The 72,089-nt window shown below is 36.9% G+C and overlaps 2 protein-coding genes across 2 annotated transcripts in view; both read right to left on the reverse strand.

Moving 5' to 3' along the window:
• The window catches only part of LOC110875615 (secreted RxLR effector protein 161-like), a 768-nt gene extending 346 nt beyond the window's left edge, over positions 1-422 (reverse strand). Inside the window, exon 1 of the mRNA XM_022123816.1 lies at positions 1-422. This exon is cut by the window's left edge and continues 346 nt beyond it. Coding sequence (XP_021979508.1) covers positions 1-422 — 422 coding nt within the window.
• A 24,758-nt stretch (positions 423-25,180) lies between these two features.
• On the reverse strand, positions 25,181-27,754 carry LOC110877524 ((R)-mandelonitrile lyase 1). The gene is made up of 2 exons (XM_022125677.2): positions 27,009-27,754; positions 25,181-26,221 (listed from the first exon to the last, which is right to left on the reverse strand). The coding sequence occupies exons 1-2, from the start codon at positions 27,481-27,483 to the stop codon at positions 25,329-25,331; spliced, it is 1,368 nt and encodes a 455-aa protein (XP_021981369.2). The 5' UTR covers positions 27,484-27,754; the 3' UTR covers positions 25,181-25,328.
• Between the last annotated feature and the right edge of the window lie 44,335 nt (positions 27,755-72,089).

Genomic DNA, 72,089 nt, shown 5'->3' on the forward strand with positions numbered 1-72,089 from the left:
GATTCACAACTGGAGCGAGCGACAGTGGGTTGCTTCTTTGCACTCCATGAGATGAGGTTTCCTCCCAAAAAGATTGAATACCCATAAGTGGACCGTCGTGTCTCTAAGCAGCGAGCCCAGTCAGCATCGGAATAGCCAAGCAATGAAGTCTGAACAGGACGACTGTAGTGAAGACCATAAGAGACAGTTCCTTTGAGATAGCGAAGGATCCGTTTTACTTCCTGAAAGTGCGCCGTGGTAGGAGCATGTAAAAATTGGCTGACTTGATTTACAGCATACGCAATATCAGGTCGTGTGATCGTGAGATACTGTAGAGCACCAACAATAGAACGATATTGAGTAGTATCCGGAAATGGGGTACCTGCAGAAACAAAAGACACATTTGAACTCAAAGGCGTGGGTGCAGGCTTTGCATCCAACATCTTTGCACGAGTTAAAATATCCAAAGTGAATTTAGATTGATTTAAGAAAAGTCCATTGCTAGTGTAGGTAATCTCCAACCCTAAAAAATAGCTGAGTTTCCCGAGATCTTTGATGGAAATTCAGTATTTAGGGAAGAGATGAAAGAGGACATGACAGAAGTTTGATTACCGGTAAGGATAAGGTCATCAACATAGACTAGGAGGTACATGACACAGGAGTCACGTTTGAAAATAAATAGAGATGGGTCAGCCCGACTGCAGGAGAAGCCTTTAGGAGTAAGGAACTGACTGAGACGTTGGAACCAAGCCCGAGGAGCTTGTTTGAGACCATAAATGGCTTTGTTTAACTTGCACACGTGAGTCGGAAATTTAGGATCAATGAAACCTCTAGGTTGTTCCATGTACACAGTTTCGGATAAATGCCCATGTAGGAAGGCATTGTTAACATCCACCTGATGAAGCTTCCAACCGTTAATAATGGCTAATGCAAGGACAGTACGAACAGTGGCAGATTTAACCACCGGGCTAAAGGTGTGGGAATAATCAAGTCCGGGAACCTTGTAAAACCCTGCGCTACAAGCATGGCTTTGTAGCGATCCACAGAACCATCACTTTTAAATTTGGTTCTAAAAATCCATTTGGAACCAACCACATTGACATTTGTTGGACGGGGAACAAGAGTCCAAGTATTGTTTCTACAAAGAGCTGAAAATTCATTTTGCATGGCGCAAACCCATTTATTGTCTTGAGCGGCCATAGTAAATGTTGTAGGATCAGACATAGCAAACAAAGCCCTATGAAGAGGAATATGTTCCGTGTGTGCCAAGTCCACACGATGACGGGGTTTGAAGATCCCAGCCTTGGCACGAGTAATCATAGGATGTGACGGAAGAGGTGGAGGGATTGGAATAGGAGATGGAGTGCTAGGAGATGGTCCCTCGGAGAGGGGCGATGAGGATGGAGTAGTGGAATGTGATGGCGTAATAGGAGAACTCAAAGAGTGGGCCAAACCGGGTTGGCCTGATGACGCGCTAAGGGGAGAGGGCTCATGAGCAGATGGGCTTTGGAGGGTTTCTGGCTGACACCAGCTGGGTCAGAGACCGGAGTTGAGCCGGTAGTAGCTGAGCTGGTACAATCAAGGTCGAAGGATGGCTGGCCTTCATCAAATGGGACTGCGTTGTCAACGGGTAGGTCCACAGGAGATGGGTTGTTCGGTTGAGGGTCTGTAGACTTAGCTGGATAAAAAGGAACAGTAATAGGTGTGTTATAGGTGGAATTTTTAGTTAGTTTCTGATGGGTGGTAGGACAAGAGACTCCGGTTGTTGGGTTATGGGTATTTATGTTAATGTCAACAAAGGAAGTGACATCAAGTTCTGTGATGGGTGAAGCATTAGTGGTATTGTCAAAAGGGTAACAAGTCTCATCAAAGCGAGCATTGCGAGTAATGTATATACGGGATGTGCATGGGTCAAGACATCGGTATCCTTTATATTTGGAACAATATCCCAAGAAAATGCAAGGAATACTCCGAGGAGATAGTTTATGAGGGGTGTAATCACGTAGGTAAGGGTACACACGACAACCAAAGGACCTAAAGGATGCATAATTAGGTTGTTGGTGGTAAAGGGTCTCAAAAGGGGATTTTCCTTGAAGTAATGTCGAGGGCAGCCGATTAATAATAAAAACGGCTGAAGAAAAAGCATCAACCCAAAACTTAGTGGGAAGTTTTGCGTGAAATAGCATAGCTAATCCAGTCTCGACAATGTGCCGATGCTTCCTTTCAACACGGCCATTTTGTTGAGGAGTATATGGGCACGAAATTCAATGAAGCGTCCCGTTGTTTTCAAACATAAGTCGAACACGATGATTGGTAAATTCGGTACTGCCATCACTTTGAAAAGTTTTTATTTTCGAGGAGAATTGTGTTTGAACGAATGGAATAAATATGGATAATGCTTCAACGAAATCAGATTTGGTTCTCAACGGGTATAACCATGTGAAGCGTGAGTAATCATCGATAAATGCCACATAATATGAAAAATTGTCATTCGATTTAATAGGAGATGGTCCCCACAGGTCATAATGAATAAGCTCAAGTGGGGAAGTAGCCCGTTTATTATTAAGTGAAAAAGGTTGCCTTTTCGCTTTGGCAATTTCACATGATGCACAAAGACCGGGTTTTGGTAACACCGATGTGAATGACAATGTGATGTGCGTAAAATGCAACATATAAAATACATCAAATAAGGCATAAAACTAACCCTTTTTAAGTACTAATGTTGGAAAAAGAGTGCTTTTGTCTTCTTTTTGTATTTTCAGGATTAAATGAGCTCAAATTCACAAAAGAAGCAAAAAGACAGCTAAATCTAACATAAATACAAGAAAAGGAACATAAGTGGATTGCCCGATCCCTCAACGGCAAGCAAAATAGAGAAGACAGAAGACTGAACACGCCCCATGCTCAGCCAGCACGGGGCCGTGCCCAAGAAGCAGCAGAAAAGACAAACCTATAGAAGCTTCTATTGCCCACCACGGGGCCGTGTCCAGCGGACACGGGGGCGTGGTGAAAGTACAGCAGGCGCATTAATTGTAATTGCGAATTACAATTAATGAAGAGAGAGAGTGTCAGACAGGCACGTGGGCATGTCCAGCGGACACGGGGCCGTGCCCAGCCTTCTGTTCAGCCTATAAATAGGAGTGCTTGGTTTTATTGCAACTCATCCCTTGGCACACCACCTCTCTCACACTTCATCCACCACCCACCACCACCATAACACCATCATCCACCACCATCATCCATTGTCCATCATAGAGTGTGTGAGTCGTCTCGGGATCCAAGATTGATCGTAAGAGTTCTTGACAATCAAGGCCATGTTTGCCTAAGTCTCTTACATCACTTGGTGAAGACAAGTGTTTAGTATAATACTTTTTATTTTTAATCTTTTGCACTTTTTATTTGGTTTTGTATTAATGACTATAATAACTAGTTGCTTATGTTGAAGGTGATCTTTCCTTATAGTTTGTCCGTGGTGTCTTGGCATTATTTTACTGTCTATATAAAATAAAAGATTTGACCATTCATATCTCCACGGTCTATATGGAGGTATGTTGGCTACCTGGTCGGGGGTTAAGAGAACGGTTTGGTAAGGGTCTTGTCCTTGTTCAGCGTTTAGAGGTCCTGCAAGGGACCTGGGTCAAATTTAGTAGGATCTCCTTCAATGCCCATAGGTATTGGATGGCGGGGATCCAAACTCTTTGACCCCCTCATAAGTTAACTACTATTAATACTATAACCCGGCTATTTAGGACTGTATCCCTGCTGACTCAGACTACTTAGTCGAGGGTAATGTCACCGCCAAAAGCGGGGCCTACCATAATTTGCATTAATAACTTAATTCATTATCTTCCAATAATCCAACCCTTTAGGATTGTATCCTTGCTGACTCAAACTACTGGGTTGAGGATAACGTCGCCTTCAAAAGAGGGGCCTACTACAATAACTAAGATAATCTCTTAAACAAGTGCAAAAGTGCGAAAATAATCAAAGGTTATACTAATACACGAGTCGGATCCAAGTGATTCATCTTGTCTATCTGTTTTTATTTTATTTTTATTTTTCAGCATTTAGTTAGTTTTTATTTTCTTAGTTTAAAAACCTTTTCTAACATTTTGATTTGATTAGACGTTGAGGATAAACCGGTACTAAAAGCTCTTGTGTCCTTGGACGACCTCGGTATCTTACCAACACTATACTACGTCCACGATGGGTGCACTTGCCCATATGTGTGTTTAGTGTTAGTAAATATCGTGTTTTATAAATTTAAAACTTGACTAAAAGTGTAAAAAGGGCTTAAAATATACATCAAAAATATATTATACTATACGCACATCAAGTTTTTGGCGCCGTTGCCGGGGACACAAGGATTTTAAGAAAGTTAGGAATCAACGGCTTAATCATATTTTTGTTTTTCTTTTTAATTTTTAGGATTTTTCTTAGTTTTTCAGCTTCTGTAGAGCTTAGCACGGGCCGTGCCCGCTGAACACGCCCATGTGCTCTATAATTGGAACTGGCAATCCTGTTCTAAGTCAGACAGTAAGCTGAACACGGGGCCGTGCTCACTCAACACGCCCCCGTGCCCAAGATTCACTTACTGAAAACAGAACCGTTAGATCCCGCGGTTGGTAATTTCTGACATAAATATGAGTGATAGTAATTCTTTTTACTTTCGGCACTCTTATGGTACGTGGTGTCAATTATGTGGAGGCGAACATAAAGAGTTAGAATGTTACTTTCTAAATTATAGGCCCCACTACATAGACCCACCGATTCCTTATAACCTTAAGAGGGGCGAAAGTAAAAATAAGCACTATCTCTCCCTCGAATGCGCCCAGCCAGATATTCTAGGAGAAATGCTCCTTGACGAGTTATTTCAACTAGAAGAGCTAATTCTAAATTGGTCAAAAGAGCTTAGGAAGGATTTCATTGATCCGCCCGAAGACGAGGACCATGAAGAAATGTTGGGGTTACATTCCGACAACCTCGTTGCTCCCAAAAATACCTTCACTCCTAGCGAAGACTTGGACGATAGTCGTCCCTATGCCGATTGTGCCGTGAAGGACTCTCCATCGACTTCGTTCGGTGCATACATAGACCTGAGCGATTCGGCATACACCTTCTTTAACGAGAGCCCGGGAAAGGGTTGGACTTGTCCACCTAGAATGAAAATAGGAATTACCCTCACCGACAACCTCTTGCGTTCTCGCCTTAGTCTAGGACAATTAAGGTATCTTAGGCACTTTGGGGTTGTCCCAACCAGTAAGGAACCACCCGATATCAACGAAATCCTTAGAAGTAACAAAACTCCATAAGACAGCCTCCAGACACGGGGCCGTGTCCAGGTCAACGCGCCCCCGTGCTCACCTGAAAGATTCTCTGCTGATTTTGTCAGAATACGGACAAAATGTGTCAGGATTTCCTCTGCACACGGGGCCGTGTCCAGCCAACACGGGGCCGTGTCCAGTGCGCTGTCGTTTTCTTTAAATGCAGCCTGATCCCTGCTCATTTTTTACCACTTCAAAAGACAGAGATTCCTGGGATTTTCACTCATACCATCCTAGGTAAGTGCTAAAAGAAGGTTCCCAAGGACCATCTTGTCCCTTCCACTTTTATTCATTTCCTCTTCTTTCAAAATTTTTCAACATTTCCTCCATGGGAGCTTGGAAACTCCATGATTCCAACCTTCTATGAGAAGTTTGTAAGATTATTTGCTAAGGATTCTTGTTTAAAGTTAGTTGTATAACTTTGTTTTAAATTATCTAAGCTTAAAACCCAGCTAAAAATCGTGAAAATAATTTAAAACTCCAAGACTCCTTAGCCCAAAAACCTGCAGATAAATGGACACGGGGCTGTGCTCAGCGAGCATGGGGCCGTGTCCGAGGCACTGTTTTGTAAAAATTTAGCTTTCTTCGGTTTCTTTCTCAGAAAATGGCAAGCAGAACAAGCGGATCATCTTCAAGAAATAACCGACAAGGGAGGAGATCTTCAACGGCAGAGGACTCTCTTGTAAACTATGTTTACTCCCTAAGGGAAGCTATTGACGAAATGACGGGAGTGGAGGAAGCATTGGTCGACCATATCAACCATCTGACGGTAGGGCTGGAGGGCTGTCTCCGAGAGGTAAACCTCTTGCACCAGAGGTTAAACCTTCTCGCCTCCCCGCCCTTGGTACCTATAATAACCCAAAGGGCGTGGAACGTGGTGCCCGAGGTCATCATTCTGGCCGAATGGTACGCCATGCACCAAGAGCCTCCACAAAGGGTGGTGCAAGGAGTCCCGGTGAATGTTCCCCCTCAGCCACAATTTACTGAGGAAAATGAAGCCGCTTTCTTCCTTCCGAGGGAGATCGAAGAATGGCTTTAAACGGCATTTAGGGAAGAAAACCTTCGGCCAAAAGTCCTACTGTATCTGGAAACTATTCTCAAAATTTTCTTAAAATAGTAGAACTCTTTATGATAACCTCGTGTACCTCCTGACCTATTTAGTTAAGTTTTTATTTTATCTTATTTTAGGAATATTATGTAAGGTCTCTCTATGGTTTCAATGAAATGATGGTTTTAAAGTTTGAATGGTCCATAATAAATAAAACACACTCATGGTGGTAAAGGATGAAAAGGGGAACGAGAAACATGACCCCATGCACAAGAACAAGGCAACCCGACTTCAATTTCTCCAATACAGAAGGTTCAACACGGGCCGTGTCCAACCAACACGGCCCCGTGCTGAACCCCCTGCAGAAAAACGCCCAGCTCAGGTAACTGGACACGGGACGTGTTCACCAGACACGCCCCCGTGTCCAGGCTTCTGTTTCTTTTCTCTAATTTTCGTTACTGGCACCTGAACACGGGGCCGTGTCCGGTCCCCACGGGGCCGTGTCCGGTCCCCACGGGGCCGTGTCCGGACTGCCAGTAACATAAAATCTTTGGTTTTAACACCATATTACACATCTAATCAACCTAAAAAATTATTTTTGGGACACATTGAGGACAATGTGTAATTTAAGTGTGGGGGGATGCTAAAACCTTGAAATTTTGTAAGTCCTAAAAACAAGCCTTACACAAAACTCTATTGGAACCGCTAATCACCCCAAATTTTTTTCAAAATTTTCAATTTTTTTGATTTACTTTTCTAAAGTTTAAGTTGGGAATTCTAAGATTAATAAGGTTATATTTTTACAAGTTTACAACCAATAGTGTAACAACTCTCACTAAAATTAATACTTAGGATAATAATTGTCTATTAAGGAAACCCTAATTGAGACACCCAAGTGATTATGCATAAACCCTAAAATTTCCAGAACAATCGGAATCAGGATCAGCGCCCCTAAAACTCAGGGGGGTTAAACCCTAGTGACGATTATCAACAATTCTTGCTGTCTAAAATTCGTTTGAGAAAAATGTCAACTCAGCAAAGCTAGTCCCGAACCTAGGCAGCCTATAAATAGACTACATCCCTTACGGACCGTAAGGGATATGGCTTACGGTCCGTAAGCCTGCCAAATTTCGTGTATAAATAGCAGACATTGGCACTTGCTTTCTGTCTTTGAAACGACGTATAAATTCCCTGTGTACGTCGAGTTATAGCAACAACAGTCCACACCACACACTAATTCACGAAGTGCTGCCGCAATCAGGGTAATAACTCGATCGCTATTACGATTCAACGTCCGATCGATTATACTTATCCAATGATTGTTTGAGTGCTGCTCAGATTGAGCTGATACTTTGTTGATTCGTCGTGATTTCGACTTGAATATTTGAGTGCTGTTCGAATTCGGACTATGCTCTGTTATTCGTTGCGAATCCGTTGAATTGTTAAGTATTGCACCGTATTAATCGTTGTGAGGGTTTAATCTCGTGAATTGATGTAACTGCTGTATTAGTTACTAACCCGTTTGTGTGTGCATTGTTGTTAAAATTAGGTTAATGAAAGCTAATCAGTAGGCTTATACTCTTCTCGTTAAATCTGCAATGTGAGTCATTCTCTTTTTATCAACTGTTTTACAATACTCCAAATTATTTTCAGAGTTATAAGTACAATGATTAAGTTTATGTAATCACCAAATTACAGCCGGTATGTGGGGTATTGTGCACATTACTACTGTTGTTATCACTTTAGGTGGGCGAACCTAAAATTAAGTGATATTCGTCATTCATTGGGGCAGCCAATGGTGATATGACCACAGTCACCGATATGAGTCGAGTGACAAATACTGTGGGTAGTTGGTTTGATATCAGAAACATTGTAATCTCTCTAAATACTGTAAATTATAACAAACGAGTCGTTTTAGTAAACTGAATGATTCACTCAGTATTTCCCCGCTGACAAAATCTTTTTCAAACATGTTTCAGGTGATCTGTTGTGAGCTAAGAAAAGTGCCGTGGAGCACTACCAGCTTAGAGAAGTGGCTCAATGTAAATAAATAAAGAAACATGTTTTGAGAAATAAAAGATTTCCCTGTGAAATCACCTTATTGTAAATTATGGGATTTAGTTCTATATTATATAAAACGAGCAGTTTTAATATTAAAAAGATCCTGTTTAAGAAAGCTTCTGCTGTCATTTAAACAGATACCACAGGATTTCCTGCCTCGCGGCTCTGGACCGGGTTAAACCGGGGCCAAGGGCCGTGACAGGAAAAGGTGGTATCAGAGCCACTGATTTAAGCTTACTATTGATTTTAGCCTATTGATTAATTCTAATTGTCATTCTGTGAATATATGTTTTATTAATTGATTAATTGTTGAGTTACAGTATGGGTAAACAAAAGCTTTATGCTATCTACCACAAGTTAGATACTGCACCCACAGAAAAAGGAACCTCTTCCTCCAAATACCCAGTAGATCCGAAAGAAGGGATTTTTGTTCGAAAAGCACAATATGAGAATCCTCTCACCCCAGAGAAAAGAAATTCAATCATTAGGAAAAGCGAGAAACCCCAAGTCAAGAAAGTGAGGTTTAATTCAGAAATTCAGGAATTAGGCAATAATCCACCTTGGGAAGACAAATTAGATGAAAAATGGGCAAATCTGTATATGCTAGCTACCATAGCGGAAAATGCAAACCTCTAAACTATCAATAAGCCTGGTCTAGAAGAAAACTACCATATAGTAAATAAATAAAACCGAGTGTGTTCTCTTTCCTGTTAGCTTTTGTACAAAGTAGTGTGCAATAAAACTTCAATGTATATTTGTTAAACTTTGTTCCAAAGTTTTAACTTAGCATTTTTGTGCATTTTGCATATATGCTACACAGCATGAATGAGATATCGGAAGCATTTCAGAATCTCAACCTCTACCCAGTACCAATTGAAGTCTCCCACAACTTTACTGGTTATATTGCTGACATAGAGGAACCTTTGGAATTCCAAGCTCCACCGCTGGAAAAAGCAAAACCTAAAAAGAGAAGAAGATATGTAGGATGGAGGGAGGTGCGCAGGAGGAAGCCAGCCACTAGGAGACTTCCTAAAATAGTAAATCACGTGAGCAAAGGAAAAGACATAGAGACCGGAGAAAGTTCTAAACAAGCAGAAATAGAAATAAGGGAAGATACTAGGCAAAAGGGAATAGAGATCGGAGAAAGCTCTAGACAACCTGAGGAGATCACATTCCAAGACGAAATAGACCGTCTACTGTCAAATAGTGATATCATAGAACCTATCAACAATAATCTCTACTCTTACCCTGCGACAGCCCAATTTCCAATAAACCTAGAACCAGCTATTCCAGACCCACTCATCCACACACGACCTCTAGGCCAAATGGAAGAATGGTGGACAAATGACTGGCAATTCCAAAACATGATCAATAGTCCTTATACCTTCCTCCCACAGTTTGATCCAGAACCTATCCCCAATCCTCCAATGAGTAACGAAAAATTAGCCGAACTTCGTCAGTTCGGTGAAGAGCTGATAGGTACAGGGAATAGGATCCGGGAAATGGGGGAACAAATCTCCTGGAAGTACGACGAGAGGGAGCGTCGCTAATAAAACTGCCAGTTGACTAAAGGATAGTAGAATGGGAAGTGTGCCTGTATCATAATAGTAATAGTAATAGTTAAATCTAACTCTGTAAAATGGGAAATAAAACATTGTGAGATAAACAGTGTGTATGGATGCCTATATAATCCATAAAACAAAATAGAAGTCGAGACATCGACAATTTTGGTTATAGATATGTGTTGTAAGGTTTTATGTGTTTATGTGTAATTGCTTTGTTATATCTAACTAGCAATTATTTGACACTAATAATTTACACTTATACTAATTATCAGATGGAAAACGCTAGTAATGAACCAGTTAATGAAGAGAATCAATCTGAGCAAAATCAGGAAAACCAATACATGACTAGACAAGATATTGAAAATATCATCACTCAAGGGATAGCTAAGGCTATTCCTGCAATCATGGCTGCTGCTCAGAAACCTGTTGAACCGCAACAAATCATTCCTAGTAAACGTACCCAGGAAGATAATTTTAGTCATAGTGTAAATGGAGGCGGCTATCATGACAATAATAATCCACGACAGGCTCCACCTCCTAAGAAAATGAAAGCTGCAACGCCTGGTTGCACTTACTAGGAATTTCTTGCTTGCAAACCTGCTGAATTTGCAGGTAACGAAGGAGCAACTGCAGTACTGCGTTGGTTAGAGAAAACCGGAGCAGTAATTGCAATAAGTAAATGTGCCGAAGAAGATCAAGTTATGTATGCGTCGAATTTGTTCAAAGAAGGGGCGTTAGAGTGGTGGAACACTGTATTGCAAGCAAAAGGAAGAAGGGTGGCCTATGCAATGAACTGGGAAGAATTTAAGAATCTTGTAGAAAGAAAATTCTGTCCCGAATACGAAAAGGAACAAATGGCCAACAAGTTCCTGAGTCATCGTATGATAGGCGTAGATTGTCGGGGATATACTTCGACATTCTTCGAATATGCGAAAGTGGTACCTACCCTGGCTTCGCCAGAACCAGTACTCATTTCTCGCTATATTTGGGGATTAATTAGTGAAATCCGTAACATCGTCAAAGCTGCGAGACCTCGTACTATTGATGATGCTGTGGAATTAGCTAATACCCTAACTGATGAACTGGTACGCACAAGAGAAGAAGATCGAAAGAAGGAATTGGCTCAAAAGATTACCCAAGGATTTCGTGTGGGTAGTAATAATAAATTCAAGAAGAGAGGAATGAGACAATCTGCAAATCCGCCTTTTTGCAGAAATTGCAGAAAGAATCATTTTGGAAGATGTAATATAATCTGCAACTTCTGCAAAATGATAGGACATCGTGAAGAAAATTGCAAAAAGAAAACCATAGTCTGCTATAACTGCGGAGAAACAGGACATTACAAAACAGAATGTCCTAATTTGATTAAAACCACAGACAATAAAGGTAAACCAGCTGATGGAACAACAAAGAAGAATGCCCGAGCATTTCAATTAACCACTCAGGAAGCCGAACTAATTCCTGATGTCATAGCTGGTACGTTTTTAGTTCATGACGTTTATGCAAAAGTATTATTTGACTCTGGTGCAAACCAAAGTTTCATTAATACTTCATTCTGCCAAGCTCTTAATTTACCCTTAATCACCCTTAGGCAGATTTTTACGGTCGAAACAGCAGAAGGAATTCTGTTAACATAGATAAAGTTTTGCAAGAAGGAAAAATAGAACTATTAGGCCATAAGTTTTCCGCAAATTTGTTACCTATGAAATCAGCCGGATTCGATGTGGTATTAGGAATGGATTGGTTAGTAGCCAACCATGCTCGAATCCTTTGTGATGAGAATTCCGTAGAAATTCGTACCCCCACAGGAGAAGTAATTTTAATTACAGGAGATAAACCTCGAAAGTCCTTGAAATTCATCTCAGTGATGAAATTGGCTAGTTATTCGAGAAAACAAGAAATGGTGTATATGATTTCTGTAATTATTAACGCTAAAAGTAAGGAACTTCAGGACATCCCTATAGTTTCGGAATACCCAGACGTCTTTCCAGAAGAATTACCTGGGTTACCACCCGATAGGGAAGTAGAGTTTAGAATTCATCTAATTCCAGGAACTACACCAATAGCTAAAGCACCTTATCGATTAGCACCCACCGAAATGCTAGAACTGAAAAATCAGTTAGATGAATTACTAAGCAAAGGGTTTATACAACCTAGTTCATCCCCTTGGGGAGCACCAGTGTTGTTTGTGAAAAAGAAAGATGGAACGATGAGAATGTGTATTGATTATAGGGAGCTGAATAAAGTTACAATTAAGAATCGATACCCATTACCTAGGATTGACGATCTTTTTGATCAGCTTCAAGGAGCTAGGTATTTTTCTAAAATAGACTTACGATCCGGATATCATCAATTGAAAGTACAAGAAGAAGACATACCTAAAACTGCTTTCAGAACTAGGTATGGTCATTATGAGTTTACAGTCATGCCCTTTGGATTAACGAATGCACCCGCAGCATTCATGGACATGATGAATAGGATCTGTAAACCATACTTGGATAAATTTGTGATCGTTTTCATAGACGATATACTTATTTACTCCAAAAGTCAAAAGGAACATTGTGAGCACCTACATGTACTCTTAACTTTGTTAAGAAAAGGAAAGCTTTATGCTAAATTCTCAAAGTGTGAATTTTGGCTACAAGAAGTGCAATTTTTAGGTCATGTAGTAAATCACGAAGGAATTCATGTAGATCCTGCTAAAATAGAAGCAATCACTAAATGGAAGGTCCCACAATCAGCTATGGAAATTAGAAGTTTTCTAGGCTTAGCTGGATACTACAGAAGATTTATTAAGGATTTTTCTAAGATAGCTGTACCCTTGACTAAGCTGACCTGTAAAACCGTTAAGTTTGAATGGGATCTAGACAAGAAGAAGCTTTTAAGATTTTAAAACACCGACTGACGAATGCTCCAATTTTAGCCTTACCCGAAGGAATAGAAGAGAATTATACGACTCATGACTTAGAATTAGGAGCCATAATTTTTTCCCTTAAAATTTGGAGACATTATCTGTATGGAAGTAAGTTTACTGCTTATACAGATCATAAAAGTTTAAGGTACATATTTGGCAAAAAGAGTTAAATACGAGACAAAGAAGGTGGATGGAAATCCTAAGTGATTACGACTGTGATATTCAATATCACGAAGGAAAGGCAAATGTAGTCGCAGATGCCTTAAGTCGTAAGTATCAGGAGAAGCAAAAGCGAGTCCGTGCTCTTAGATTAAATCTACAAGTAGATTTAACGGAACAATTGAAGAAAGTTCAAGAAACAACAATCAAGGACGATGCTGAAGAAATGAAAGGATATATAAAGGAACTGGAACAAGGAAGTAATGGAATTTGGAAATTCCACGAGAAACGAATTTGGGTACCTAAACAGGGAGAGTTAAGAAGTAAGATTTTGGAAGAAGCTCATAAATCTAGGTATACCGTACACCCAGGACACAATAAGATGTACCAAGATTTAATAAACAATTTCTGGTGGATAGGAATGAAAAAGGATATAGCTGAATATGTATCTAAATGTCTTACTTGTTCACAAGTTAAGGCCGAACACCAGAAACCTTCAGGATTACTACAACAGCTAGAAATGCCTGTATGGAAATGGGAACTCATAACAATGGATTTTGTTACTAAGTTACCCAGAACCAGAAAAGGTAATGATGCGATTTGGGTAATTGTGGATCGATTAACCAAATCAGCTCATTTTCTACTAATGAAAGAAACCTTTAGCATGGAAAGGTTAGCCAAGTTGTACGTAGATGAAGTAGTATCTTTACATGGAGTTCCACTCTCCATTGTATCGGACAGGGATAGTCGTTTTACTTCTCATTTCTGGACTAGTTTTCAGAAAGCAATGGGAACCCGACTAAATCTGACTACTGCATATCATCCACAAACCGACGGACAAAGTGAAAGGACGATACAAACTTTGGAAGACATGCTCCGAACATGTGTAATAGATTTTGGTGGAAATTGGGATAACCACCTACCTTTAATTGAATTCTCCTATAATAATAGTTATCATTCAAGTATTGAAACTGCTCCATTCGAAGCACTATATGGACGCAAGTGCAGAACCCCAGTTTGTTGGGCAGAGATAGGAGAAAATCAATTATCAGGTCCAGAAATCGTACAAGAAACTACTGACAAGATAACTCAGATCACGGAAAGACTGAAAACGGCTCGAGATCGTCAGAAAAGCTATGCAGACAATCGTCGCAAACCATTAGAATTTCAAGTCGGAGACAAAGTACTATTGAAAGTTTCTCCTTGGAAAGGAGTAGTACGATTTGGTAAGAAAGGGAAACTGAGTCCAAGGTATGTAGGACCATTTTCAGTAATACAACGAATAGGACCAGTTGCTTATCGCTTACAACTACCAGAAGAACTAGCTGGAGTACATGATGTATTTCATGTATCCAATCTCAAGAAATGTTTATCAGACGAATCCCTGGTAATACCTCTTCAAGATATAGAGGTAAATGAAAAGTTAAAATTCGTAGAGAAACCACTGCAAATAGAAGACAAGAAAGTCAAGTTTCTCAAACACAAGCGACTAGTGCTAGTCAAAGTCAAATGGAATTCAAAGAGAGGACCGGAATACACTTGGGAGCTAGAATCAGAAATGAAACGCAAATATCCTTATCTATTCCAGTAAATCTCGAGGACGAGATTTTTCTTAAGGTGGGGAGGATGTAACAACTCTCACTAAAATTAATACTTAGGATAATAATTGTCTATTAAGGAAACCCTAATTGAGACACCCAAGTGATTCTGCATAAACCCTAAAATTTCCAAAACAATCGGAATCAGGATCAGGGCCCCTAAAACTCAGGGGGGGTTAAACCCTAGTGACGATTATCAACAATTCTTGCTGTCTAAAATTCGTTTGAGAAAAATGTCAACTCAGTAAAGCTAGTCTCGAACCTAGGAAGCCTATAAATAGACTGCATCCCTTACGGACCGTAAGGGATATGGCTTACGGTCTGTAAGCCTGCCAAATTTCGTGTATAAATAGCAGACATTGGCACTTGCTTTCTGTCTTTGAAACGACGTAGAAATTCCCTGTGTACGTCGAGTTATAGCAACAACAGTCCACACCACACACTAATTCACGAAGTGCTGCCGCAATCAGGGTAATAACTCGATCGCTTTTACGATTCAACGTCCGATCGATTATAACTATCCAATAATTGTTTGAGTGCTGCTCAAATTGAGCTGATACTTTGTTGATTCGTCGTGATTTCGACTTGAATATTTGAGTGCTGTTCGAATTCGGACTATGCTCAGTTATTCGCTGCGAATCTGTTGAATTGTTAAGTATTGCACCGTACTAATCGTTGTGAGGGTTTAATCTCGTGAATTGACGTAACTGCTGTATTAGTTACTAACCCGTTTGTGTGTGCATTGTTGTTAAAATTAGGTTAATCAAAGCTAATCAGTAGGCTTATACTCTGCTCGTTAAATCTGCAATGTGAGTCATTCTTTTTTTATCAACCGTTTTACAATACTCCAAATTATTTTCAGAGTTATAAGTACAGTGATTAAGTTTATGTAATCACCAAATTACAGCCGGTATGTGGGGTATTGTGCACATTACTACTGTTGTTATCACTTTAGGTGGGCGAACCTAAAATTAAGTGATATTCGTCATTCATTGGGGCAGCCAATGGTGATATGACCACAGTCACCGAAATGAGTCGAGTGACAAATACTATGGGTAGTTGGTTTGATATCAGAAACATTGTAATCTCTCTTAATACTGTAAATTATAACAAACGAGTCGTTTTAGTAAACTGAAAGATTCACTCAGTATTTCTCCGCTGACAAAATCTTTTTCAAACATGTTTCAGGTGATCTGTTGTGAGCTAAGAAAAGTGTCGTGGAGCACTACCAGCTTAGAGAAGTGGCTCAATGAAAATAAATAAAGAAATATGTTTTGAGAAATAAAAGATTTCCCTGTGAAATCACCTTATTGTAAATTATGGGATTTAGTCCTATATTATATAAAACGAGCAGTTTTAATATTAAAAAGATCTTGTTTAAGAAAGCTTCCGCTGTCATTTAAACAGATACCACAGGATTTCCTGCCTCGCGGCTCTGGACCGGGTTAAACCGGGGCCAAGGGCCGTGACAAATAGCGTCGTGATAAAAAGAACCAACATACGAAAATTACGAAACGGCATGACAAGCTTGAGTTAAAATTTGATTATATATATACTTGATCACATAGAAAAACCCATTCCCACAAAAAGTGAGTTTTGAGCCTTTATTGAGCATACAAATACACATCTTTAGACTAAATGCTCATTTTTCGTTTCTTGTGTGAATAGCCGCTTGGTTCTTACGACTCTAGAACTTGCCACGACGATTCATTCCCGGTCCTTACCAACTTAGACCCAAGTAAGTAAATGATGGAGGCATTAGGACTAACCCTTTTTCTTTCAAAACCATTATTTTCAATTTTCTTTTCACCCACCTAAAAACTCCCCCTAGTTAACCCCTTTGAGCCTAAACCTTTCATTTCTTTACCCTAAAAACCCTTTTACCCACCAAAACCCTTTTTATTTTTACTCTTTACTTTAGTAACAAGCTCGGTTTTCTTGTGACTAAAAAAAATGATGATAAAGTTTGAAATAAACAAACAAAGCGCTTAAAACAAAAAGCTTGTTTGAAGAAATACTTCACAAAAAAATAAAAAGTCACTAAAACAAAATGTTTTACGAAAACCGACGCTTTTTATGCTTTTCGCTCTTTTCTACTAACCACTAACCCATTCACCCACCTTTAGCCCAAGCCTTTACCCAAAAAGTCCTCTTGATATTTACAAAGGTAACAAGTTAAAAAGGAGGAGGATTGATTGCTTGGCAAGCTTATGGTAGGAACAAGTTCCATGCCGCTCTCGAGTGATTCACTAAAAATACACCTTCGGCCGAGTGTGAGTGATTTCTCCCGTGAGGTATGTGAACTTGTATATAAATGGAATTTAAAAAAAAGGCATGTTATGCCCAAATAAGTAATTTATCCTATGAAACGTTCTAAATAAATCATAACGAATAGGATTGTAAATAAATAAAAATAAAACCCAAAAAAATATTGGATTCCCGACACTCTATGACAAGCCAAAACCTTCTCTTCTACCCATTCCATTTGGGAGTGTAAGCCACATATTAAAGAGTTTTGCTTGAGGACAAGCAAAAGTTCAAGTGTGGGGGCATTTGATGTGCGTAAAATGCAACATATAAAATACATCAAATAAGGCATAAAACTAACCCTTTTTAAGTACTAATGTTGGAAAAAGAGTGCTTTTGTCTTCCTTTTGTATTTTTAGGATTAAATGAGCTCAAATTCACAAAAGAAGCAAAAAGACATCTAAATCTAACATAAATACAAGAAAAGGAACACAAGTGGATTGCCCAACCCCTCAACGGCAAGCAAAATACAGAAGACAGAAGACAGAACACGCCCCGTGCTCAGCCAGCACGGGGCCGTGCCCAAGAAGCAGCAGAAAAGACAAACCTATAGAAGCTTCTATTGCCCACCACGGGGCCGTGTCCAGCGGACACGGGGGCGTGGCGAAAGTACAGCAGGCGCATTAATTGCAATTGCGAATTACAATTAATGAAGAGAGAGAGTGTCAGACAGGCACGGGGGCATGTCCAGCGGACACGGGGCCGTGCCTAGCCTTCTGTTCAGCCTATAAATAGGAGTGCTTGGTTTTATTGCAACTCATCCCTTGGCACACCACCTCTCTCACACTTCATCCACCACCCACCACCACCATAACACCATCATCCACCACCATCATCCATTGTCCATCATAGAGTGTGTGAGTCGTCTCGGGATCCAAGATTGATCGTAAGAGTTCTTGACAATCAAGGCCATGTTTGCCTAAGTCTCTTACATCACTTGGTGAAGACAAGTGTTTAGTATAATACTTTTTATTTTTAATCTTTTGCACTTTTTATTTGGTTTTGTATTAATGACTTTAATAACTAGTTGCTTATGTTGAAGGTGATCTTTCCTTATCGTTTGTCCGTGGTGTCTTGGCATTATTTTACTGTCTATATAAAATAAAAGATTTTCACCATTCATATCTCCACGGTCTATATGGAGGTATGTTGGCTACCTGGTCGGGGGTTAAAGGAACGGTTTGGTAAGGGTCTTGCCCTTGTTCAGCGTTTAGAGGTCCTGCAAGGGACCTGGGTCAAATTTAGTAGGATCTCCTTCAATGCCCATAGGTATTGGATGGCGGGGATCCAAACTCTTTGACCCCCTCATAAGTTAACTACTATTAATACTATAACCCGGCTATTTAGGACTGTATCCCTGCTGACTCAGACTACTTAGTCGAGGGTAACGTCACCGCCAAAAGCGGGGCCTACCATAATTTGCATTGATAACTTAATTCATTATCTTCCAATAATCCAACCCTTTAGGATTGTATCCTTACTGACTCAAACTACTGGGTTGAGGGTAACGTCGCCTTCAAAAGAGGGGCCTACTACAATAACTAAGATAATCTCTTAAACAAGTGCAAAAGTTCGAAAATAATCAAAGGTTATACTAATACACGAGTCGGATCCAAGTGATTCATCTTGTCTATCTGTTTTTATTTTATTTTTATTTTTCAGCATTTAGTTAGTTTTTATTTTCTTAGTTTAAAAACCTTTTCTAACATTTTGATTTGATTAGATGTTGAGGATAAACCGGTACTAAAAGCTCTTGTGTCCTTGGACGACCTCGGTATCTTACCAACACTATACTACGTCCACGATGGGTGCACTTGCCCATATGTGTGTTTAGTGTTAGTAAATATCGTGTTTTATAAATTTAAAACTTGGCTAAAAGTGTAAAAAGGGCTTAAAATATACATCAAAAATATATTACACTATACGCACATCACAATGTCCCATTATTTTTAAGCAATGAAATTACATCAAAATTAACATGGCCAAGTCGAGCATGCCATGTTTCAAACGAAGCTTTAGAGGTTTTATGAGTAGCCATTAAGGCTTTATTGTTTTCACGAAGGACGTAGAGGCCATCCTCACGGCATCCCTGGGCTATTGTTTGCTTGGTCCGGTGATCCTGGATGTAAAAATAGGGATTAGAAAAAATGACATCAACATGATTATCTTCTATTAGTTTACCAATAGATAGAAGATTTTTAGAAATAGTAGGAACAACTAAAACATTGTTGAGTTCGAGATTACCAAGTAATTTGGTGTTACCAATGTGAGAAATGGGCAAGGATTCACCATTGCCGAAATAAACCTTTTTATTAACTTTAATAGGGGTGGCGTTTGGAAGAGATGATGTATTTGGGAGCATATGAGTGGTAGCACCCGTATCGGAAGTCCAATCGGGGATGGAGGAATTTAGACCACATTGAGCGTGAAAAGCTTGGGCAATTTGATCATCCGAGGACGGAGCCAATGCCGCGAATGATGCAAGATGCCAACACTGAGATGCAAGATGTCCGGTTTTTAAACACAATTGACAAGTAGGACGAGTATTGTTAAATTGAGAGGATCCAAAATTCTGTCCAAAAAACCCACGTGATGGGCCACGAGACTGTCCATGATTTGGACGAGTGGGCCTGTTGGGCCTGTACTGTTGATTTTGTCTTGGGCCAGATGAGGGCGGGCCACGAGAAGGCTGTCCACCAGCCCACCTGTGATGATTTTCTCTGTTTTGAGCAACAAAGGCTACTATGGGTTGAGAAGGTTCTAAATTCAGATTTTTAATGAACAATTCATGGCTCTCGGCGCTAGCAAGAAGGTCGACAAAGTTCGGTATGGGTCGGGAAGATCGAATTGTTGTGGAGAAACTTTCAAATGATTTTCCAAGACCACAAAGAAACCAATGGAGTTGATCCATTGGGTCAACGGGATGACCAATAGCATTTAATTGGTCACAGATAGATTTAAATTCACGGCCAAAGTCGGCCACAGTTTTATCTCCCTTTTTTATAGCGTGTAAGTTGTCACGAAGGTTTTGAACACGCTTGACGGATGTGTTACAAAAAGTCGCCTCAAGGGCAACCCAAATGTCACGAGCCGTAGAGGAACCGACCGTGACGGTAAGAGCTTCTTCAGATAAGGAAGCGTTAAGAATGATTATTGCTTGGTGTTCCTCTTGAATCCAAGTGTTGTATTCAGGATTGATAACCTCTTTATCATTGCTTTTTATCAAATGGGGAGGCACAGTTTGAGAACCATCAATGTGAGACAAAAGGTGTTGAACAGAGAGGATGGGTATTATCTGTTTATGCCAATATAAGTAATTTGAGTCGGATAACTTGATGGTGATCAATGGGGCCAGCCCATTCATGGGTAATATTGAGGATGAAGAGGAGGTAGACATGATAGAAGAGAGGATAGAAAGACAACAGAGGGAAAAAAACAAGAACAGAGAGGAAGGCTGGAAAGAAACGGTGAGGGAGAGAGGGGAAAAAAATCAGGAGTTTGAAGGGTGGCTCGATACCATAATAGACAATGGATTTATTATTTATTGCATGCATACAAAGAGAACTATCATCCCAATATATAGAGGGAAGCTAGAGGCAGTAAATAATACAAGTAAATACATGTAAATAAATAAGAGACTTTTGGTATTATCTAACATGGTGCCATGCCACGGGGTTGCTATTCAACTCTTCCAATTGCATTCAGTCGGTAGACGGTACTCGGTGTTTCGAATGTTATCGCCGAATTAACATTTAGATGATAAAATGATGTGACTGTGTGGCATTTGATTTGTAGCATCCACATGTTTTCTGGTGTTGAAGTTTCTACCTCCCTTTGCGGCCAGAGCTTAGGTGAGCTAGTGACTACACTATGTTGTAGAGATTTAGTGTTTTGTTCCCCAACAACACCAAGCGTAGGTACAAGGATTAGAAACTGGGCTAAGGAGACCAATATTTCATGGGAATGGTGGCGACGGTTTTCTATTTTTAATGTTTTTATGATGTTTTCTAGCTGGGTTGGGGCTGGTCAATGCATCTTGTTTGCATGTTTCTTTCGTTTCTGTTTTTGTGGTGTATATAGTTTTGGCTGTAGCCTCTTGCTATATATTGAATAAAGATTACGTTGGCCTTTGAAAAAAAAACATTGGATCTCAACTCTGCTTTAATTAACTAGTATTAAATAACGATTACGATTTTATACTCATTGAGTAAACTTTTGAATAAACACTCCAGCTACTTTTGCATAAACACTCCAGATCTGAAACCGGAGGTTGAGCTGTAACACCTCGAAAATTCATGTCCAATAATGTATCGACACGTGTCATGAGCTTTAAACGTGTAAAAGATTACTTTAGAGGGACTAAAGTTGACAAACAAGGAAAGTATGTGAATATAAGGGTTCAAAATGTCAACAACGGATAAATATATCTTTCAATAACCCTACATGATGTTTATACCCTTAAACGAATGAGTCATGGATCATACGAAGCTAATTATGAAAGAAAGTGAGGAATTACAAACTACAGGGGTTAAATGTGTCAACATGTTTAAAGTATACCTTTGAGTGACCTTTTAGCGAACCTGAAGCTTTGTAATGATTAATTATACTCACAAGAATCTGTGATAAAATTTCACAAGGTTTCGATAAAGTATGAGAAAGTTATGACAATATTCGTATACGAGGGGTTAAAAGCGTCAACGTTGAAATTTAAGACTTTTCGGTGAACGTATGAATAACCGGGGACTTAACAAAGTTGGTTTATGACTTGGGGTCCTTAAAAGTCAAATTAGAGGGTTAAAAGTGCAATATGGAAGCTTAAAACCATATTTGGAAGGACCAGGGGCTGAAATGCAATATTTGAAACTTGATTAACCTGGACCCAGGCTTCACACGGGCCGCGTAAGCCCAGGCAGGACCTTACGCGGGCCGCCTGGCACTCCCAGTAACAGAAAAATCATGGCAGCTGCCTGTACAGCCGGTTTAACCGACTTAAAAGCCTTGTTTTCGATTCTATGGACTTGTTTGATGGTTTTAAAGAGCTTAGGGACACTTGGAATGATCCCATAACATTTGTAGACTTGTTTGTAATGATCCTAAGGCATCAAGAACTCCTATATAAGAACCTATTTGTTGCAAGCTTGGACACTTGCATTCAAAACCTTCACAACTTGGTTTCTGGAGGTTCCTGGAGCTCAAGACTCATTCCTAGTGATCATTAGTCGTGCATAGGACCTTGGTAAGCATCATTAACCTTTCTTAATTCGGTTTAGCTTAGTTATTTAGCGTAAAGTCAAACCATCATAATTAAGATTTGACTTCGTCATTAATCTTAATTTGTCCAGTCAAATTGCAAATTTAAAGTACCTGTGAGTTGGTAATTATGTGGGCAATAAACCCTTAAAAGGGCACCCTCTGATTCCCGCTCTAACTAGGTCAATTGTCGAGTCAAACTTGATCTTAAAAAGTAACATGAAGCCTATTTTCAAATAAATGCATAATTAGCAATGTAAAGGCTATGCAACCTATTTTGTCATTAACATAACTTGGTAATTAATGTAAGCACATGTCTAAACATGTTCAACTCGACAATTTTCAGTGTAAACTCGGATTGGGACCGAAAGTCGCATACTTTGACTTTTGCTTTGACTTTCAGTTCTGACCCGTTTAAGCATAGTTTAGAAATGCCTTAGAGCTTTATTAGGACCAAGTTACCTATAAGTATAACCCTCTGAGATTATACAACTTGGTTCATTAGTTATCCGATTCATATGCATATTTCCGTTAAATGCCTATATGTTGACCATTATGCCCATATAACCTTAAAACATGAATTTTGAAAATGTAAAAGAGTAGAAACCTTCACTACTGATTTATAAACTTGTCCCTAAAATTTGACATCAGTTTGAGGTCTAGAATAGGAGTTATGCTCATTAGCGTAAATGAAAAGCTTTTTATTAATTAAACGGCGTAATTAGCGTATAGCCTATCTAAACCCAATTTTTAATACCGAACTTTTTACCCACTGATGTAATATAATATTTTGGGATTTTTGAAGATTTTTATTTATTTTTAGGTTGAGCATAACTTAGAGTTCTAAGTTTAATTCGGTTATTGTCGGTTTTGCCCTTTTGGGCTATAAAATAAGTTTTACAAATCCTTTTGATACCAAACCTTTTTCTACTGATCTAATATGATAAATAAAGTATTTTGAGCCTTCTGGAATAATAAAAATATCAGCTTTCCTTTAAAAACCCGGAAATGGCTCCAAATCGCCTTTTAAGCGTTTTTAACACATAGTATGTATTAAAACTATTTTAAACTTATAAGGTTTGATGCCTACTGATATATTCAATAAATATTTATATTTTAACAGTAATCAAAAGTTTAAACTCAGATTTTCAGTTTTAAGCTTTTAAGCTTATGTGAAATTATCAAAATGCCCCTATGGTGCATAGTATGGTTATAATTGATAAATTTCACATATATATATGATACCCTACTGTTATAACTTATTAAACTAAGTATTTTTACCGATTGCATCAGACCCGAAACTCAGAATTATATTTAAACTCTTTTATAACCTTTTAAATAACCAAAATGCCCTTACGGGGCATAATTTGAGTTTAAATTCATATGGGGCATAATAGAAGATATCTTACTGATGTCACAATATTTTTAAAGCATATTAACTTAGGAAACTTGTATATGACTCCTTTGGTTAGCCGTTACGCACTTTTCGCGTTCGGATCGGCTTATGTAACTAGTTTGCATATATTAGCCGAAACGGGTCAAACCATATCGTTTTCATCTCAAAATCCAGAATGTGTTTAGTTTACCCATATTAAACAAGTATCCAAGCTTTTCGGGTCAAAACCACATTCTAAACCGGTCTTCGCTTTACAATGCGTTTGAACCTTGTCTTCCTTTTGAAAACTAACCGGTCTAAGTCTAAGCTTAATTAAAGACCTGTTAGGATTCTAATAGGTTATTAAAAACCTTCGTTCCAGATTAGGAGCCCAGTAAAAGCTACGTGCACTTGCTGTATTTGATTTATACTTTGCTTAGGTAAATACTCTTAACTTATTTTCCCTATACGGGCTTGGGATATGGTACTATAAAAGTACCGCTTGGTCGGGTGTGTGTAGTCATTTAAATCGTATTGTGATTAATGTATTTGCATGACCCGTTTAATATGTATTATTTGGTGTATGGCCCTTGGGGGTTAAATGACCATGTCCCGGATATCCTTGGCATCATTCAAAGAAATGGCCACGACCTAAGCACGGGGTGTAGGCGTACACCTGACAGCAGCATTATGTAAAAACTGGTAGCCCACTTAAAGGAATCAACCTTGTGGGTATTATACCTGTGGCGTGTCAGTTAATCTAGACCGGCCCTACAAACCGGCCCTGATGGACGACAAATAAGTAAAACTGTATACAAGATTATTTTTATATAATTGTCCCAAGTTACAAAAGATATTTTTGCCTAAGGGCATTCAAACTAATTTTCAAACTCTTTTCAAAAATGAGTCAGTTAAGTTGTATTTACCAGTGTAAACTGACATATTTTCCAAAAAGGCTAAGTGCAGGTACTATACGTAATAGGCTGGCTACTCCAGGCATCAATAATCAAGTCTCGCAAGCTCTAGATGTCAAAGTCTGTTGAACAAGTTTCCTCTTTATTTTGATCCGCCTGTGGATCTGTTTCAGCCACTTTGTGATACTTAATATTACAATTTTATTCGGTTGAAATAAATCTATCTTTTGCTTCCGCTGTGCATTTAAATTTGTGTTGTTTGACTAAGATGATATCAACTACGTCACGATACTCCCCACCGGGCCCACCGGTAATACGTGGAAATATCGGGGTGTGACATGAGCTGGTCCGGGTCATGGTATCGGGCCAGAAATGCATTGAACCAGAGTTTAACCGACGACCCGGCGGTTGGACCGGGAAACCTGCCGGTCGGACCGGCTTTTGGAAGGGTTGGACTGGTTTTTTAAATATTTTTTTTCAGATTTAACGCTATTAATTTTTATAATATCTACGATACCTTCTGGTTCTTACGTCCGGTCGGACCATTGAACCGGTAAGAAAACCGGTTCGACGTCCGGTCCAGTTCTGAAAACGTTGCTTTTATCTAAAAGTTCTGCGACTTTGTTAGGCAGAGGTTAACCATCTTGATAACTTTAGGAATTAACACCGATCTAAATCGTTTGAAATAAGTAAGGTAGAAAGTGTGAAGATTTTTTTCATTCATCACATTGAAAAGCTGAATTATAAAGGAATACAAATAAAAGTAAATGGAAAATAGAAATGTAACAACATACATTTATTCTTGGAACTAGCAACTAGTAACACATCTTAATATCAAGAATGATTGTTCTGTGCTGCTCTTTCATTAACTATTTTCTCAGCAATGTATCGGCCTAACATCATAGTGGTTGCCTGAGGATTCGTTCCTGGTGCGTTGAAATATGTAGAAGCATCCACAACTCGTAAAGAATCCACCCCTATGACTTTTAAGTGGCTATCAACCACCTTGTTTACCAAGCATCCGCCATGGTGATGCCAAAATGTAGCCAATGTTTGACGACAGAAAGTCGCAATGGACTCTTCATCAGAGGAATCGGTGGGTATTGATGGACCAATATAACTGAAGCGCCTAGGACCAATGATGCTGGGAAACTTATATTCTTCCATAGCTTGAGTTTCCAAAACGTTCCTAAATACATCAACAATATTGCGGCATTGGAGTAGGTCTGCAGTGTTAGAGTAATAATTAAACCGAACTCTTGGGCCAACTGTGACATCAAAAGACGATATTAGATTCAGCGAGCCAGTTGATTTTGGTCTCGAGACCTTTCCTCCAAATACTACCACACTTAAGTTTGCTGGTGGAATCAAGTTTAAGTTAGGAATGAAAGGTATGAGAGATGTAACTCGCGGAATTGCAAGAGACTCCACATATGGGCCACTGTTTGTGATCCCGGCTACACGAACTCCTACATCAGTTAATCTAACGGGCACCAAAAGATTAATGCTATTACGAGGATTATCAGCCATAAATTGTCCGACAAATGGATGGTCCCGAACAACTGGAATATTTAGAGACAAGAGGGACGAATTTGGCCCTAATCCACTTAGTAGCAAAAGTTGTGGACTCCCAATAGCTCCGGCACTCAAAATTACTTCTCCGCCTGTTCTTACATGCACTTCGTGACGTGTTCCATTGGAATCATGGTATCTAACGCCAGTTGCAGCTGTCAAGAAAACAATAAAAATGGTTTTTGTACATAGGATTAAAAGGTATATAAGTTAATTAGCTGGTAAAAAAAACTATGAAAGATATGTTTTCAAAGGATTGCATTATTATATATATTTATTTACTTCTTTAATCATCTAATTGTAATCTATTTATGGGTTCGCCTTTCAGAAAAAAAAAATAATAATAATAATTGTAATCTTGTGTTTTAAAAGATTTTTTTAATTATAATCTATCTATATGAAGAGATTTGTATAAGTTATTTATATGTAGATAAGAAAATTACATTATTTATGAATATTCGTTTAATTCTCTTTATTTATATTATCATGATATATGAAGCAAATCATTCTACTTTTCTTTTTGAATGTTTTTCTAGTTTTCACAAATTAGTCACCGGTCCTGAATATTAAAACGTGGAAGTCTGGAACAGCAAATGCAACAATAATCTATAAGAACCAAAACAAAGTTCAAATGCAAAAAATGAATCATACATGTGGTAAAGCTCTAACCAAGGTTTCTCATATGCTCAATTTGTTAGGCTTCGTTATTATAGAAACTAAAACAAAGTTTAAATGCAAAAAATGAATCATCTTAGTGATATATTTGAAAATGACTGCGTTATTATATTTATGTATTACTTTCATAATTAATTGCTTGTGATCTCTATGTATACAATGTATAGAACTTGAAAAATATTATTCATGAAAACTTTCATTATATTATCACAAGAAAACAATCTTGGTGTCTAAAAGAACTTGAAAATAAATCATGGTTGCACATACCTAAAGGTTCAGAAGTGGAGAAGATGACCCGATCCACAATTGCATGCACTACTACCTTTAAATTATCAGGGTTAGCTTTACTGAGTAGCTCCACCGCACCATGTCGTATCCCGGAATCATCAAATGTCGAACCACCAATCTTGGTACCTTGAACATGGTCCAGGATGAACCCATTCCCCGGACCAACTCCAGCTTCTACGAACGCGTTATACGTAGATGCTTGCCACCTACGCAAATGATCTGTACGAGTAACAATACTATTTTCTACCCACTCATACGCGCTATTAACAGCACTCATGTCCCATTCAATACCCGAGTTTTGGTAAAAGTAATCATCACCTCGGGAATAAAACCCGAAATTTATCATGCTAGTACCTCCCAGAACCCTCCCTCTAAAGTTTAATACACCATCTTCAGTGATAAAGCTTTGAGCAGGGGAATCAAAGGGGTTTGTATATAAGATGGGGTTCAACATTCTGTCTTCGTACACGATGTTAGGGTCCGAACTGGCTACACCACCTCGCTCAAGCAGTAATACAGAATACTTTTCTGATAAAGTGGCGGCTAATGGGCAACCTGCGGTCCCTCCTCCAACGATAATGTAATCGTATGCTTCCTCCGGAGTAAAATCAGTGGCTTCGTGTGTGAAACCAAGGTAACTATCATCTGCATATGCTATAGACAATGAATGTTCTTTAAGGGGTTAGGGGTTGAACCTGCGAATTCGTTTAGCTAGACACAGTGTTGTCGTGTGAACCCAATGGGTCACTCTTTAATTTGTTTAACCCATTTATTTTTTATTATATTTTTTGGAATACGTAGTGTGTCAAAATTTTTATTGGTTGGTATATTATGCTTTAAAAACTGAAGGAAAAATGAACATAATATTCATAATTCAAATGTAATTATTCGGAATACATTTCTATTTCTTTTTTTTATTTTGTAAAAATGTAAATGTAAAGTAATATTCCTATTCCTTTTTTATTTTGTAAAAATGTAAATATAAAGTAATAATATGTGACAAAATAAAAGTAAAAGTAAAATTGGCCGTGTTCAGATCAACCCCAAATATTCATATTGTGTTCGGGTTCATATATTTTACATGATTTTTGGGTTCATGTCACACTATCCACCGTTTATCACCATTACATATGATATGAACATCTCCTCTATTATACAACTCATAGAAAAGTTATATAAGTAGAATTGCATTATGATACGACCCGTATAATAAATAATTTAGCAATATGATGCATTTAGTAAAAACGGAAAAGGTACGTGAGGAAAACTCTTTTGGTAATAAAAGTGAGTAGAAGTTGTAACATATCTCACGATTGACGGAGAGAAAGAAAGAAATGAGGATTACATGCCTGAATGAGAATTAGGTTCTAAGAAACATTCGATTTTCCATTGCAATCTGACACAGATCACGAGAAGAAACACTGCAAGCAGTTCATGGTTCACCTTCTTCATATTGTTGTTCGAACACAAAGATAGATAGATAGATAGATATATAGAGTGGGATGGCCTTTTAAAATAAAAACGTTAGTTGACCTTCGTTCATAACTAGCTTAGTGATATGAAAATACACATGGTATTTAATCTTATAAATTAGACAATCATGTGATAAATTATTTCACTTATTTTGCACATGGTATTTATATAATCTTAAAGAGGAATGTCGGTGGACATTCCTCTTTTAACCCCTTAAGTTTTTTCAAAGTTCATTTTTACCCTACAGACATTTCTTTTTGACATTAAGTTTTTCAACTTTCATTTTCATCCCTTTTGTAGGCCCTTTAGTTTAGGCTATGTAATTTTCAACCCCTTAACTTTTTGTAAACTTTATAAAATGTCACTTTGACCCATCGAGAGTATATATATTCTGTTTTTTTCTTAATACATTCGGTCGTTAACTTAAAAAAAATTGTTCTATGCTTAACTTTATGTACGTGTTGGTATAAAAAAGTGTTGGTCTACGTTTCGATGAAAAAAATTGTTTGAAAACAAGTCGGATAAAATATAATACGTTTTTTGCTTACTTTTTTATGTATGTTTCGATGTCAGGTTTGCTCAGAAACACTATTCAGGTCAAATATAATACGTCTTGATTTGACAAAATAAATTCAAGTTGGTCTACGTTTCGAAGTAAATTTTGTTTTCAATTATAATACGTTTTCGAGCATACTTTCTATGTATGTGTCATTTGTTTAAAAATAAACGGGTCAAATACGATTCGTGATTAAATTCGATTTGGTCTACGTTTTAACGTAAAGGGTCGTTAATAATCTATATATAATCACGCCGCATAGTCGGTACAATATTCGAGTTTGTCTACATTTCGACACAAATTTCGTATACGTTTTCCTATAAGTTCGAGTTTGTCTACGTTTCAACGTTAACTTGGTGTACACTTTCATGCTTTATTTTGTACATTTCCTACATATGATTCAAGTCGCATATTCGTTTTGACTTGATGGTATTCGAGTTAGTCGGGTCGCATATAATATCTTATGATTGTATGGTATGAATTTAATTTACTTTACGTTTTGATCGAATCACGATGCTTATATAGCTTAAACTGAGTTCAATCATACGCATAACGCTTGAACTAATTCATTTGACCTTTACGAAGTATCCGCGCCGCAACGCGCGCAGATCTTATTACTAGTTTAATCTTATAAATTATACAAGAGTAAACTGCCATTTTGGTCCGTGATGTTTGATCACTTTTGCCACTTTAGTCCAAATTTCAAACTTTTTACATCTGTGTCCCTGTGGTTTCAGTTTTATTGCCAGTTTGATCCAAAAATGAAATAAGGTCATATTTGTCTTATAGAATCTTGCTATTTTGTCCTTTTCCTCAGGGGTAAAATAGTCATTTTAAACATTATATAAATATATATAAATAAAATTAAAAAAAAAACTAAACACCAGTCTCACAACTCTCTCTTCATTTCTTTTTATGAATCTACCGTATAAGTAAAAAAAATCAAGTCGAGCCAAAAGGGTGTTCAAATCAGATCAGTGAATAAGGGAATTGAAGCTAAACAAAGCAAAACCCAGATTCTAAATGAAAAACCCACATGAGATTCAACTTCAATTGTTGAAAGCACAACACATGTAATTGTAATTAGAAAAGTTATATAAGTAGAGATCTAGAAGAAATCAAGAGAGAGCAAGAGAGATCCATACTTAGAAGCAGGTAGAAATGTTGGTGAATTTGAATTGGAAAGAAGAGGTGGGGTTTAAAGAGTAGTGAGAATGAAAAGGACAGGGGAGCTTTAATGGCGGATGATAATGGTATGTCAGAGGTGATGCGGCGGAGGTGAGCCCAAACCCTGGTGGCAGAGGTGATGCGGCAGGTGAGCCTTAACCCTCGTTATCTAATTATGGTATGTCACCGATCTCCATTCCCCCAATCTGAATGTGAGCCCTAACCCTAGTGGCAGAGGTGATGCGACGAGCGGCGGAGATGATGGTGTTGTAGAGGGTTGCCGGTTCGGATCGAAGATGGAGGATGGTGTTTGGTGATGGAGAATGGCTGTTATTAAGGTTTAAACATAAAATGGAGTTGTGGGGAAGGAGATGGTTCTGGTATTAAGGTACAAACATAAAATGACCATTTTGCCCCTAAGAAAAAGGACAAAATAGCAGGATTTTATAAGACAAATATGACCCTATTTCTTTTTTGGACCAAAATGACAATAAAACTGAAACCACAGGGACTCAAATGCAAAAGGTTTGAGATTTGGACTAAATTGGCAAAAGTCACCAAACATCAGGGACCAAAATGGCAGTTTACTCATTATACAATCACGTGATAGATTATTTCACTTATTTTAATATTAAAAATATCATATTGTTATTAATATATATATATATATATATATATATATATATATATATATATATATATATATATATATATATATATATATATACAGGATTAGGTTCAAACGTGAACAATTTCTCCAAAGTGAACTGCGTGAACTGATCTTGGCTCTTGATTTTTATGATCTTAAGATTTTAAGTGAATGGCATGATGGTAATTATTTGGTTATTTGTTACTATTTAATTAAGTGAACAAGGGTATATGTATAATTTCCATATTAACTTGATTGCATAAATCCCGTTTATATCCACATTTAGGTTTCAAAATCCCACACATATCTTTCTCTATCACATATCAGCGCCGACAAGCAGAGGGGACCATCGAAGACTGCATCAGTCGCCGGAACTGGCCGGAAAAGCAGAGGAGACCATCGAAGTGGTTAAGATCTGTGTACCAGAAATAGTTCTGAGATTCGAAGTGGTGAAGATCTGTGTACCGGAAAAGCAGAGGAGACCATCGAAGTGGTGAAGATATGTGTACCGGAAAAGCAGAGGAGACCAACAAACTGATAACTCTGAAAATCTGAGATTCAAAGTGATGAGAGACGAAAAATCGATTGATTCATACCTCCGATCTGCATAAATCCGGTCTAACGAAACAGCATAAATCCCGTCCGATCTACATAAATCTCGTCTGATCTGCGAAAAAAAAGTATAGGGCCCTAGATCTGCATAAATCCCGTCCAATTGATTCATACCTCCGATCGATAACCATCACCTGCTCGATATCTACTACCTCCGATCGACACCTGTACCAACCGATGATTACAACCTCCATCTCCGATTGACCGCCGTCGACCGACCGCCGTCAACCTCCATCTCTGATTGACCGATCGACCACCGACCAGGTATGAAGTTTGCAATTTTTCATTGTTTTTAATGTTGAAAATTATTATTGTTATTTTTTGATTGAGGTTCTGAAGATTTTTTTGAGTTTGATTATTGAAAAAAAAAGTGTGCAATTTTTCATTGTTTTGATGTTGAAATTATCATTGTTTGATTGAGGTTATGAAGATTGTTATTATTGTTAAGTTGTTTAGCGTTTTTTGGAGTTCAATTTTTTTTATTTTGCTCTGTTTTTAATGCGATGTACACATGTGTATTCTGATTTGTTCTGTTTTTAATGCGATGTACACATGTGTATAGCGTCTGTTTTTTTTTTTTTTTTTGTGATATCTCAGTTTTTTTGTGTATTGAATGTGTAAAGTTTTTGATGTACACTTGTGAATTATGCAAAGTATTAGTTGCTGAGTTTTTTTTGCTCAATTTTTTTATTTTGCTCTGGTTTTAACGCGATGTACACATGTGTATTCTGATTTTGCTCTGTTTTTAATGCAATGTACACATGTGTATTCTGAATTAACGCGATGCACACATGTGTATAGCGTCTGTTTTTGTGATATCTCAGAATTTTTTGTGTATTGAATGTGTGAAGTTGTTAATGTACACTTGTGAATTATGCAAAGTATTAGTTGCTGAGTTTTTTTATTCTATTATAGGAGATGTCATTAACTAGAAAAGTGGAGATGAAATTTCGATAAGAATGATTCACATATGAGGTCGATAAGGATGATCCACATATGTTTGTTTGCTTGGTCGATAAGGATGATCCACATATGTTTGTTTGCTTGGTTGATAAGGATGATTCAGCATACAATGTGGCGAATAGTTGTAAAAGATTATGTTTTTTGTTTTTTCAGTTATGTTGGGTTTATTGTTTTGACGAAACTGGAACTTGTAATTATATGTTTATTTTTTGTTTGGTTTGGAAAACATTATGGAACTTGTAATTTGTTAAATATAAAATAGTTTTACAGGTATTGTTAGCTAATTACACATATGTACGATGCTAGTACACATGTGTACTGTTCTATTTATATCCAATTACACATGTGTATACCACTATACCGTTGAAATATGAAGGTTACATGGATCTTAAAAATCAAAATTTGAATTCTAGTGATGAAATCTGAAATAAAAATTAAAATTGAAATCTGGTGACTTATTGTTTACTTTGATAATTATCTTATTAATAAATAAAACATAATGTGGATAATGAATTTAAAATAGGAAAGATGTAACTTAATTCAATTATTAAAATAATGATTTAAATATAATTTTTTATATAATTACAATCATACCCTTAACAACTAAAAAGGAAATCAAGGATCCAGATCTGTTCACACAGTTCACTTTTGGGAGGTTGTTCACGCTGGAACCCTACCGTTTATATATATATATATATATATATATATATATATATATATATATATATTATTGACATTTATTTTTATGCTTTTCAATTGATTAAAACATACTACACATTTTTCGTTGCGTCGTACAACTTTTGTTTAATTACTGAATTTATTGACAATTAACCTTTCTTGTATCCTAAACTATACAGAGTACTGTGTAGCAAACTGAGTAATGATTAGCATAATAATGTATTTTTTTGTGTCGTAAACTATATTATACCTGGAACGATAGGAACTAAACCAATATCGACTCAACAACATCAATACAGGTCTCGGTTTAATCGGAACCGACGTCAACATTCTTTTTTTTGGTTATCGTTCAATGTAACATAATTTGTTTATTTCCAAATATAATATTTTATAAAATTCCGTAAGTATCGTTGCGTAAGTTGGTTTTATCTAAGCTTCAATATAAATATCATTCAAAACACAACCACTGCAACAAGCAGACGAAGCTCACTCCTTAATATTGAAAACCAACGCGATACTCTTTCATGGACCTATCCAAACATATTTTAGAAAAGAAATAATATCACTTTTCTAACATATAATTCTATCATTCTTTAATAACTTTTGTTTGTTAACAATCTAATAATTCTTAATGTACAGTTATAAATAGTTTCTTTTACTACGATATATATATATATACACACATATATATATACATATATATATACACATATATATATATACATATATATATATATACATATATATACATATATATAGAAACGGGATCAGGAGAAAACGCTCAAAAGTATGAGAACGGTGAGAATGCATCCTGGCCTAACACGTGGCGCGGGACATGATCAGGGTCCAAGGGGTATTTTTGTCTTTTCAATCTTCTTTTATTTTCCCAACTCGGTATAATATTTTCTGGCGTCTAAGTTGTTTTTGTCGTTAATTGTATTTATTAAACTTTTTGGCGTTGAATTAATTGTTTTTGTGTCACATAGATAATTTTTTGGCGTTATAGCGTTTTCTGGTCAAATTTTTTTGGTGTTTTTGTGGCGTTTTGTATAATAATTCACTACGAGTCATTAATATTTTCATAAGTTAACAATAAGACCAAATGTTTTTTTGGCGTTTAGTGAATTTTTTGGTGTTTAATACATTTGACAAGTTACTTTGCCAGCACCCGTTCTCACAGTTTTCACACTACTTTGGTGTTTGCAGTTTTTGGCTTTTTATATAATAATATATTTTATTTGTAGAGAATTATATAACAAAACAACAGATAACTTGATAACAAAACAATATAAAATGAAAAAGAAAAAAAAATTAAAAATGGCAATCTAATTTCTCTTCCGAATCTTCACTGTCATCAGCTACTTCTTCTTGAATTTGTTTTGGCATTTCGAACCTTTTGAATACCTTAGCTAGATGTCAACTTTCCAACATAAACCCCGTCTTTTTTCAGACGAAGCTGCTTAGTGGCATCCTGTTTTTTGGTGTGATATTCTTGTTTGGTGGCATGTCATTAAAGATCAACTCTTGCTTGATGCTATTTGTAATAATGGAGTCCAAAATAGCATTTTTCACTTGTCTTGATCCATTTATTCTATGCTTATATTCATCAAGAACAAAGTTCACATGATGGCTCAGTCTCTTTTTCTTGAATATTTGTCCATCTCATTCAGCAAAATATTATTGAGATAACCCCCGTAGAAGAAGAATCCATTCAGTAATAGCTTTTCCATCTGTGGTTATTTTAACCAACATTATTTGGCGTTTTAAAGTTAGTGGTTCCTAGAGTATATGGCTTTTTTTGTTTTTCTGGGTGTGATCAATTTCATTGTGTATATACCCCTCTCTTATAGGAGGTTTTTGGCGCGTAGTTTAGGCGGGACTTCTTTATTGTAATAAATGATAGTAATAAAGTAACCGTCTTTTCAGTTACTGTTTTTTTTATTTACTGTTTTGTTCAGCTTTTATCAGTTTTATAGGTGATAGGCGTCCCATCTTCTAAATTTGGCATTTTTTTTAAATGGCGTTATGTAGACCAAGATGACAAAATACAATAATGGAGAAAATAAAATATTAAGCAGGAAAAATATTTTTGTTATTTTTGGCGTTTTGTAAGAAATAACCTTTTTTAGTATTTTTTTGGCGTTTTGCTAATAAAGAGAGAAATATATCATTTAATTATCTTTAAAAAAAAGATTATACAGAAGAAAAAAAAGAGGAAAAAAATTATAACCCTTCGTCAAAAGGTACTTTATCCGAAAAGTATCCATCACTTGCGTCATCTTCTTCCTCGGAGTCTTCATCTAGATCTTCATCCATGTCATCGCCTTCACCTTCATCAGCTTCTTGTTCCTGAAGATTCGGAAGCCTCCACTTGAACATGTCTTGCATTAACTCCAATTTTGAGTCCATTTCTGTGTTCGTACAAGTGGCGTTATGCAATTCTTCCATGAAACCAAGACCCTGCTTTGTCATGATGTTTTCTAGCCAGTAGACTTCCTGCTCTCCGCTGTCGTATGTAACGGTCACCATGTCTGTTTCATCATCAAAACCCCATGATATCATGACAGGGTCCGGCTTCACATCTGCTTTGATTGGTCCAAATTTCCTGGTTAATGCTTTTATAAGCATATGTGTTTGATGTCATTAGTTGTCTAGAGCGATGCCAAGGGATAAGATACCCCTCTGTACCTCTTCTTCCATCTTCAAAATTTCCCTGACCGTCTTGACATACACCCTCCATCTGCTGTCAAAATGGGGGACGAATATGAGCTGTAAAAGACCCTTTTACCCTTAATGAAGCGCGTCCCATATAATAAAATTGATGTTATTAACGAAAACGCCACCACACAATCTAGGCCATGGATTGTTTTGATCGAACGACGCATAAGCGTTCTCACCGTTCTCATACTTTTCATCGTTTTTTCTCTAAATCCTGATCCTATATATATAGGGTCAGGATTTAGAGAAAACGGTGAAAAGTGTGAGAACGGTGAGAACGCTTATGGATCGTAACAATCCATGGACTAGATTGGCGCGGTGACATTTTAGTAAATAACACCAATTTTACTACGTGGATGCGCGTCATTATGGGTAAAAAAGTAAAAAACCATTCCTCACATAAAACGCCATTGAAAAATAAAACGTCAAATAAATACAAAACATCAATTTTATAACTGCGTACTTTTTTCGGTGTTTTTATTTAAGTTCTCTGGCTACAAAAACGCCATAAAATATGAAACGCCATTTTACATCCGGATAAAAGTTAATTACATTTTTTGTTATAAAAATAACATCCCGCCTAAACTATGCACCAAAAAAATTCTATAAATAGAAATGCTTCACCACCTTCCGTTTATCACACCAAAAAAAACACACAGTGGTTGCTAAAAGAATTTACAACTCAATGTAAAACGCCAAAAAATATGATGACAGCAAACATCTTTTCTTTGATTCCCAGTAATGTTCTGCATGAAGCTTCATTTAATGATTTGTTACGTGAGTGTAGAAAGATTTTGCTGCATGAGATGGACAAAATTGAAAAAAGAGGGACTGATGACACCCATATGTCATACTGTCATCTTTGTTCCTGAAGAAGGTTTGGATGATAAGAAGAGACCTGTACCAGTGTAAATGCTACTTTGGCCTCAATGAAAATAATGAAGACCACAGGCAGATAGCATCCACCCACAGGGGGTCGCTCTATGTCTCTAACATCCACAAAGACACTTCAACACATGAAGAAAGAAAATAAACAACGCCAAACCCAAAACGCCATTTATTTGTCACATTTCTTGTAGTTTCAAAAGAAAAAAGAGACTGATGACACTGAAGATTTAAAAATCAAAAATTGCTTCTACTTTTTTTTTAATTTTCTTTATTTATTGTTTGTTTTGTAATGTCAGTTAATAAACAACAAAATAATATTAATGTTATAATGAAAAATATAATAAAACGCTAAATTTAGCAAATACGTGTAAAACGTCATAATGCCATAAAAAAGCCCCCAAAAAACTACCAAACTATAATAAAATTAATTTGAACAACTAATATTATAAAAAAAGCGTCAAACAATGTGCAAAGAATATAAAACAAAAGAAGTCCAATAGTTATCTAACCGCCATTGGAAAACAAAACGCCATAATTACAGCCGTCAAAAGATTTGACGTGTGACACCATTAAAACAATTGAGTCTGAAAACAAAACACGGTAAATTGCAAAAAAACAGTAAAATGAAACGACAGAAAACCTAATTACTAACATTTATTATATTAAATTTATTTATCTTTTTTCAAAACTCCATAATTACCTGACATACGCGAGAAAAAAAAAGTCAATATAAATGAAGATCATCAGAACCCAAGCTCAAACACGCCAAAAAGACTAAAACGCCACATATTCTCCAAAACGCCAAAGAATTTAAAAAACGGCTAAGGTTATTGCATGGAGGTTTGAAAGGAAAGAAAAACGATTCATCATAAAGTTCTCTGACAGGAGAAGGGTAAAGGTAAGAACAATAAAAGCCATGATGAGAATGAATGAAAATGTTCAGAAGGATATCCTGACCCTTAGGGTTCCAAGAGACAACGATTGTAAAAGAACAAGAACTGTAATAAAAAGACTGGAGAGAAAGTTTCCAGCAGAAGATGATGAAGATGAAGATGATGATGATATTGAAGAAACTCATATACCAAAACTTAGCAGTTGGGTATTGCATGAGGAAGAAGGAACACTTGAAGTTACTTACAAAACGGGGTGCAATATTCAAGACCAATGGAAGAAATATTGAAGACAGGGTTGCTATTTATCATTGAACAACTCTGTGATTTAACACCTTCAAACGATCCAAAATCCAAGGATGCAGAGATATTCAAGAATAGGCTGCAGGAAAGAAGAGACGAGCTGATGGCGCTATACGCAAAAATGAAATTTGATGATGAAGAATTTGAACAAAGTAATGAAGAAAGCGATGGGTACATCTCTGATGTAATCCCACCTACGGAAGACTATTAGTTTATTTTGATTTTCGTGTTATTGTAGTTTTATAAAATATTAATCTATGGTAATGAATTATTAACAAAAAGATACAAAACGCCAAAAATGACATGGAAAAAGCCATAACGCCAAAAAATTAACTATGTGACACAAAAAGAATTAATTCAACGACAAGAAATCTGAGAAAAAACAATAAAACGCCAAATAATTAATAAATCTACATAACGCCAAAATTATCTTGCACGCAAAAAATAAAGAAGCATGTCAAACGCGAAAATCGTGAAAGGAGAAGAATACTAAAAAGACAAAAAAAAACCCTCGGACCCCTGATCATGCCCCACGCCACGTGTTCGGCAAGGATGCGTTATATATATATATAGAGAGAGAGAGAGAGAGTAAGGTTCATTTGAGAACCACCTTTATTGTAAGAAACCATGAAAACCAATGTGAACACACCGAAAAAACCTAAAAAAAAAACTAACCACCACCACCCTCCCCCCCCCCCCAAGCTAAATGCTAAAAACTAACCCCCCCCCCCCCCCCGCCCCAATAAAAAACCTACAAAACACACATTTTTTTTTAAATATTTTTTTTAGCTAAAAATCGCTACTTTTAGTAGTCAAAAAAAATTTTATTCTTTTCTTGGTAACGAAAATTAGCGATTTTTCGGTAAAAAATATTAAAAAAAATTCGTGTGTTTGTTAGCTATTTTTAGGTATTTTTGGTTGTTTTCACATTGTTCTCGCGGTTCTCGCAATAAAGGGTGGTTCCTAACGGATTTTTCTCCTATATATATATATATATATATATATATATATATATATATATATATATATATATATATATATATAGGGGATAGATCATGAGAAAACTAGTTTAAATGAGAAAACCAAAAAACTAACTGAAAAAGCCTAAAAATCATACCAATTTTTTTTTTTACAATTTCTTATAAAAAATCGCTATTTTTTATGTATGAAAAAAAATTTAATTTTTTTTTTGTTTTACTGCACATGTACACTAATACAGAAAGCCTAAACCACTTAACCCACCCTCCACCGACACCACCCGAAAAACCTAACCCCCACCCCTCCCCCTCTCGAAAACCTAAAACTAAACCCTAAACATAAAGCCGAAAAAAACCCACCCCCCCCCAGCCCTCAAAAACCTAACCTCCCCCCCCCCCCCCATCCACAGTTTAACGCCATTACATATGATATGATATGACATGATATTCATGTTGTGTTTGGGTTCATATATTTGACGTGATTTTTGGGTTCATGTCACACCATCCACCGTTTAACACCATTACATATGATATGAACATCTCCTCTATTATAAAACTCATAGAAAAGTTGTATAAGTATGTTTGCATTATGATACGACCCGTATAACAAATAATTTAGTAATATGATCCGTTTAGTAAAAACGGAAAACGTACGTGAGCAAAACTCTTTTGGTAATATATGTGAGTAGAAGTTGTAACATATCTCACGATTGATGGAGAGAAAGAAAGAAATGAGAATTACATGTCTGAACGAGAATTAGGGTCTAAAATACATTCGATTTTTCATTGCAATCTGACACACATGAGAATTGAGAAGAAACAATGCAAGCAGTTCGTGATTCACCTTCTTCATATTGTTGTTCGAACACAAATATAGATAGATAGATAAATAGAGTGGGATGGCCTTTTAAAAGAAAAACGTTAGCTGACCTTCGTTCATAACTAGCTTAGTGATATGAAAATACACATGGTATTTAATCTTATAATTAGGCAATCATGTGATAGATTATTTCACTTATTTTGCACATGGTATTTAATCTTATAAATTATACAATCATGTGATAGATTATTTCACTTATTTTAAGATTAATAATATCATATTGTTATATATATATATATATATATATATATATATATATATATATATATATATATATATATATATATATATGGGAGCGATAAAATGAAAACCACCTTCAGTTATAAGAATTGCAAGAACTAGTTCCTAACCACTAGATTAACAAGATGGATGGATAAGAATAAAAGAAACTAAAATTAATATTAAATACATTTTCTCTTATTATTTCTTTAATATTTTAATGCAAAAGGCTAGTTTAGTAAAATTACTATTTTTTTGTCTTTTTGTCTATATTATTTTTTATAACTTTTTTGTTTTATTATATTATTTTTTATTTTTTCAAAAGAATTTTTTTATTAAAAAAATTTTTAAATTCAAATTTTTTTAACAAGACAATTTTTTTTGCGCGCCGTTTTTACGCCCGGCTTTTTCACGCATCGTTTTTTAACGGGTAGTTTTTGCACGCCGTTTTTTACGCTCGGCTTTTTCAAGCGTCGTTTTTTTTAATGCGCCGTTTTTTACGTCCCGTTTTAATGCGGCGTTTTTTACGTCCCGTTTTTTTCGCGGCGTTTTTATGCGCCGCATTCACGCCTCTTGTTTAGGCACTGTTTTATCACACGGTTTTTTACGTTTTACAATTTACGTAGAAAAAGTTTTACGTTTTACGTTAAAAAGTTTACGTTTTACGTTAAACTTTTTAAACTTTTTACGTTTTACGTTAAGCTTTTTACGTTTTACGTATAACTTTTTACGTTTTACGTTAAACTTTTTACGTTTTACGTTAAACTTTTTACGTTTTACGCTAAACTTTTTACGTTTTACGTTTTATGTTAATCTATTTACGTTTTACGTTAAACTTTTTACGTTTTACATTAAAAAACTTAGGTTTTATGTTAAAAACTTTACGTTTTACATTAAAAAGTTTACGGTTTACATTAAAGTTTTACGTTTTACGTTTTAATTTTTACGTTTTACAATTTGCGTAAGTTTTACGTTTTACGTTAAAATTTTTACGTTTCTACAATTTATATAAAAAAGTATTACGTATTACGTTTTTACACGAAAATTGTTGGGATTGAACCCTATCAGAGGAACAAATAATTAAAGCCAAAACTGGGTCAGAGCAGTGGATCCAAAATAAGTAGAAGGTATGTATACAAGTCTCTCCCTTTGAAAGTGGTTTCAACATCTGATGACCTCCAATCCACTGATCCTTACAACTACTGACCTACAACTGCTGATCAAGTCAAAGAATAATGAAGATTAAAGCTCTGTTGATCAATCTACTGCTATAGGTCAAGCACTGCTGAAGTTATCAAGTACTGCTGGAGTCACAACAGTGAAAGGATAAAGAAGTAGTTTAGGTTGTTTTATGCAATGCATTGTACAGTAGTTAGCACAAGCAGTGTTTGTATTAGATCAGCTGTTAGAGTTTGTTAGGAGGTTAGATGTCCCTTTCATGGTGATGTCAGCAAAGATGCCACAGTGGTTTGGGCGTGCCTATAAATAGAACAGTAACCTGTACTGTTCTATTAGCTCTTCACCACTTTTCTTCCTGTACGAACAATCACTTTGAGCTCAGGCTGAGGGGGAGTTTGTTACATGCATGCATTGTAATCGTTATTGAAATAAATTCAATCATTCGGTTCTTTGTTGAAAATGTGTGCTAAAAGCAATTCTCCTGTTTGATTGTGTACAAAGTTTGTTTCCATTTATATTCCGCTGCATTACTTGTTCATCTTTCATCTTAAATCAAACATAAAACACAATCAATCCAAACTCAGATCCTAACAATTGGTATCAGAGCTCAGACAGTCAAATTTGATTTAACAGTCATTTTGACATAAATAGTTCAGCTCGCAATCGTTGATACTGATAGTTGTTCGTTTTGTTGAAAAACATAGCAAGGTTTAATCACCATTAAAGTTGATTAATCAGTGCGTGTAAAACAACCAGGATGACGTCTCAATCACAAGATGATAAGAATAACATTGGCTCACTTTTCAAACCACCCATGCTTAAACGAAATGAATACAACATCTGGGAGAGAAGGATGGGACAGATCCTTGCTCAACAGAACACTGATGTTGGAGATTTGTTGTTTTTGGACACATGTTCCTATGGTGCCAAGTGCTGAGGATATAAAGAAGTTCGAACCGAAAAAACCTGAAAACTAGACTGAAACTGATTTTCAAAAGTTCGAACTCGATGCCAAAGCATTTAGCATCATTGCATCTGCATTACCCAATGAAATTTATGCTGGGCTGTTACACTGTAACATTGCCAAGAAATTATGGAATGCACTTAAGGAACAGTTTGGGGGAACTAAAGAAGTTATTGAAAATAATAGGGAAATTCTGAATCAGCAGTATGAAACCTTTTGTCACATTAAGGGTGAATCATTGACTCAACAGTTTGAGCGATTCAGTTGTCTCATTAGTGAGCTAAGACTTGTTAAAGTTACATTTGCTAATTCTACACAAAATAGAAGGTTTCTTAGATCACTACCTGAAAAATGGGATACAATTGCTTTTGTAACTAGGAATTCTGCTGAGTTCAAAGATGATGCGTGTGAAGTGTCGTATAGTATATTTTAAGCCCCTTTAACACTTTTTTTAGTCAAGTTTTAAATTTATAAAACACGATATTTACTAACACTAAACACACAGATGGGCAAATGCACCCATCGTGAGCGTAGTATAGTGTTGGTAAGATACCGAGGTTGTCTAAGGACACAAGAGCTTTTAATACCGGTTTATCCTCAACGTCTAATCAAATCAAAAGTTTAGAAAAAGGTTTTTTGAACTAGAAAAATAAAACTAACTAAAATGCTGAAAATAAAATAAAAATAAAAATAGATAGACAAGATGAATCACTTGGATCCGACTCGTGTTTAGTGTAACCTTTGATTATTTCCGCACTTTTGCACTTTTTAAGAGATTATCTTAGTTATTGTAGTAAGCCCCTCTTTTGAAGGTGACGTTACCCTCAACCTAGTATTTTGAGTCAGCAAGGATACAATCCTAAAGGGTTGGATTATTGAAAGATAATTAATTAAGTTATTAATGTGTAATGTGGTAGGCCCCTCTTTTGAAGGTGACGTTACCCTCGGCTAAGTAGTCTGAGTCAGCAGGGATACAGTCCTAAGTAGCCGGGTTAAAGTTTTAATAGTAGCTTACATATGAGGGGATCAAAGAGTTTGGACCCCCGCCATCCAAAACCAGTGGGTATTGAAGGAGGTCCTACTAAATTTGACCCAGGTCCTTGCAGGATCTATACACTGAACAAGGCAAGACTCTTACCAAACCATTCCCTTAACCCCCGACCAGGTAGCCAACATATCTCCATATAGACCGTGGAGATATGAATGGTGAAAATTTTTTATTTTATATAGACAGTAAAATAATGCCAAGACACCACGGACAAATGATAAGGAAGAATCACCTTCAACATAAGAAACTAGTTATTAAAGTCATTAATATATAACCAAATAAAAAGTGCGAAAAGATTAAAAATAAAAAGCATTACACTAGACAATTGTCTTCACAAAGTGATGTAAGAGACTTAGGCAAACATGGCCTTTGATTGTCAAGAACTCTTACGATCAATCTTGGATCCCGGGACTACTCACACACTCTATGATGGATGATGGATGATGGTGGTGTGGTGGTGATGGAGTGTGGGTGAAGTGTGAGAGAGGTGGTGTGCCAAACGATGGTTTGCAAATGAGCCAAGCACCCCTATTTATAGCTTGAACAGAAGCTCGGGCACGGCCCCGTGTCCACCTATCTTCTTTTCCTTCATTAATTGCAGTTTGTCTGCATTAGTTGACCACGCCCCCGTGTCCGCTGGGCACGACCCCGTGTGCAGAAGCGTATCTGTACTATAAGATTTCCTCAGATTCTACGAATCTTAGAGTTGACCACGGCCCCGTGTCCGCTGGGCACGCCCCCGTGGTGGGTGATAGAAGCTTCTACAGCTTTGTCTTTTCTGCTGACACTTGGGCACGCCCCCGTGCTTATTGAGCACGAGGCGTGTTCAGCTGTTCTCTTGTTTTTGCTTGGGAAGATGTTGTCGGGGGTTTGGGCATGGCACGTTTATTCCTTTTCTTGTATTTATGTTAGATTTAGTTGCCTTTTTGCTTCTTTTATTCATTTGAGCTCATTTAATCCCGAAAATACAAAAGGAAGACAAAAACACACTTTTTCCATCATTAGTACTAAAAAGGGTTAGTTTTATGCCACATTTGATGTAATTTATATGTTGCATTTTGTACACATCAAATACCCCCACACTTGAATCTTTGCTTGTCCTCAAGCAAAACTCTTTATAATGTGGCTTTTACACTCCCAAATGGAACGAGTAGAAGAGAAGGTTTTTGGGCTTGTCATAGAGTGTCGGGATTTCCAAGATTCTTTATTAAGTTTTATTTTTATTTACTTACAATCCTATTCGTCATGATTTATTTAAAACATTACATAAGATAAATTACTTATTAGGGCATAACATGCCTTTTTAAAATTCCATTTATATACAAGTTCACATACCTCACGGGGGATCACTCAACACTCGGCCAAAGATGTATTTTTAGTGAATCACTCGAGAGCGGCATGGAACTTACTCCTACCATAAGCTTGCCAAGCAATCAATCCTCCTCCTTTTTAACTATACACCTTTGTAAATATCAAGAGGACTTTTGGATGAAGGGTTAGGCTTGGGTTAAAGGTAGGTGGTTGGGTTACTGGTTAGTAAAATGGGGAAAGACATAAAAAGCGTCGGTTTTCGTAAGACTTTTTATTTTTGTAATTTTTATTTTGATGAAGCCATTTTTCAAACAAAGTTATTTTTGATAAAATTGTTTGTTTATTTCTTGTTGCTTCATCATCATCATATTTTTTTAAGGAAGTCATAAAAAACCGAGCTTGTTACTAAAACAAAGGGTTAAAAATAAAAGAAAAGGGTTTGGTGGGTAAAAAGGTGTTTGTTTTGGGTTAAGAAATAAAAAGGTTTAGGCTCAAAGGGGTTAACTAGGGGGATTTTGGGTAGGTGGTAAAAAAAGAAAAATAATGGTGTAGAAATAAAAAGAGTTAGTCCTAATGCCTCCATCATTTACTTACTCGGGTTTAAGTTGGTAAGAACCGGGAATGTATCGTCGTGGCAAGTTCTAGAGTCGTAAGAACTAAGCGGCTATTCACACAAGAAACGAAAAATGAGCATTTAGTTTAAAGATGTGTATTTGTATGCTCAATAAAGGCTCAAAACTCACTTTTTGTGGGATTGGGTTTTTATGTGATCAAGTATGTATAATCAAATTTTAACTAGATTTGTCATGCCGTTTCATAATTTTCTTATGTTAGTTCTTTTTATCACGACGCTATCGGTTGTAAATTTGTAAAAATATAACCTTTTATAACTTGAAATTCCCAAATGAAACCTAGACAAGTAAAAAAAATGAATTTTTGTTTGAAAAATTTTTGGGGTGATTAGCGGTTCTAATAGAGTTTTGTGTAAGGCTTGTAATTAGGACTTGCAAGATTCAAGGTTTTAGCATCCCCCCCACACTTAAATTACACATTGTCTTCAATGTGTCCCAAAAATAAGTTTTTAGGTTGATTGAATGTGTAAAAAGGTGTCAAAAAGCAAGAATTTATGTTACTGGGCGTCTGGACACGGCCCCGTGTCGGATGAACACGACCCTGTGGTCAGAGTGCCAATAAAGATAACTTACAGAAGGTGGACACGGGGGCGTGTCGGCTGAGCACAACCCCGTGTGTGGCAAAAATCTGCAGAATTTTTACAAACAGCAGGTGTGGGGCAATGGGCACGGGGGCGTGTCGGCTGGACACGACCCAGTGTAGACAATCTGCAAAGGTGCAAAACAGGTTTCTGGCTTCGGTTTTCCTGTCCCGGCTTTAGTAGCACTAATGTTTAGTGCTCTAAGCCTCGTATGTACCTGTTTTTATCAATAACACTACACCAAACCATAGCAAGCATCCTAAATTACCATTGTTTAAGCATCCATACCACAAAGTTAAAAAGAAAAATAAATGCAGAAAGTAAAGGAGTTAAAGGAAGTAAATTGTTCAACACACGGCACGCAGGCCGGAAATTGTTCATAAGAAAAGAGGGTTAACCTGTGGGACCTCCAACCAGCTGCTCCTACCTCTGCTCCTCCCGCCTAGTCTATGTCCTCGTCTTCATCATCATTTCCTCCTCTATGCCCCGCCATGTACTCCCGGATGTTCCCAATGTCATCCTGTATGTCGGAGATGTTTCTCTCAATTGCTCCGACCCGGGTGTATGCGTTGGTGGCCATGTTATAGGTGTTCCTGGTGCACATGAAGTTTTCATGCAACAAATCATGTAAGCTTTAGAAATTAGGAAAACCGCCTCCTTGTGAGGAGGATTGGCCCGGATCACCATGGGGCTGGTAGTAGTATTGAGGAGGTGGTTGAAAATGTGGAGCGTGAAGGACGAGTGCCTCTTGCGGGTTCCATGCATGCCCCTGGACTTTTTGGAAGCTAACCGCCCCGTCTTCGGCTTCATAAATCAGGTTCATGGAGCGGCAGATGGTTATATCCACTCTCCCTGACCATGGGCTCTTTTGGAAAGACCTGGGCATGTTCACGAAATGCTTGAAGAGACGGTATATCCACCCTCTGAAGAAGATAGGGGTTGGTGGAGTAGCGAGCCGGTTCCAATGCATGTTTCGGAGCACGAGGTAAGGAACATCGAGGTGGGTGCGGGTATGAATGCAATGAAGAACTATCAGATCTCTTAACCCTACAACGCCACTGCTATCATGCCTTTGGCTAAGAGAGTAAGTGAAGACCCTATGGATGTAATGGTAAAGAGGGTCCCTCAACTTAGTGCTCTTAGTGCTGCTTGGGTTGTAGTGCCCTTCTCCTATTTGAGCCCAAGCGGCTTGGCGTTCGTTTTCTGATAATTCATGTAACCCTCCGGTGTTTTCTTCATTACCCGCATCTTCCTCCGCATATAACCCAACTATTGACCCAAACTATGCCATCGAAATTGAGTACTTAGTCCCCCCACATCGGAATTCTACTCCATCATTATCAAATGGGTCGGATCTTGAATTGAACACGAATGTGCCTATAGAATTCCAGATTATATTCGTGGACTGAGCGAAGTCGAGTGGTTAGGGCAGCTCTTAGTGGGCCGGTGACTAGGTTGTTAAACTGGTCAAGTTGGTTCACTGCTCCTAAAAGTACCATGCATACTTGTCGTGGGTATTCCTCCGGCCTGGTTCGAAGCACATCGTATCTTGCTTTAGCATCCAACTCATTTGCATTGAACCTTGTGAATTTCTTGGACATCTGCAAGAATACACTAAACAATTAGCACGAAACAGTGAAATTTTCAAAGAAAACTGAAAACAGTCGGCTGAACACGGCCCCGTGTTCAGCGGACATGCCCCATGTTGGCCTGAGTTTGGCTGGACACGCCCCCGTGCTCAGCGAGCACGACCCCGTGTCCAAACGTCTGTTTCCCAAAAATCCCATTTTTGACCCGTTCCCGAAAACTTGAAAATTTTTGGTCCAGTAGGGGCGGTTTTCCCCGAAAATGAAACCCCAAGTTTCGTTTTTCCCAAAACAAACCGTTTACCCCTTCAATTTTATCTTTTTCGGTTAAAAAACAAGGGTTTGAAGTTTTTGTGAGAAATCGGGCAAATCTATGAACAATACAAGTGGATTTACTTCCTATAACATGAATCTAAACTAATGCTAACAGATTTATGCAAAAATTTGAGGTTCAATCCGGATGAAGTTCAAGAACCCTAGATTTTTCCCCAAATTTTTTATGTTTTAACTACATGTAAATGCTTAATCTAACTACTAATGATGATAGAATCATACCTTGATGTTGTTAGAAGTAGAGGAGACGTCGAAATCTTGCAGAAAAATCGCCTGAACCCGAGAGTTTTCAGGGAAACGGGGCGTGTGGAATGAAAAAAACTGTGTTGGAAAAAGGGGGTTTTATCCCGACAGTTGCGCGGACACGGCCCCGTGGACGGGTAACTTTATATATATGTATATTTGTGCTCGCGTGAGTGCCCTTGTTTCCCAAAAACTTGGTTAGAAGACTTACCGATTTTGATGTCAACTCGTTTGTTCGTAACTTACCAGGTATGATGTTGATGCTTTTATTCTTCGACCGTTTGAAGCGGGATTTCTTCCTCATCATCCTTAATGAATCCTTGATAGAGCTTCAGCCGCTGGCCATTGACTTTGAATGGGATTCCATTCCGAGATTTAATTTCTACTGCACCGTGTGGGAAAATATGGGTGATGGAAAATGGTCCTGACCATCTAGACTTTAATTTACCAGGAAACAATCGAAGTCGTGAATTAAACAATAGAACCTGATCTCCTACTTGAAATTCATTAGGTTTAATGTGTTTATAATGCAAAATTTTCATTCTTTCCTTATAAATTTCAGAGTTAGAGTATGCACAATTCCTTAGTTCGTCTAATTCATTTAATTGAGAAAATCGGTTTTTTCCTGCAAATTCTAAATCTAAGTTTACATTTTTAATTGCCCAGTAGGCTTTGTGTGCTATTTCTACTGGCAAATAACAGCTTTTTCCATAGACGAGCTTATATGGGGTTGTACCTATTGTTGTTTTATAAGCAGTTCGAAAAGCACATAAAGCATCATCTAATTTATCGGCCCATTCCTTTTTATTTAACCCTACGATTTTTCGAATATTCGTTTTAAACATCTATTAGTCAATTCGGCTTGTCCGTTTGTTTGGGAGTGATATTCTGTTGAGACCCGGTGATAGACCCCATATCTTCTTAAAAATTTTTCAAGTTGATGGTTACAAAAATGGGTACCTCTATCACTTATTAATGCTTTAGGTGTTCCAAAATGAGAGAATATTTTTTTCAGAAATCTTACCATGCCTCTTCCATCATTTGTTGGAAGTGCCTTGGCCTCGGCCCATTTAGACAAGTAATCTACTGCCATAAGTATATATTTGTTTCTTTTTAACGATGGGAAAGGTCCCATAAAGTCGAGTCCCCACACATCAAAAATTTCACAAACAAGAATGCCATTTTGTGGCATTTCATTTTTGGAAGAAATATTACCTGTTCTTTGGGAAGCATCACATGTCTTGACAAGACTTTGGGCGTCTTTGTAAATGGTAGGCCAATAAAACCCAGAATCAAATACCTTTCGTGCGGTACTAGCGGCACCATGATGTCCTCCGTATGGACCTTCATGACAATGGCGGAGAATTCTTCTTGATTCGCTACCATGTACGCACCGTCGGGTGAGTTGGTCGGCACACATTTTGAAAAGATAAGGATCTTCCCAAAAATAATGCTTCACATCAGCAAAGAATTTCTTTCTTTGATGATGTGGCCAACCTTTGGCGATTATACCGCTAGCTAAGTAGTTAGCATAGTCGGCATACCATGATTCTATGTATTCCACGTTTATTCCTTTCATTGTATTTATGTTAGATTTAGCTGCCTTCTTGCTTCTTTTGTTCATTTGAGATCATTTAATCCTGAAAATACAAAAGGAAGACAAAAACACACTTTTTCCAACATTAGTACTAAAAAAGGGTTAGTTTTATGCCACATTTGATGTAATTTATATGTTGCATTTTGTATACATCAAAAGATCTGACCCTGACCCAACTTCATGGTAGATTCCTGACCTATGAAAGGGAGTTAAACCAGAAAAAGAAGTTGCAAGAGTCTGGTAAAGTTGCTGATGATTATTCATTTGGCAGCACAGCTCTTTTTGGTCAGGAAGAATCTGGTAGCAGTAGTAAGGATCAGAGTTATGATCATTTTATTGATATAACTGCTAGTGGAAACTTTAATAACTCTGATTCTCGCTCTGCAAATTATGCTTTTACTTCTAATTGTGAAAACCAGATGTCAGATAACTTGAGCTTTGAACTAAATGACTTACAGAACTTTGATCCAACTGATCTTGAAGAAATGGACACTTTGCATCAATTGGGTTTGCTTAGTGTAAAACAAGAAAATTTTATAAAAGGACAAGGAGAAAATTCCCAGGGTTACATGGGAATTTAAAAGTGGGGTTGGATAAATCTAAGATCAAGTGCTATAAGTGCAATAGGCTAGGACACTTTACTAGGGAATGTAGGAATCAAACCACTGGTCCAATTGTTACTCATCACAACTCAAACCCTAGGCCACAAAATCAAAGCACTGTGCACTATTCCCATTATAGCCCTGCTACCCATGTTAACATTGCTCATTATGTAGACCCTGTTCCTGTGCATTATGTTCAAACCACTGTCCCTCAAATTCAGTATGTTCAGGCCCCTGTACCTCAGGTAAAAGTGCAACCAATTGCACCACAACAAGCTGCACCACCAGCAATGGTTCAACCAGATCAGCAAAGCTTTTTCACCCAAGGCTTGGTTGAGTGGAGCAGCTTACCTGATGAACTAGGAGATGAAAATTTTGCACTCTATGCTACTAATGATGCTTCTAGTGATGAATTTTGTCTTATGGCACTAGAGTCAATACAAGAAGAGCTGAATGCTGAAAAAGGGAAAACAAGTGATGAAACAGTGGATGAAGTTGCTGAAACAGTGGTTACTGCTGTTGCTGGTGAACTACTGCTGGGAGAAAATTCAGAAACCCTGATTGAACCATTGTTTTACCCCTGGTCCAAAGAAGAAGAAAAGGAAGAAAAGAAAGAAGGTGAGAAAGAAGAGAGAGCTGATGAAGAAAATGATTATCAATGTGATTATGCCATGATGGCTGCAGCTAAGGGAGCTTCTGCATGCTTAGATAGCCTTTGGTATGTAGATAGTGGAGGCTCCAGGCACATGACAGGATGTAAAGCCCTACTCAAAGATTTCAAAATCCATGGAGGGGGTGATATATCCTTTGGTAATAATAGTAAAGGGAAAGTTCTGGGGTCTGGTACAGTACCGTCTGGTAATGTAAAATTTGAAAATGTCAATCTGATAGACAATCTAAAATTCAACCTCCTGAGTGTCTCACAAATGAGTGATAAGGGCTATGGCTCATTCTTCACAAAGGATTGTTGTAGGATTGTTGGACCAGAAATGGTTGAAAAGATTGAAGCAATAATAAAAACTGGAAAAACCAAACTTGTTGCTCAAAGAAGTGGCAATGTTTATGTAGTTGATATGTCAAAAGAGAGCCCCAGAACTGATGCCTGTCTGTTCTCAGCTGCCTCAAACAAAGAGACAGGATTATGGCATAGGAGACTGGGGCTCACAAATCTCAAGACAATGACTGCCATTTCAAAACAGGGGTTAGTATGAGGTTTACCTCAAAAACTATTCACCTGTCCTGAGCATTGTGTTTCCTGCCTAAAAGGAAAACAACATAAAAGCTCATACAAATCAATTGATGAGTCCAAAACAACCAAATGTTTGCAAATGCTTCATATGGATTTGTTTGGCCCAGTTAAAGTCACGAGTCTCAAGAAAAAGAGATATTGTTTGGTTATTGTTGATGACTTTTCTAGGTTTGCATGGACTTACTTTTTACACTCAAAAGATGAGGCTGCAGGCATTCTACAAGACTTTGTGAAATAGGTTGAAAAGCAGTTTGACTTGCCAGTAAAAATCTTCAGAAGTGATAATGGCACAGAGTTTAGAAACAAGGAGTTAGATGATTTCTGTGTGTCAAAAGGAATTGTGAGGCAATACAGCATTCCAAGAACACCAGAACAAAATGGGGTTGTTGAAAGAAAGAACAGGACCTTGATTGAGGCTGCCAGAACCATGCTTGCTGATTCAGGTTTGCCATTAACTTTTTGGGCAGAGGCAATAAACACTGCTTGCTATGTCCAAAACAGAGTTTTAATCAACCCCAGGCATCAAAAGACTACCTATGAACTGCTGTATAAAATAAAGCGATTGATTTCATATTTCAAAGTTTTTGGCTGCCCATGCTTCATTTTAAATTTAAAAGATTCTATCTCAAACTTTGCAGCCAAAATTTATTGTGGTTATCATCTGGGATACTCAACCACTTCTAAGGCCTACAAAGTGTTTAACACAAGGACTAAGACAGTGGAAGAGACTCTGAATGTAAAGTTCAATGAACTTTCATCAATGTAAATCCCAGCAAATCCTGCAGATTTATTTGATCTTGATAAATTCACATTTGAAAGTGTTGTTGTCAAGTCTAACAATGCAGGTCCATCAGAAAATTCATCATCAGACTATGGATATGAAATCATCATTCCATAACAAAAGTCTACATCAAGTGGAAGAGCAGCAAATGTTCAAAACAGCTGTCAAAGTTCAACCACTGCTACCTCAACAGTTGTTGACCAAAGTAGCCCATCAACCCCTGCTTCCACATCATCAAACACTGTTGATAAAAGTCCTCAAACAGTGGATGAAAGTCAGCATGTGTCCACACCATTACCTCCTATTCCACCACCTTTTGAAGCCACTGCTGGATCATCAAAGTCACCAGCAGTGGTTAACTCAGATGATTCACATCTACAGCCTTCCCCACTTAATGCCATTGTTCCATACCAAGGAGATCTTATCTTCTTGAAATCTCATCCACCTGACCAAATCATTGGCAACATCAATGAAGGGGTGCTCACAAGAAGTCAATCCCAAAACATTTGTCTTTTTGCTGGTTTCCTATCTCTCCATCAGCCACTCAAGTACCAAGAGGCACTAAAAGACAACAGCTGGGTAGAAGCCATGCAAGAAGAGCTGCAACAGTTTAGAAGACAACAAGTTTGGGAGCTTGTACCATTGCAAGAGGGTGTAAGTCCTATTAGCACAAAAGGGGTCTTCAAAAATAAAACTGATGAAAGGGGTATTGTTGTCAAGAATAAAGCCAGGCTTGTGGTTCAAGGGTTCAGACAGGAAGAGGGCATTGACTATGATGAAACATTTGCCCCTGTAGCAAGACTTGAAGATATCAGATTATTCCTGGCCTTTGCTATCAACTAAAACATCAAGGTGTATCAAATGGATATCAAATGTGCATTCCTCAATGGTAAGATTCAAGAAGAGGTATATGTATGTCAACCTCCAGGCTTTGAGGATCCATTTAATCCAAATCATGTCTACAAGCTAAATAAAACTTTGTATGGCTTGAAATAAGCACCAAGGGCCTGGTATGAAACTCTTTCCACCTTTCTTCGTTCCATTGGTTTCACAAGAGGTAAAATAGATAAAACACTGTTTCTAAAATGGAGAGGAAAGGATTTAATGATTGTCCAGATTTATGTGGATGACATCATTTTTGGAAGCACATGTAACAAAATGTGTGAAGAGTTTAGAAAACTCATGACAACTGAGTTTGAAATGAGTGCAATGGGTGAACTCCAGTACTTTCTTGGTCTCTAGGTAAGGCAACTGCAAAATGGCACTTTTATCCATCAAGGCAAATATGACAAAGAACTTTTGAAGAAATTTGAGATGGATGATTATAAGCCATGCAGTACACCCATTGCAACAAATAAAATAGTCATGTCTGATGAAAAGGATGATTTGGTAGATCAAACTTTATATAGAAGCATGATTGGGTCTTTATTGTACCTAACTTCATCTAGGCCAGACATCATGTTTGCAACATGTGTTTGTGCTAGATCCCAATCAGCCCCTAGAAAGTCAAACCTTATTGTTGTAGAAAGGATATTCAGATACCTAAACGATGCTCCCACACTTGGTATCTGGTATCCAGCTGATGGTAAAATTGAGCTTTCAAGTTTCTCAGATAGTGACTTTGCTGGATGTGACAAGACAAGGAAGTCCACTTCAAGAGGGTGCCAATTCCTAGGCAGTTGCTTAGTGTCTTGGCAAAGCAAAAAGCAAGCAGCTGTTTCCATATCCACTGCTGAGGCAAAGTATATAGTTGCTGCAAGCTGTACAGCCCAACTGCTTTGGCTTTAAAATCAGTTGCTGGATTTTGGTATCACTGCTCTAAAGACTCCTCTCATGTTGGACAGTCAGGCAGCATAAAATATCATCAAAAATCCAATTTCCCATTCAACCACCAAACACATTGATATCAGACATCACTTTGTGAGGGATTGCTATGAAAAAGGTTTGATTTCTCTGCACCATGTTCCAACTAAAGATCAGCTGGCAGATGTGCTAACCAAAGCATTAGACACATCCACCTTTGAAAGCTTGATCTCTAATATTGGCATGCTAAACATGGAATAACAGGCAGAATTCTGTTTTTCTATGAATAAAAGCATTAAAATGTTTTCAGAAAATCAAAAATCCATCCTTAAAAATAGCTAAAAATGAATTTTTCATTAAATCCTTAAAAGTCTGTCATAACCACTGTTTTGTTTAAACATCCGTTCTGCTTAAAAATCTGTCCACTACTGAAAGTCAATCCCTGTTCTCTTATTTCCTTGATAAGCACTGTTGTCTAAAATCAGTGTTTTTATCCACTGATAGTAAAATCACCCACTTCTTTCATTGTTACCGTTACAACCACTGATATTGTTCCATCATTGGTTTTCATAAAAACACTTGTCCTTCATTTCATCAGGGGTTGGCACGTGGACAGTACATAGCGGTCAGATCTTTTGTAACCGCTGCCACGTCAGCATTCACTTTTTCACTATAAAACCCTGAGCAAAACCCCCAAACAGGGTTTTACTGTCGAATCAAATTAACAAAAATTCCTTTCTCAAAGCAGTTTCCATCTCTTTCTCTCAAATCCTTCATCGATTGCCTTCTTCAAAATGACAAAATCAAAGTCATCTGCGAAATCCACTTCAAAATCATCTTCTAAAAAGGCCACTCAAATGGCTACCATACCCATCGAAAAACTATACAAAGCTCCTCACAATTATCTGGGTCTCCTTACAAAACCTGGTACCATCGATACTTTCGATTCCATCATTGACACTATGTCGTCTTCATAGTACAAAACTTTGTTGACAGCAGATGCTCCGATTTTCCTAAAAACCCAGAGAGGATTTTGGAAAAATGCTACTCTTGAAACACAAGGTGAAGACATCATAGCCATTAATTCCTCTCTGATGGGTAAAACAGTCAAAATCACACCACAATCCATTTCAGAGATATTCGAACTTGATGATCAGCAAGGTAAAACCTTTTTCCCTAAAAACGAATATCAAACTGATTTTCTTGAAAGAGGGTATGCAGAACAAATGAAGAGGGATACCTTACAAAAAGGTAATTTCCCTCCTGCAACAAGATTTTTATTCCATACCCTACTAATGTGTGTTTCAAACAAAATAACTGCTTTTAATGAGATACCATTAAAGATTCAATAACTGGGATATGCCATTTTACAAAATGAAAATTTTAACTATTCCCAGGAAATCTTTGATGACTTGGTCAAAAATGTTTCTACAAAATCATTCTTATTATTTCCAAGGTTCTTAAGTTATTACTTTCAAAATAAATTTGGAAAGGATGATGCACATGTGCTCACCCAAGGTGATTCTTTTAAAATAAATAGCTTAACTGCTGAAACTTTTACAAGATTATCAACATCTTGCAAAACACAAGCAGAGGTGCCTGGGCAGAATTTAGCAGCTACCACTGCTCCTCAGGTATCTGTTGCTGAGCCCACTGCTCCAAGTGATCACAGCAGCAAAACAACTGCTGTGAAACCCACACCTAAAATCACCAAAAATCCAAGACAAAAGAAAACTCAAAAACCCCCCAAACCTACAAAAAAGGCAACTCTGGAAGATGAGATCCCAGAGCAACTGCCAGTGACAACGCAAAAGTCACAAGAAACCACTGCTGCTACTTCCTCACAGCAGATGGTAGAAAGATCTCAACCCATGCCTGAAACTCCTCCTGTTTCTTCTCAAAAAGAACAGGTTGTACATATAGGGACACCACAATATGATGCTCTAGAGTCACTTGCTTCCATCATTCACAGCCCAATGCCCGGGGCCAATTCTCTTTCTACACCCAACCTCACCTCCACAATTCCCCCACAAACAAAATTATTGTTGGATGCTCTTGATTTGAACCAGATATAAACCAGTCCTTCTCAATCACCTGTCAATGAAAACATTCCTCAACAAGTGACTGGGTCTGATGTATCAATCATTACTAACCCATCAACAACACCTAAGGAGGTTACACCCCTTGAGTTACAAGTAACTCTTGGTGGTAGTCCAAGTGAAGCAACCACTACAAGTGCTGAACCCACTGGTTTGCATTTGGCTAGTGGTTACATCAATAAGACTTCCTTAGAGGCAATTTCTTCTCTGGGAACACCTGTGTATCCAGTTTTCACTGGTTCACTAAAAAGTGTTTCTCTTTTTGAAGGAAGAAGTCCCCAGTTCCAAGACAAAGGGGCATCAGTGGATGATTTCTGGAGTAAACTCCCTGAATCAACCACTGTTACAACCACTGTTAGTGGGAAATTAGATGATCCTATTAAGTTGGGTGATGGTTTAATGTACAGCGAATTTACGGATAGAATTGACAAACTAGATACATCTGTTGCAGAAATCAAAGACATGCTGCAACAGTTGTTGAAAGTTCAAAAGGTACCCACTACTGCACCAACTCCAACAGTTGCTACATCATCTGCTCCTTCAACAGATGAGCTGTGGAGTTTGTTTCAACCATTGCTCCAAAAAAAAAAGAGAATTAGCTGATCAGCAGCATGAGATTCAAATCCAAAAGTTCAGAAATCTCATGGAGTCAAGGTTTAAAGATACCCAAGCTGATTTCAAGGCTATAAAGGCTCACATACTGAACACCACTGGCACTACTCCTCCCACTGTTATCTTTGTGGATAACCCACCACCAGATAATGCTAAAAAGGAGGAGAAGTTGAAGCAGATGAAAAAGAGGGGATATGAAGATGGTGTGTATATTGAACCAGAAAAAGAGAGCATGACTAAAGACATTCCCTTGGCAGATGGAACCAAGAAGATTGATGTAACCACAAATGCACTTGCTGAAGCAAAGGCAAGTGTAAAAAGGGATAGAGAGGCTAAGGATAAATCCAGGTGGGAACAGGAGAAAAGAGCATTTATGGAGCTGAATGAGCAGGGTATTTCTGAGCGAAAGGATGATAAAAATCCTGAGCCAAAAAGAAAGAATCCCACTAGAAAAGTGAGGGAACCCAAACACACACCATCCAGACCCATAAAGCAAACTCCTCAACCTACCAAAAACCTCACACATCAATCTTCTACCCAAACAGCTGTTGTAACACCTCCTGTATCAACAATTGTTGGTACTTCAGTGGTTTCAGCAGTTGTTAAACCGAAAACCACCACTTCAACCACAACAACTGCTCCCACTACAACCACTACCCCACCAAAACAACCATCACCACCAAAACAACCATCACCACCAAAAACAATCTCACCACCATCACCTCCTGTCAGAAAGCAGAAGACAGCTAATGACACATCATTAGTTGTAATGGCTACAGTGGTAGAAACACCAGTTGTTTCAACAATTGTTAGTCAGCAACCTCCCACTTCAATCACTTCCACTACAATAACTACCACTCAAATCACCACCACTGATCCATCCAAAACATCATCAGCCTCTCCTCAACCAAAAAGGAGAAGGTTAATTCTGAAAGATGATGATACTTCACCACCACCAACATCTTTACAACCTTTATCACTTGTTACAATACCAAACCCTGTTCCTCTCTCATCAGCTCAGGTCTAAAAGCCAATCACTGATATTACTCCTGCAGGTGTCCAATATCCTCTAGAGCTTGCAGCAGTCAGAGAAGAGATCAAATCCTTCTACTTTGAGGATGACCCTGCTAAAAGGAGTTTTCATCAGTTGGAGGATATCCCCGGCCTAATAATATTGAAGAATATTTGTAAATCAAGGCTCTACAAGCAGAGGATATCTCTAAAAGGAGTTCACAAGGGAAATCCGATAAAGAAATTCAAAGGCATTATCTATTCCTACTCACATAAGTCAGATCCTTGGAACAATTTGCAAAGAATGTTTGTCAGCAAATATCAGAAAGAGCAGATGAATCCCTGAGAAAAGACTACATTGATAACATTATGTCTTACAAGAAATACAAGGGAGAAAAATACATGTACAAAGAATGGACCATTCCTGAGCTTGAAAGTGAAGCAGCCAGGATTCAAGAAATGATTAAAAACAAGGTCAAACACACTCCTCCTGATTGGGCAAAGTATAAGAAGAATGTACGTGATAAGGCATTGGAGCTGAGGAGAATGAAAGAGGAATTGATCACTGCTGAATTTGGGTCAAAGAACCAAGTGATGAGGTGGAAAGAAGACAAAGTCAGGGTCACTTACAAAAAGTTGGAGGAATTAAGAAAGAAAAATCCAAAAATTCCTCAAAAACCTGACTATCCTGAAGTAGAGGTCTCAACAAGACCACCAAAGCTGCAAATCAGGAGAGCCACTACTCCACCTGGTGCTGTTTTTTTATCAAAGAAGAAGGCAAAAACAGATGGATGCAGAGACAGCAGAAGATATAGCTGCTGGTAATGAAGTAATAAAGATGGTTATGAAACAAATGATGGCTGATATTCCTGAACTTGCTCAAGCTCAAAGTACTGCTCAATCAGTCATCACCAGGCCAGCATCTCCAAACTCCTCATCTAATAAAAATCTCCCAAGAAACCCACCAGATTCAAAAGTACTAAAGTGGAAAACTGATAAACAGACCCATGTACTGACTGTGATCAAGTCTAGTGGAGAAGTGAAAAAGATTTCAAGGGAACAAGCACTTGACCTAAGTGTTGAAGATCTGAAGGATCTACTTGATCTACCACTGTGCAGGGATGAAGATGACACAGATGCCTTAGACATTGAGTTAAAACTGAAAGGGCAAATAAGGGAACTATTGATGAGGCAATAAAGCTCTACAATAATGATGGGTTTTGGCATTATCTGTTCCAGGGGGAGATTGTTGGGATTGAACCCTATCAGAGGAACTGATAATTAAAGCCAAAACTGGGTCAGAGTAGTGGATCCAAAATAAGCTGAAGGTATGTATACAAGTCTCTCCCTTTGAAAGTGGTTTCAACATCTGATGACCTCCAATCTACTGATCCTTACAACTACTGACCTTCAACTGCTGATCAAGTCAAAGACCAATGAAGACTAAAGCTCTGTTGATCAATCTACTTCTATGGGTCAAGCACTGCTGAAGTTATCAAGTACTGCTAGAGTCACAACAGTGGAAGGATAAAGCAGTAGTTTAGGTTGTTTTATGTAATGCATTGTAATCAGTAGTTAGCACAAGCAGCGTTTGTATTAGATCAGTTGTTAGAGTTTGTTAGGAGGTTAGATGTCACTTTCATGGTGATGTCAGCAAAGATACCACAGTAGTTTGGGCTGCCTATAAATAGAACAGTACCATGTATTGTTCTATTAGCTCTTCACCACTTTTCTTCCTGTACGAACAAATCACTGTGAGCTCAAGCTGATGGGGAGTTTGTTACATGCATGCATTGTAATCATTATTGAAATAAATTCAATCATTCGGTTCTTTGTTGAAAATGTGTGTTGAAAGCAATTCTCCTGTTTGATTGTGTGCAAAGTTTATTTCCATTTATATTCCGCTGCATTACTTGTTCATCTTTCATCTTAAATCAAACATAAAACACAATCAATCCAAACTCAGATCCTCACAAAAATGTTTTAGGTTTTAAGTTTTACAATTTGCGTAAGTTTTACGTTTTACGTTAAATTTTTAAAGTTTTACGTTTTACGTTTTAAGTTATATGTTTTACGTTAAACATTTTACGTTAAACTTTTTACGTTTTACGCTAAACATCTTACGCTTTACGTTTTATATTAATCTATTTACGTTTTACGTTAATCTTTTTACGTTTTACGTTAAAAAATTTAGGTTTTATGTTAAAAACTTTACGTTTTACATTAAAAAGTTTACGGTTTACATTAAAGTTTTACGTTAAAATTTTTACGTTTTACGTTTTACGTTTTACGTTTTACGTTTTAATTTTTACATTTTACAATTTGCGTAAGTTTTACGTTTACGTTAAACTTTTTACGTTTTTACAATTTACATAAAAAAAGTTTTACGTATTATGTTTTTACACGAAAATGTTTTACGTTGTAAGTTTTACAATTTGCGTAAGTTTTACGTTTTACGTTAAATTTTTAAAGTTTTACGTTTTACGTACAATTTTTAAAGTTTTACCTTAAAATTTTTACGTTTTACGTTATACGTTATACGTTTTACGTTAAACTTTTTACGTTTTACGCTAAACTTTTTACGTTTTACGTTTTATGTTAATCTATTTACGTTTTACGTTAATCCTTTTACGTTTTACGTTAGAAAATTTAGGTTTTATGTTAAAAACTTTACGTTTTACATTAAATAGTTTACGGTTTACATTAAAGTTTTACGTTAAAATTTTTACATTTAAAGTTTTACGTTTTACGTTTTACAATTTGCGTAAGTTTTACGTTTTACGTTAAACTTTTTACGTTTTTAAATTAACATAAAAAAGTTTTACGTATTACGCTTTTACACCAAAATGTTTTACATTTTAAGTTTTACAATTTGCGTAAGTTTTACGTTTTACGTTAAATTTTTAAAGTTTTATGTTTTACGTTTTACGTAAAATTTTTAAAGTTTTACGTTAAAATTTTTACGTTTTAAGTTTTACGTTTTACGTTTTATAATTTGCGTAAGTTTTACGTTTTACGTTAAAATTTTTACGTTTTAAGTTTTACGTTTTATGTTTTAATTTTTACGTTTTACAATTTGCGTAAGTTTTACGGGTTTAAATTTTTTTTTACGGCAAAAACTTTTTTACGCCAAACATTTTTTTACGGGAAAAAAAACATTTTTTTACGGAAATTTTTTTTACCCCAAACATTTTTTTACAGGCCCGTTTAAAAACTTTTTTTACGCCAAACATTTTTTTACGCCCGACCCCGATATGTGAAAAAACAATATCATAAACATTTTAACCTGCAGATCCAAAATTACTAACATCTCACAAATCACAAAACAAACAGTTATCAATTTCAATTAAACAAACACCACTCCCAAATGGGTTTCCAACAAAGATCAAAATTATACGAAGTTGAAACCAAGTAATTTAGAAAACCCCTAACAAACTTGGTCTAGTTCTTTTACATTCGAATCAAAATCTCAAAATATGTAAAAGATTAAAAGTTAAAAACCACCAAGAACAGTAGCTTACTTACCAATTGAACAATCCAAACTCTTACATTCTTTAGAAGAACACCTTCACCAATTGACAAAACCAAAACCTTCAAGCTCTTACCGGCTTCTAAACAACAGCAGACAAGTAAACCTCAGAATTCCCTGACCCGTTAATCTTCTCCCCAACAACCCATTTCGGTTTCTACTACCCGAACCGTTAATCTTATCCCCACCACCACAACCGCCTTCACCCACCGTCGACATCAACACCACCACCACAACCGTCCTTCACCCCATCACTGCCGCAAAAATACCAAACGTCGAAATCCCACTGAAAACCCTCTTCTGGTGAGCATACTTTTGGTTTGGGTTTTTATTTTGGTGAGGGGGTCGTCCATCAACATCACCACCACCGTATCACTGCCGGTCATTCATCTACATCACCATCTCCACTGGTCATCATCAACATCCGAAACAATGATATCACCGTCATTCAACGCCACTCCGGTTATCTGCTCCGATGGCCATCGTTCACCGCCGACGACCGTCGTTCTCCGACTATCCTTCTCACCTCCGGCGACCACCATCAACATGCTCTACCATCTCCGCCTCCACACCACCGTCTTCCCCCGTCTTCGCCACTACCGTTAACCCCACCGCTTCACCCCCACCACTGTTATTTCTTTGTTGTGGGTGTTTGATGAAGAAAAATGTGACATCAGATGGTATTAATCACCACCGATCAAAACATTGTTCTTGATTTGGGTATGAGAGAAGAGAGAGGTTTTGATATTAGAGAGAGAATGGTACAATTTTGGGGTTTTGAATATTAGAGAGAGAATGGATTCAATGTCTGGTGGCATTAATGAAGAGAGAGAGAGTGAGAGATTAGACATTTGGGGTGAAAGACCAAAACGCCTTTTTAGTTGGCATAATCTGATTGGTTGAGAGTGGTTCTCGCGGTTCTTACAACTGGAGGTGGTTTCTATTTTAGCGGCTCCCTATATATATATATATATATATATATATATATATATATATATAGGTAGAGGATCCTGTAAAAAGTGCTCAAAGTGTAAGAAGTGTGAGAAGTGTATTATAACACTATATATAATACTATATAACACCATATAAACACCGTATAACAATATGTAACACCAAATAATACCATATAACACTATGTAACACTATATATCATTATATAACAAATATAACACTATAGGTTGTCTGATAGTATGTCTATGATAGATGTATAGTGTTATATTTGTTATATAATGATATATAGTGTTACATAGTGTTATATGGTATTATATGGTGTTACATATTGTTATACGGTGTTTATATGGTGTTATATAGTATTATATATAGTGTTATAATACACTTCTCACACTTCTCACACTTTAGGCCCTTTTTACACTATCCTCACCCTATATATATATATATATATATATATATATATATATATATATATATATATAAAGGGCGCTAAAATGAAAACCACCCCTAGTTAAGAGAACAACGGGAACCACTTTCTTACGGTTTTAAACTTTTTTATATTTTTTACGAAAACTTTTTTTACGGTTTTCAACTTTTTTTTTTACAAAAACTTTTTAACAATTTTTTTACAAAATAAAAAAAAAGAGGAGAGAGAAATGTTATAAGAGAGAAATTGAAGTGAGAGAAATTGGAAAAACTTTAAAAAGAGACTTTAATGAGGAGAGAGAGATGATTTGATGGTTTTGATTAAATGACTATATTACCCTTTGGTTGTCATTATTTAATTGGTGGAGAGTGGTTCTCGCGATTCTAGCAACTGGGGGAGGTTTTCATTTTAGCGGCCCCCTATATGTGTGTGTATATATATATATATATATATATATATATATATATATATATATATATATATATATATATATATATATATAGGGTAGGGCTATATAGAAAACCCTATATATATAAAAAAACCCTAGGAAACCAAACGTCCCGACATTTTTTTTTTTGAAAAAAATAACACATGTAATATACATGTTTTTAAGAGTTGTGGGCCAAAAAAATCAAAAAAGCGCCGAAGGGATGATTTAAAAAAAAAAATTCAGCATTTGTGTCTTTTGTGCCTAACACATGTTAGGCAACCGGACATTGCTAAAATTTGTTTATTTTTAAAAAAAAATCCCTTCGGCGCTTTTTTGTTTTTTTTTGTCCCAAAACACTTTAAAACATGTATATTACATGTGTTATTTTTTTCAAAAAAAAAAATGTCGGGAGGTTGGGTAAAAATGGGGGGAGATTTGAGTTTCCAGAGTTTTCTAAAATTTTGAGGGTTTTTTGTCTAGCATTACCATATATATATATATATATATATATATATATATATATATATATAGGCCAGTTAACGTACAATACCTCTTATCCTACATTATGTACGCGATGCCCTCAGCCGTACGATCTTCAATCAATCAAACGCGAGCGAAATTAATTTAAATGATTAAGTTAATCATTTTAATATATCTAAATCATACCAGGAAGGTTAAACGTCATTGCGAGGTCATAAATCTCTGTAATTGACCGATGATAGTTCAAAATCAAACCTTAAATCAAATTCAAAAACCTGAAAATCTTCTTCCCAACCTCCCTTCGTTCCTTTTAGTGCGATATCGATAATAAGAACTACTAATTTGGGAGTTGTAAGGGTCAAACGGAAGAAGACTGACAATGATCGACCAACAATCGAAGAAGATGAACAGTAACACACACACAGATTTTTCACATGCGATATTCAAATTTTCCACATGCGATTCTACACACCCCATGCCATTTTTCACATTACCCCATGCTAGCCATTTTTTCACATGCGATATTCAATTTTCCACATGCGATTCTACACACCCCATGCCATTTTTCACATTACCCTATGCCATTTTTTCACATGCGATATTCAATTTTCCACATGCGATTCTACACACCCCATGCCATTTTTCACATTACCCCATTCCATTTTTTCACATGCGATATTCAATTTTCCACATGTGATTCTACACACCCCATGCTTTTTTTCACACTACCCCATGCTAGCCATTTTTTCACATGGGATATTCAATCTTCCACGTGCGATTCTACACACCTCATGCCATTTTCCACATTACCCCATGCCATTTTTTCACATGCGATATTCAAATCTTCCACATGCGATTTTGTCTATCTACACACCTCATGCCATTTTTCACACTACCCCATGCTAACCATTTTTTCACATGCGATATGAATTTGAATTCTTACCAGATCTGCACCTGATCGAACGGCTGGGATGATCGCGTACGTATCGTACGATAAGCGCATTTGTATTTTACGCTTTACCTATATATATATATATATATATATATATATATATATATATATTAGAGTAAATTACATTTTTCGCCCCTGTAGTTATATGACTTTTGCTATATTAGCCCAAAATAAAAATTTTTAACATATCTGCCCCCAAGGTCTTTATAACTAACCATGTTGGCCCCTAAGTCTAACCATTTTAGCCCCATGGTCTCTATAACTAACCAATTTGGCCCCCATGATTTGTAGACCTAGGGGCCAAATGATTAGTTATAGAGACTATGAGGGCAGATATGTTAAAAATTCTTATTTTGGGCTAATATAGTAAAAGTGATATAACCACAAGGGCCAAAAACGTAATTTACGCTATATATTATATTGACATTTGTTTTTGTGGTTTTCAATTGACTAAAACATACTATACATTTTTTGTTACGTCATACAACTTTTGTTTAATTAATGAATTTATTGACAAGTAACTTTTCTTGTATCCTAAACTATACAGGGTACTGGTAGTATGGCAAACCGAGTTATGATCAACATAATTATGTATTTTTTTTGTGTCATAAACTATATTATACCTGGAACGAAAGGATTTAAACCAATATCGACTCGACAACATCAATACAGGTCTCGGTTTAATCGGAACCGATGTCAACATTAATTTTTTATGGTTATCGATCAATGTAACATAATTTGTTTATTTCCAAATATAATATTTTATAAAATTCCGTAAGTATCGTTGCGGCACTTGATTTTATTTGTGCTTCAGTATAAATAACATTCAAAACACAACCGCTGCAACACGTAGACTAAAGTCACTCCTTAATATTGAAAACCAATGCGACACTCTTCAAAACCAACATAATGAGTAGTACTTAACCTATTCATTAAGTGTCCTTTAACAATTTTCATGGACTCATCCAAACATCTTTTAGAAAAGAAATAATAACACTTTTTTAACATATAATTTTATCTTTCATTAATAACTTTTATTTGTTAACAATCTAATAATTCTTAATTGACAATTATAAATTGTTTCTTTTACTTTGATATATATATATATATATATATATATATACATATATATATATAGAAAAAATTTATCGTACATTACGGCTTAACGTACTTCACGTACAACAATGTTCGTGATTTGTTCTATAACATGCGTAATTAATGTTTTCAATATGCGTGATTATTGTGTTTCAACATGCGTGATTTTGGATTTTTGAATTATAACGTGTGTGATTTTAAAATAAACGTGCGTAATTACCTGTCGTACGTACGTGATGTACGTTAAGCCGTAATGTACGTTAACCTTCCTCTATATATATATATATATATATATATATATATATATATATATATATATGTTGGGGAAGGTTTATTTGAAAAGAAAGAAATTGAAAAGACTTTAACAGAGACTTTAATAGGGAGAGAGATAATTTGATGGTTTTGATTAAATGACTGTATTTCCCTTTTGATTCTCATTATCTGATTGGTGGAGAGTGGTTCTCGCGGTTCTCGTAACTGTGGGTGGTTTTTATTTTAGCGGCCATATATATATATATATATGGTCGGGATTTGGAGAAAACGATAGAAAGTGTGAGAACGGTGAGAACGCTTATGGATCGTCCGATTAAAACAATCTATGGACTAGATTGGCGCGGTGGCGTTTTCGTAAATAACATCGATTTTATTACGTGGACGCGCCTCATTAAGGGTAAAAGCGTCTTTACACCTCTATACCAAAACGCCATACTGATGAATAAAACGCCATTACGGACCAAAACACATCGCTATATAAACAAAAACATCCCAGACATAAAAACACACCCCCCAAAATCTGAAACGCCATATTTTCTACTGTATACCATTCAACTTACAAATGCCAATATCTCCAAAACATCAAACACCATATACTCAAAAAACGCCATATTTTCTACTATATACCATTCATCTGAGAAAACGCCAAAACACTAAAACTCAAAGATTCCAAAAAAATCGACGGTTCTTTCAGATACACTATTTCCTCAGTAAAACACCAAAAATGCCAAATATCATTTCTTGTATATTAAAATATTGTTCTACGCCAAAGTTTCGGATAATGCATTCTTCCCTGAGGGGTTGTAACTCAAATAACATTTTGCTGCATGAGATGGACAAATCATAAACAAAAAGATGCTGGGGTCAGACTTATGTCATTTTCTGTGTTGTGTTCTTGATGAATATTTTAGTGACATGAAAAGACGAATGTCACTAATGAGTTGTTTGAAGATACATATTCAAAAAAAAAAAAAAAAACTCATGTCATTTTGTCTTTCCAAACGGCCACAAAAACACAAGCATGGCTAAGCCAAACCACCAGCGAACATGATTCAAAGAAGAAAGAGACTGATGACAGTGAAGATTTGGAAGATGAATTGTTTTTTTTAATTTTCTTTTTCTGTTGTTTGCTATGTATTTTTCAACTTAACATAAAAAATACATTATATTAATAAAACAACAAACAGTGATAATGCATATGAAACGCCATAAATGGAGTAAAAATGCCAAAAACTCCCAAACTATAATGAAAGTAATTTGCAGAAGTATTAATTAATAAAAGCTAAAAATGAAAAAAAAACGCCAAAAACTACCTAAACCCATTCAAAAACGCCAAACTTGGGAGATGGAAAGTCTATGACCCTAAAAGTTCATAAAAAGCTGAACAAAAACAGTAAAAATACACAGTAACTGAAAGAGGGCTACTTTATTAATATCATTTATTATAAATAAAATCCCGCCTAAACTACGCGCCAAAAACATCTTATAAAGAGAGACTTCTCTGCACTATCAACTGATCACAAAACCAGAAACAAACGCCATATTTCCTAGAAACCATTCACTTTAAAAACGCGAAAAATAATAGTTAAAAAAGCCACAGATGCAGAACCTCGATTCTGCTATATTGAGTATTGATCTGAATGAAGTTTCACTAAATGGATTCTTCTCTGAGTTGGGTATCTCTATAATATTTTGCTGAATGAGATGGACAAATATTCAAGATAAAGAGACTGATGACACTGATATGACATCATGTCACTTTGTTCTTGATGGATATATTGATGGCATGAAGGGATCAATACATTAGAGCAGACGTTGGTCTTCAACATGTCATCAAACAAGTATATATCCACCCACCATAAAGGATGCCATAAAAAATAAGCATCTTCTAAAGACGACCGTTATGTAGGAAAATAAGGATCTATATAAGGTATTCAAAAACAGGTTCAAAATGCCAAAAAGGTTAAAGTAGAAGAGGCTGATGACAGTGAAGATTTGAATGAGAAATTAGATTATAATTTTTATTTTTTTTTCATTTTCTATTGTTTGTTATGTAATTCTCTGTTGTTTATCATCTAATTCTCTACTATTTTAAACAAAGTGAGTATAAAACGCCAAAAACTACAAACACCAAAACGCCTGATAGTTTGAAAAACTGTGAGAATGAATGCTAGCAAAATACGAGGTTGCTATATAAAACGCCAAAAACGCAAACAAAGTATTACTGGAAAAATCAACACTAATTGACAGATGAAAATTGAAAGAAACAGTAAAATAAAGAGACGGTATCATTATTGCCAAACATTATAGTTATATTAATTCCACTACATGGAAAATTGAAATTTATTTATCTTTTCAAAACGCCATAATTGCCTGTCACATTATAGGCCTGTATCCTAAATGGAAAAACACTTGATATAGTAAAATCAAGAAAATTATTGATGTTTTTTACATTAAATGCCTGCATCCTGATCTAAAAAACAATAAAAACGCATATGATTCTGATCTGAAAACAATAAAAACACCGCGTATTTATTAAACGCCAAAAAATGGAAAGACGAAGTGACACGCATTAAAAAAAAGAAATATGAAAGGACAAAAAAGCCCCTCCGCCCTTCTCTAAGCGGCGTGACACGTGTTGGGCCAGGAAGCGTTCTCACCGTTCTCACACTTTTGAGCGTTTTCTCCTGATCCCGTTTCTACATATATATATACATATATATATATATATATATATATATATAATGTAAGTATCTATAGAAAACCCACTTTAAAATATCTACTCGGCGCTTTTTTGATTTTTTTTTGCCCAAAACCCTTAAAAACATGTATATAACATGTATAAATTTTTTCAATAAAAAAAAACATCGGGAGCTTTGAGTTTCCCGGGTTTTCTAAATTAAAGTGGGTTTTCTATACATCCTTCCCCTATATATATATATATATATATAGGGTCAGGATTTAGAGAAAACGGTGAAAAGTGTGAGAACACGGAGAACGCTTATGATCGTCCGATCAAAACAATCCATGGACTAGATTGCGCGGTGGCGTTTTCATAAATAACATCAATATTATTATGTGGGACGTGCTTCATTAAGGGTAAAAGGGTCTTTTACCGCTCATATTCAAAACCACATCAAATGATAAAATGCCATACAAAAAATAAAATGCCATTAAAAACAAAAAGCCAATTAAAAATAAAACGTGTTGAATATTACAAGAAGATGAAACAACACAAATAACTGAATTTCAGTTATTAACATTTATTAAAAGAAATTCCCTCCTAAATTACGCGTCAAAAACAACATTATATAAACAAAGGTAAAACATAGCTTCCATAATCACTTCAATCTATCCATTTTCTGCAAAAAAAAATCGTTAACGAAAAATGCCAAGTTAAACAAAATGCCAAAAATGGCAACAATCGTTTCGTGGAGATACACTCTGGGAATCAGGCGATACGTCCTCCATTTTGACAACAGAAGGAGGGTGTATGTTAATACGGTCAGGGCAATTTTAAAGACGGAAGAAGATATACAGAGGCAAATCTTATCCATTGGCATCGCTCTAGACAATGAATGCCATGAAACGCATATGCTTATGAAAGCATTAACCAGCAAATTGGACCAATCAAAGGAGATGTGAAGCCAGACCCTGTAATGACATCATGGCGTTTTGATGATGAAAAAGACATGGTGACTGTGACAACCCAAGTTTTTGTAATTTATTTGCGTATGTGTGCATTATGGGTTAGTTAGTTGTTATAAACTTAATATAAACTATTAAACTGTTTACAAATTAAAACCATACGCGAAGAAACATTAGTGCTTCGCCACAAACCGTACTCGACGAAACATGGGAGTTTTGCCATCACCTTGATCGACGAAACATGGGTGTTTAGCAATATGGGCCTTCGGCCCAGATGAGGCCCAGTAATGACTTTGTTATATGTTTGTATTCGCACAGTTATATGTAAGTCGATTGTTGTCAAACCCTAACTCTCTCTTTGAACCATAGGCAGCACCCATCTTTCCCTCGAAGTCTCCGTGCATTTTCGTGATCATCCCATCGATTGGTTAGCATCCCACTACACTTTATACTGTTTGATGTTTGTTTTGCAATGTTTATAATCTACCGTGGATATAGGGTTTTACTGAAAACCATGCTCCTTTGTTGTGATAATTAGGGTTTTGAGAGTTTATTGATTTACCAATTAAGACTAGAATATGCAGAATAATAATTCTCTGTTTGGTATTCATAATCACTTCATAAGTCCATGATTCTGTTTGTTGTCTGAATATTATGTAACCTGTGGTCTATGAAAATCAAATAAATCGGTGATACGGTTATGTGCGTGATGATGATTTGATAATCTAGGGTTCATGTCTAGGATTGCTAGTTTGATCGGTTTTAGAATATGGGAGGTATTTACGGAAATTACAGTGAATGGTTAAGTCAATGTATGAAACTGTTAAGGTCACGATGAATAACCACGGTGTTTCGTCAAACACATCTCGGTGAATAACCTTGGTGTTTCGTCAAACACATCTCGGCGAATAACCTTGGTGTTTCGTCAAACACGTCTCGACGAATTACCTTGGTGTTTCGTCAAACACGTCACGACGAATAACTATTGTGTTTCGTCACTCACCATGTCGACGAACTGACTTTGGTGTTTCCTCATTTGGAAAGAATCTCATCAACAGACTGTGATGTTAACTACGACTGAAGAAACATAATTTGGTTATTATGAGTAGTACACCTAACTGTTAAGTACTGTTGTAGATCATACATGTGAATTGTGGAATTGTATGAGTTTGAATAACTATTTTGTGCAATTTGGTGATTGTTGCTTGAACGCACACTCTGATTATAAGATACACGTGAACCATGCGAATGTAAACTGATTATGTATACATGAATACCATAGGCTTTGACTGATTAAGTGTGAACGAATATCTAGTCATACCGAGCAAACCAAGGTGAGTTCACTGCTCTTTCTCCAAGCATGCGTCCCGGGGAAGGACATCAGGTAATTGTTCCGGGGAGGAACGTCGGGTTATTGGGATGTTGGTTATTACACTCATTTCTATGATTAAGTCCCACCATATACCGATTGGTTGCCGGGGAGGCAACAGGGTTATTAGTTGATAGCGCTATTAGGTTTGGCACCCTCACACCGTACCGGTGAGGACGGTCGTGAACTAACTACCTTAACCACTTAACCAATGTAAGATAGAGCATTGGGGTTTGGTAAATAATCTGGATCCGTCTACGGTAATGGAGTTAATAACAACATCAAATCACTTTACTCATATCTAGTTTTAAATAATTGGGGTTTGAACTCACCAGCGTCGTCTGACACACTTGTCTCCAGGCTTGCAGGTCGTTAGGTGCCTGGTTATGGACTTGTGATGTGCGTTAGGTGTAATATATTTTAGATGTATATTTGAGCCCTTTTTACACTTTAGTCAAGTTTTAAATTTATAAAACACGATATTTACTAACACTAAACACATATATGGGCAAGTGCACCCATCGTGGACGTAGTATAGTGTTGGTAAGATACCGAGGTCGTCCAAGGACACAAGAGCTTTTAGTACCGGTTTATCCTCAACGTCTAACCAAATCAAAACGTTAGAAAAGATTTTTAAACTAAGCAAATAAAAACTAACTAAATGCTGAAAAAATAAAATAAAAATAAAAACAGATAGACAAGATGAATCACTTGGATCCGACTCGTGTATTAGTATAACCTTTGATAATTTTCGCACTTTTGCACTTGTTTAAGAGATTATCTTAGTTATTGTAGTAGGCCCCTCTTTTGAAGGCGACGTTACCCTCAACCCAGTAGTTTGAGTCAGCAAGGATACAATCCTAAAGGGTCGGATTATTGAAAGATAATGAATTAAGTTATTAATGCAAATTATGGTAGGCCCCTCTTTTGGAGGTGACGTTACCCTCGACTAAGTAGTCTGAGTCAGCAGGGATACAGTCCTAAATAGCCGGGTTATAGTATTAATAGTAGTTAACTTATGAGGGGGTCAAAGAGTTTGGATCCCCGCCATCCAATACCTATGGGCAATGAAGGAGATCCTACTAAATTTGACCCAGGTCCCTTGCAGGACCTCTAAACGCTGAACAAGGGCAAGACCTTTACCAAACCGTTCCCTTAACCCCCGACCAGGTAGCCAACATACCTCCATATAGACCGTGGAGATATGAATGGTGAAAATCTTTTATTTTATATAGACAGTAAAATAATGCCAAGACACCACGGACAAACGATAAGGAAAGATCACCTTCAACATAAGCAACT

Source organism: Helianthus annuus, chromosome 9 (genome assembly GCF_002127325.2).
Source record: "Helianthus annuus cultivar XRQ/B chromosome 9, HanXRQr2.0-SUNRISE, whole genome shotgun sequence".
NCBI classification, from domain to species: Eukaryota; Viridiplantae; Streptophyta; class Magnoliopsida; order Asterales; family Asteraceae; genus Helianthus; species Helianthus annuus.

Coding starts and splice junctions, on each gene's coding strand:
- LOC110877524 (XM_022125677.2), bottom strand. CDS start 27,483: ATGTTGAACCCCATCTTATATACAAACCCCTTTGATTCCCCTGCTCAA. Junction 26,222..27,008: donor CTCCACTTCTGAACCTTTAG/GTATGTGCAACC, acceptor TTTTCTTGACAG/CTGCAACTGGCGTTAGATAC.